Source organism: Oryx dammah, unplaced genomic scaffold (assembly GCF_014754425.2).
Source record: "Oryx dammah isolate SB20612 unplaced genomic scaffold, SCBI_Odam_1.1 HiC_scaffold_8, whole genome shotgun sequence".
NCBI lineage: Eukaryota > Metazoa > Chordata > Mammalia > Artiodactyla > Bovidae > Oryx > Oryx dammah.
In genome coordinates, this window is record NW_024070192.1 from 21,382,359 (window position 1) to 21,454,447 (window position 72,089).

The 72,089-nt window shown below is 39.4% G+C and overlaps 4 protein-coding genes across 4 annotated transcripts; all 4 read left to right on the forward strand.

The window, feature by feature from the left end:
* Window positions 1-921: 921 nt before the first annotated feature.
* KRT27 (keratin 27) lies at window positions 922-6,797 on the forward strand. The gene is made up of 8 exons (XM_040245411.1): window positions 922-1,401; window positions 1,873-1,955; window positions 2,761-2,917; window positions 3,166-3,327; window positions 3,411-3,536; window positions 5,458-5,675; window positions 5,878-5,927; window positions 6,478-6,797. Exons 1-8 carry the CDS (start codon window positions 958-960, stop codon window positions 6,618-6,620), a joined length of 1,383 nt encoding a protein of 460 aa, XP_040101345.1. The 5' UTR covers window positions 922-957; the 3' UTR covers window positions 6,621-6,797.
* A 5,987-nt stretch (window positions 6,798-12,784) lies between these two features.
* KRT26 (keratin 26) lies at window positions 12,785-18,867 on the forward strand. Its single transcript, XM_040245415.1, has 8 exons — window positions 12,785-13,339; window positions 13,763-13,845; window positions 14,794-14,950; window positions 15,582-15,743; window positions 15,827-15,952; window positions 16,613-16,830; window positions 17,702-17,769; window positions 18,595-18,867. Exons 1-8 carry the CDS (start codon window positions 12,899-12,901, stop codon window positions 18,747-18,749), a joined length of 1,410 nt encoding a protein of 469 aa, XP_040101349.1. The 5' UTR covers window positions 12,785-12,898; the 3' UTR covers window positions 18,750-18,867.
* A 6,217-nt stretch (window positions 18,868-25,084) lies between these two features.
* Window positions 25,085-32,758, forward strand: KRT25 (keratin 25). The gene is made up of 8 exons (XM_040245413.1): window positions 25,085-25,561; window positions 25,863-25,945; window positions 26,490-26,646; window positions 28,885-29,046; window positions 29,132-29,257; window positions 30,714-30,931; window positions 31,424-31,491; window positions 32,370-32,758. Exons 1-8 carry the CDS (start codon window positions 25,133-25,135, stop codon window positions 32,477-32,479), a joined length of 1,353 nt encoding a protein of 450 aa, XP_040101347.1. The 5' UTR covers window positions 25,085-25,132; the 3' UTR covers window positions 32,480-32,758.
* A 33,552-nt stretch (window positions 32,759-66,310) lies between these two features.
* On the forward strand, window positions 66,311-70,695 carry KRT24 (keratin 24). The gene is given in 9 exon segments (XM_040245409.1): window positions 66,311-66,820; window positions 66,823-66,956; window positions 67,758-67,840; window positions 68,209-68,365; window positions 68,859-69,020; window positions 69,118-69,243; window positions 69,588-69,805; window positions 70,018-70,145; window positions 70,342-70,695. Coding segments are annotated over 9 exon segments (1,578 nt in total). The 5' UTR covers window positions 66,311-66,354; the 3' UTR covers window positions 70,446-70,695.
* Window positions 70,696-72,089: the final 1,394 nt, after the last annotated feature.

Here is a 72,089-nt window from a genome sequence, read left to right on the forward strand (position 1 = left end):
CAGAAAAATACAGATAGTCTCCAGATACCCACTCCTCCCAATCTCTCCCCCCACATTCCCCCACAGCTTCCCCTATTATTAACATCTTGCATTAAGTGAGGAACACTGGTAACAACTGATGGACCAATACTGACATATTATTATTAACTAAGTCCATTTCATTAAGGTTCATTCTGTGTGTCATACATCTATGGGTTTTGACGCACATATAATGACATGTATCCACCAACATAATACCACATAGAACAGTTTCACTACCCTAAAAATGCCAATACTGTTATTTAACCTGGTTAGAAAAGAGCTTAGAGAGAAAACCAATAAAGATGGAATGGTAACTCAGAAGGGATATGAATGAAGAGAAGACTATCTGTCTTCAAAGAAAAGCCCATTTAATTCCTTAATTTTCATTTTGTACCTGGCCTTCTTCCTCTGGTACCATGAACCCACTGGTTCTTGATATTATTTTCGATCTATCCAAAAGGATCATTATTATCTATAGAAAACCATGACTATGATGGCTCACTTATTGGAGAAAAAGCAAAGTTATTGGTTTGAGCAAGGGAAAAAGAAATTTGTCTACACACTATTTTATTCTTATAGGAACTTTATAGTCCTAAGGCCTGGAAGACAGGAAGAATTACTCATGCTAAATTTGAAATGCATCACTATAATAATCTTGATAATACTCCTCCCTTTCTCATTTTGGAGATAACAAATAACCCCAAGGTAACTATCCACCTACAGAAATGGATACATTAGGGTAAAGGCATTCATTTAAGAAAAAAGTACCTAATTATGAATACTTCAGATGAGCTGGCAAACACCATTTTGCTATGGGTAGCAGAGTTCACCAAGAAACACCCTGATAATGTGTATATAAAGGTACACGAAACTGTTTCAGTAGGACATTTGCCGTCAGAGCTTACCTCCAGGAACAAGCAGGGCAGTCTAGACACCATGAGCGTGCGCTTTTCCTCTGCATCCAGGCGCCTTGGCTCCTGTGGAGGAGCTGGCTCTGTGCGGCTCTCCAATGGGGGAGCTGGCTTTGGGGTCGGCAGCACAGCCAGTGTGCCAGGCTTTGGAAGCGGCTTCACCTGCGCCTTTGGGGGCAGCTCCTCTGCAGGAAGCTACGGCGGGGGACTGGGCGGAGGAAGCGCTTCCTGCACTGCCTTCTCTGGAAATGAACATGGCCTCCTCTCTGGCAATGAGAAGGTGACCATGCAGAACCTCAACGACCGCCTGGCCTCCTACCTGGACAACGTGCGTGCCCTGGAGGAGGCCAACGCCGACTTGGAGCAGAAGATCAAGGGCTGGTATGAGAAATTTGGGCCTGGTTCCTGCCGTGGTCTTGATCACGATTATAGCAGATACTTCACAGTAATTGACGACCTTAGGAACCAGGTAAGAAACACAGGGCCAGGAGGTTTAGTACCTGTAAGGGTAATTAGCCGTACAGGCACAGGTGCCTAAGTTATCACAGCAAGGCTTTGCTTTCAGCTGCTAATTTTCAGTAGTTTATTAATATTAAAACTAATTTATATTAAAATTCTGGTCTTCAAACATGGCTTACTCATCATCTGGTACGTGGTATGCATATTTATGCTTTCAGAAATACTAAAATATCAAAAACTGCCCAATGTCTCCAGCTATATATTTACATAGAAAGTTTTCCATAGAAAGTTTTTTTCTGTTTTAATGGGTAAGATGGAGAGTAAAAGAGGCAATATGTAAATTTTCCATTTTCAAGAATCATCTTCTTATTAGAGACAGGATGCCAAAAATATTGCTATAATTTAATAGTTGACTTTATTTCAAGGAAATCTGAATTTTTAAAAATATTTCCTCATTCTTAACTAATTCTCCATTTATCAGATAATTTCTGCAACAACAAGTAATGCCAATATTGTCCTGCAAAATGACAATGCAAGGCTCACAGCTGATGACTTCAGACTAAAGTAAGTGGAGCTGAAAAGAAACCAAAACAGTTACCTAAGCCTTTCCCTCTTTTATTTAGGCTATTTGAGGTCACCTCCATTCTTTGAGTTTATTGGTTTTAAATCAAATGCGTGTTTGAATGACTCACTGAATTATAAATTTTATTGGGAAATTGGGGGACTGACACAAATGAATGTCAAAAGGGAATCTGGAGTCTTTTCATTCTCTTCTGTCAAAGAAAATTATTTATTTTTATGATTATGAATGATCTACCTGAAGTTTGGAATATATTTTAACAGTTGGACTTAAAAGCTTAGTTTGAAAAAAAAAAAAAAGCTTAGTTTGACGGGTTTTTGTTTTATTTTATACAGTTTCTGCCTTAACCTTTTTAATATCCTTTCTACTTTGAGTTTATTATATTTTATTTTATTTGCCATGCTTTGTGGCATGTAAGACAATTAGTTCCTCCACCAGAGTTGGAACCCTCTGCAGTGCAAGTGTAGAGTCTTAACCAGGAGACCAGCAGTGAAGTCCCTTAGCTTGAGTTTTATGATGACCTAAAAAGTGATGATAGGGCTTCCCTGGTGCCTCAGAGGGTAAAGAATCTGCCTGCAGTGCAGGAGACCCCAGGTTCAATCCCTGAATTGGAAAGATCCCTGAAGAAGCGAATGGCTACCCACTCTAGCATTCTTTCCTGGAGAATTCCATGGACAGAGGAGCCTGGAGGGTTACAGTCCATGGGGTAGCAAACACTGGGACACAACTGAGCGACTTAACACAAAAGGTGATGACTGATGTGATGACGCTTTCAAATATTTTTCTAAGGTTTGAAAATGAACAGGCCCTTCATCAGAGCGTGGACGCGGATGTCAGCAGTTTGCGCCGGGTCCTGGACGAACTGACTCTGTGCAGAACGGACTTAGAGATTCAGCTGGAGACACTCAGCGAGGAGCTGGCTTACCTCAAGAAGAACCATGAGGAGGTAGGTGGTCTCTCCCCCCTGATTTCATAGCCTGCCTTCCTCCCAATGTTTAAAAATACATTTCAGATGACAAATATAATATCTTGGATTCAAGAAAGAATTTGTTGGTTTCTCCATATGGCTTAGATGGTCTGAAATGTTTCTGTTCATCTCCCTCCAAAGAAACCCTCACAGAACTTTCTAAGCATATGGATCGTGTCTGTCTGGCTCCTTCAGAAATATTCCGATCCCAACGTGGTTTCTTTTAGGAGATGAAGGCTCTGCAGTGCGCAGCCGGAGGCAACGTGAACGTGGAGATGAATGCGGCGCCCGGCGTGGACCTCACTGTTCTGCTGAACAACATGCGGGCCGAGTACGAAGCCCTGGCCGAGCAGAACCGCAGGGACGCCGAGGCCTGGTTCAACGAAAAGGTAAAAAGCAAGCTAGGATGCGCTGACTTGGCACCCGGTGCTGATGCAAGCATCGCTCATAACAAGGCTCATAACGTTTTCAGAGCGCTTCGCTACAGCAGCAGATTTCTGATGATGCTGGCGCCACCACCTCAGCTCGGAATGAACTGACTGAGATGAAACGTACTCTTCAAACCCTGGAGATTGAACTTCAGTCTCTTTTAGCAACAGTAAGTAAAAATGACACCAAAGAGTTGCTTTAGAAGTTGAGGGGGAAAAAAATCAGAGTTTTTCTGCCACCTGTTATTATTAATTTTCATTTTTATCCAGTCATTGCTCTGCCTGAAATAAGACACATTTGCATTTTTCACACTGGAATATCTTTGGCCTGAAAATTATACCAAGACGCTAATTAGAATTTTAAAAATACAATGATTTTTAGGTACTCAAAAAGAAACAGGGGCTAAGACTCTGCACTCCCAGTGCAGAGGGCCCAGGTTCCATCCCTGGTCCGGGACTAGATCCCACATGCTGCAACTAAAGATCCCACATGTTACAACTAAGACTTGGCACAGCCAAATAAATGAATAAAAATAAATAGTAAAAAAAGAAGAAAACAGTTTTTACCCTGAGTCTTCTCTCCCACGTCAAAAGATCAAAAATCACTGTTCATGGAATGCGAAAACACACGTGCACCCATCCTAGTTTCTTTATCTAGCATTCCTTTGGGCCACTTAATTTTAATTGGAACACAGGTTCCCTTTTAAGTGACATAAACAAGCAAAGTAGAGGCATGAAGGCTGCCCGTACAGCTAAGCATGCATGACAGTAATTTTAATAATAACCATTTTCATTAAGGGTTGCCCAGCAATTTCACCCACATGAGTCCACAATAACCCTGGGGCTTGGGCAGACCAGACTTTATATTTCATGTTATTATTTCCAAGAGAAGAATCTGAGGTTCAAAGAAGTTAAGCAATTTTCCAAGAGTCCCACAGTCAGGTACAAAGGTACCAGAACTTCTCTCCAAATTTTCTAACTCCCAAGTCTATACTTTTTCTACTATGGCTAGTAAACTTCCAGAAGACGCTATGCTGCTGCTGCTCCTAAGTCGCTTCAGTCGTGTCCGACTCTGTGCGACCCCATGGACTGCAGCCCACCAGGCTCCCCCGTCCCTGGGATTCTCCAGGCAAGAACACTGGAGTGGGTTGCCATTTCCTTCTCCAATGCATGAAAGTGAAAAGTGAAAGTGAAGTCGCTCAGTCGTGTCCGACTCTTAGCAGGCTCCTCCATCCATGGGATTTTCCAGGCAAGAGTACTGGAGTGGGGTGCCATAGCCTTCTCCAGAAGAGGCTATAAATATATGTAAAATTCTTGCAGGTAGAAGAATAAGACACGCTCATTGTCATCCCATGTAAAATTACAGCAAGCACCCATAAAGCCAATGAATCAAACTATTTAAAGCCTAAGAAGACCACTCTTTTCTTGGGATCATTCTACTTCCAGAAAATTTATGCAGAGGTTACTTTTTTAAAGTTTTTTAAAATATATTTTTAGCTGCATTCAGTCTTCATTGCTGCACATGGGCTTTCTCTATTTGCGGCGAGCAGGGACTGCTTTCTGGTTGCAGTGTGCAGGCTTCTCATTACCGTGGTTTCTCTTGTTGCAGAGCATGGGCTCTAGAGTGCAGGCTCAGTAGTTGTGGCACATCCCCTGCGTTGTCAGGCAGATTCTTAACCACTGCACCACCAGAGAAATCCCAGGATTACTTCTTTAACATAAGAGCTATAATCTTCATGACACAAACCTGCCACATGATTAGAAATGAGATCACAAAGTGTAGGGGGACTTTAATTCCTGGAAACAGTGGCAAACTACCAAAGCACAGGGTGAGAGGGGACAGATCTTTAGACTGTGTCCTAGGAGAAAACAATTTTTCTAACACTCTTGGGGATATGAATAGCATTTACCACCAACTGTGCTATTCTCCAATAGATTAAAAATAGTATGACATCTAATAAGGACAACAATTAATATTAAACAAGAGGAATACAGTTATCATATAAAGATAACTCTCTCAATCTCTTAAGTGCTTTGCCATATCCTAAAACAGTGACATCAACTACTAAATTATGTCTCACTGATCCTCAGAAACACTCCCTGGAGTGCTCCTTGACGGAAACGGAGGGCAACTACTGTGCACAACTGGCCCAGATCCAGGCTCAGATCGGAGCCCTGGAGGAGCAGCTGCACCAGGTCAGGACCGAAACCGAGGGCCAGAAACTGGAATACGAACAGCTCCTGGACATCAAGGTCCATCTAGAAAAAGAAATCGAGACCTACTGCCGCCTGATAGATGGAGAGGATGGGTAAGTACTATTTACACTGAAAAAACTATTTTAAGGTTATTAAAGACTTTTCTTAAAATCCAAAGTATCTATGATCTAGGTCGTGCGTACATAAACTCCTAGTGTTAAGAGTTCAGTTATCTCCCATCTTAAATCATTCATCTTAAATCAGTTTCTTGAAAAACAGCATCAAATATTTAATACATACTTTATATTTTTACAGCTCTTGTGCTAAATCAAAAGGCTATGCTGGGCCAGGAAATCAGATAAAAGGTAAACAAAAGCTGGGTTGAACATTCAACATTTGTATATGTTTCAAGGAATGAGTTATTTCCCCTTTATGAATTTGATAAATTCTAACAATTCATGTCTCATTTTACTTTTTTTTAAAAAGTGAAGTACAGTTGATTTCCAATGTTGTATTCAGTTCTGCTGTACAGCAAAGTGTTTCATTTATATATATATATACACATATACATATTCTTTTTAAATATTCTTTTCCACTATGGTTTATCATAGATTATCGAATATAATTCTCCATGCTATACAGTAGGAACTTGTTCATCCATTCTGCATGTAAAAGTTTACATCTGCCAAGCCCAGCCTCCGAATCCACCCTCCAAACCCGTCCCCCTAGGTGACCACCAGTCTGTTCTCTGTATCCCTGATTCTGTTTTTATTTCATAGAGGCTCATTTGTGTCATCTTTTAGATTCCACACATAAGTGATATCATATGCATTGTCTTTGTTATTTTGACTTACTTCACTTAATATGATAAGGTCTGGTTGCATCCATACTACTGCAGTATATATGTCATTTTAGATCCATCTAAAGCCACCGTGGTTAAAACAATTGTTGAAGAAATAGATCCTCGTGGCCAAGTTCTGTCATCTAGAGTTTACACTGTGGAAGAGAAGTCCACCAAAGTCAACAACATGAAGAGTGAACAGAGGGTGCCTTCCTGAGCCTAAAAGGATGCCCCTAAATCAAAATAGCAAATCAAAGCTAGGTTCCTAAATATGAGCCCTCATTTCTCTGCTTTTCTTCCAATGAACTTTAAAAAAATTATTTTTAGAATAGTAACATTTCTTTGACTTTCTCTATGGTGGTGTTTCAATAAAAGTTCTTCCTGTTGCAAGTCATCCTCACTGGTTCTGGTCAGTCTTTGCATTTTAAATATACCACCCCCCCAACAGAAACTAAATTTGTTTTTAATTTCTTCTCTTTAAGGCAACGGTCTTCACAAGTTAGGTGTTAAGTTTAACAGGCAAAAAACTAGTTGGTGTCTTTTTCACATCTTTGTCAAATTTTAAACCTTCCTTCCTTCAGTAAATACTTGTTGAGCATATACCAACAGTAAAACAGTTAATAAAATCCAATCACTGAGTCCAACACACTCATAGAAGTAGAAATATAAGTGATTGAACAATCAGAAATAAATGACATAAAGACTAGAATGACATTAGAAAGGCTCAACAAAACTGAGTTGGTTTTTTTGAAAAGATAAAATTGACAAACTTTTAACTAGACTAACCAAGAAAAAAAGAGAGAGGACTCAAATAAATATCAATGAAAAAGGAGACATTACAACAGATGCCTGAAATACAAAGGCTCATAAGAGAACACTAGAGGGACTTCCCTGGTGGTCCAGTGGCTTCCAAGGCAGAACACCCAGGTTCTATCTCTGCTCAAGGATCCCATGTGCTTCAACTAAGAGTTTCCATGCTGCAACTAAGACCCAGTACAGACAAATAAAATAAATATAAAAAAAGAAAATACTAGAATATTTATATACCAACAAAATGGATAATTTAGAAGAAACAAATTCTTAGAAACATACAATTTGCCTAGACTGAATCATGAAGAAATAGAAAATTTGAATAGACCCATAATGAATAAAGAGATTGAATTGGTAATCATAACCTCTCAGCAAAGAAAAGCCGAGGGCCAGGTGGTTTCCTGGTGAATCCTACCACTTAAAGAAGAATCAATGCCTATCTTTCTTAAACTCTTCCAAAAAATTTAAAAAGAGGGAAATTTTATAAGCTCATTTTACAAAGCCAGCATTACCTTGATACCAAAGACAAAAACACTACAAGATAATAAAATTATAGATCAATATCTCTGATGAACATAGGTGCAAAAGTCTTCAACAAAATATTAGCAAACAAATTCAAGAGTGCATTAAGAGGGTCATAAACAATGATCAAGTGGTATTTATCCCTGGGATGCAAGATGGTTCAATACATACAAATCAATAAATGTGATACATCACATTAACAGAAGGAAGGATAAAAATGATATGATCATCTCAATAGAGGCCAGAAAAGCATATGACAAAATTCAAACACTTTCAGGATAAAAATACTCAAAAAATTTGGTATAGAAGAATGTATTCCAACACAACAAAGGCCATTTATGACAGTCCCACAGCTAACATCAAACTCAATGGTGAAGAGCTTAAAGCTTTTCCTCTAAGATCAGCAACAAAAATCTTTTCCTCTAAGATCATGTCCACTCTTGCTGCTTTTATTCAATACAGTACTGGAAGTCCTAGCCAGAGCAATTAGGTATGAAAAAGAAATAAAAGGCATCCAGATCCAAAAGGAAGAAGCAAAATTGTCTCAGCTTGCAGATGACATGATCTTAAACATAGAAAACCCTAAAAACTTCCTCGAAAAACTGTTAGAACTAATAAATTCAGCAAAGTTGCAGGATACAACTCAACATTTTTTAAAAATCAGCTATAGTTTTATATACAAACAAATTATCCAAAAAATTAATCTTATTTACAATAGCATAAAAAGAATAAAATATCTAGCAATAAATTTAATCAAAGAGCTAAAATATTTGTACATTGAAAACTATAAAACATTGCTGAAAGTAATTATAGCAGAGGCAAATAAATGGAGAGACATTCAAGTTCACAGACTGGAAGAATTAATACTGTTAAGATGTTTCTACTACCAACATGCTCTACAAATTCAAACAATCCCTATCAAAATCCCAACTGTATTTTTTTACAGAAATGGAAAAAAATGCTAAAATTCATAGAGAAACACAAAAGACTCTTGATAACCAAAGTAGTTTTGGGAGAGAACAAAGCTGAAGGTATCACACTTTCTAATTTCAAAATATATGACAAAGTTACTGTAATTAAAACACTAGGGTAGATGTATAAGTAGCCAATAAACACATGAAAGGAGGCTCAACTTTACTAATCATTGGGGAATGCAAATCAAAACTGAAAGGAGATACCACCTCATACACAGGTGAATGACTACTGTCAAAAAAAAATAGAAAATAACAAGTGTTAGTAGGGACGTGGTTGCCAGGTACTGGGAAGAGGCGGGTATGGGAGTTATTGTTTAAGAGGTATGAGTTTCCGTTTTATAATATGAAAACAGTTTTGGAGATGGATGTTGGCTGCAAACATTGGTGAATGAATGTATTTAATATCACTGTATTTAATACACATAGAATGGTTAAGTGGTAATTTAATGTTTTGTGTATTTTGCTGCAATACACAGTATGGGGGCGGAGAACAGTATGATGGGAGGGGGGAAGACAGACTTCAGCCATTGAAACAGAATAGAGAGCTCAGAACTAAACTCACATGTATACAGTCAACTGATTTTTGACAAGGGAGCCAAGGATACATAATCAAGAAAAGACAGTTTTTTCAACAAATGGTATTGGGAAAACTGAATATCCACATGTAAAAAGAACAAAATTGGACCCCTATAGTACACTTTTCATACTGTTCATAGAGGATGAGATGGTTGTATGGCATCACCGACTCGATGGATATGAGTTTGAGCAAGCTCCGGGAGTTGGTGATGGACAGGGAAGCCTGGCATGTTGCAGTCCATAGCGTCGCAGAGTCAGACATGACTGAGCAAATGAACTGAACTGATCATACACTATTCACAAAATCAACTCAACACGGATTAAAGACATAAATATCAAGACCTGAAACTCTAAAACTCTTCAAAGAAAACATAAGGAAAAGCTTCTTGACATGGTCTTGGCAATGGTTTCTCAGATTGGATACCAAAAGCAACAGGCAATGAAACCAAACATATATCCAGGACTTTTTAACATAATTTCCAGGGAAAAAAATCAAAATAATGATAATGAACACTTGGTATGTGCTAAGGTCTATTCTGAGCATGCATGAAGCTCAGTCGCTTCAGTCGTGTCCGACTCTTTGTGACACTATGGACCGTAGCCCGCCAGGCTCCTCTGTCCATGGGATTCTCCAGGCAAGAACACTGGAGTGGGTTGCTGGGCCCTCCTCCAGGGGCTCTTCCCGACCCAGGGATCAAACTCAAGTCTCCTATGTCTTCTACATTGTCAGGTGGGTTCTTCACCACTGGCACCACCCGGGAAGTCCCCGGTCTGTTCCAAGCATCATTTAATTCTCACAACAACACTATGAGGTATATTCTATTAACACCCTCTTTTTTACAGATAAGAACACCGAAGCAGAAAGTGGTTAGATAATTTGCCCAAGGTCACACAGCTAATAACAGGAGTTGCTGGAATGCTAATCCAGGCAGTAAGGCTCAGAGTCTGTTTGCTTAATTACAACATAACACCATGCTAATAAGAACTTCATGCTTCCACCTTCCAGCAAGGGAAGGAATTAAAAAAAAAAAAAAAACTACTAAATCATCCCAACTCCAATCAGTCTGAGATAAAGCAGTCATCAGAGTCTCCTTCCCAAACAAATCAGGGAAGCCACTTTGTGAGAGGAGTTAGCACACCAGAGTCTGATTCTCAGAAAAAAACTAAGAATCTGGTGACAAAACAAACTTTATCTGTGTTCAAGAAACACACTTTTATAAACTTGGCTAGAAGAAACATAGAATAGTAATTTTAAACAACAGCAAAAGATACCAAAGCATATTTGAAATTAAATGCTAAATTTATCAGGGAAAAAATTAGCATCCAATCATTAGAAGAAGATAATGTAAGGAATAACTTTATCCTGAAATAAGCAGACATTAAAACTGCCTAACTTAAAGTTTGTATGTTCAATTATTTTTGAGTACCTACATTGTTGTTGTTCAGTTGCTAAGTCGTGTTCAACTCTTCATGACCCAGTGGACTACAGCACACCAAGCCTTCCAATCCTTCACTCGCTCCCGAAGTTTGACCAAGTTCATATCGATTGAATCGGTGATGCTATCCAACCATCTCATACTGTTCATTGGATTCTACCTACACTATGTGTATTATATAATGAATGTTCTAATACCCAATAGATTCTCAAGAAATGATAATTATATACAGCTGAATACACATTTCTTATCATTAATAAAATAACCACTGTCAGGGAGAAATATATAGATAGAACTAGCCTAGAATATTTAACTCTGTCCCCCACTTCTAGAAAGGACTAAAGCATGTCTAAACTTTTGTAGTAATTGTTAGTTTGGAGGAAATCTATGATTAAAAAATTCAAGAGGTTTGCCCTTATGAGTAAACTCATGTTTCACTGAGTTTAGCATCATACATTCCAGTCCTGCTTTGATATAGAAATGCTTTATAATCTGTGTTGCCTCTTAGCTTCACAGTCAACTTGTCTTCAAAATGATTTTAATAATATATGCTTACCTTATTACACAAAAGATTATCACTTAATTAGTGTTTATAAAAGATCTAGAGATAAGCAGATTATGTTAATAACACTTTGCAGTCTCATAATACCTCTTATCCGTGAAACTCAAGACTTATCAACTATTACACTGACAACATACTCTGTTTTACTTGTATTACTCATGGGAAACATGGACAAAAAGATTGAAATTTTGACCAGGTCACTACAAAATCAGTACCAAGTTTCTAAATATGAGCTGAATCTCTTATCACTCATTGTTCTAAATGTGTCCCAATGGTCTCAGTTAGTTTTACCTTAATTATCTTTAAATACTTTGGGTCAAAAAATATGGATTCTTATGGATTCTGGTATACCAAATATCATTTAGAAACAATAATGTTGGATGTTTTTCAAAGGTATTCTCTATCCACAACATTGACAACTCTTATTCAGAAAAACTACTGTTTCAAAACTATTTGGACACATAATCAGTTAACCAATCAAGTTGCACCATTTTAAGTGATGAACAGCTGACTCTATCTGACATGTCTACTTTATTATAATAATTTAAATAATTAACACTTACAAAATGTTTGTGCCCATCCAACTGTGTTGTAATCATTAATTATTGGAAGTGCTCAACATTCATTTGAGACTTTTCAACATTATTATTTTCATTTGCCCAACAGGGAAAAGAAGCACCCACTGGACAGGATGACTTCCCATTGGCATCAAGGCAGAAGGAGGAAGACTCTGCTCACCAGTGACAACTAATCTTTTATCTAGAGTACCATGATTATTGGTTTTCTAAGTAGTGATTAAAATCCCCCTCTTTTTCATATATTTTACTCCCTCACCAACATGAAGCTCTTTTCTCAAAAAAATTCATGATGTCTTAAATACATACATTTAAACTATAAAACGTTAAACAATATTTTTGCATTAGAAAAATGAGCAATTTGGAGGCTCAGAAATTACTTCAATAGACATTCTGTTCCTGGACTAAACCAAGAAATCTCAATACAAGTAATTTTTCGGTCAATGCCACATACTCACTAATTTTTAGTTAAATTGATAAGCAAAGTTCTGCAGGACTTTTATTTCTGTTGTTTTTTTTTTAATCAATTAGAGAGCTCCCACTACCGAAGGATCACTATATATTGAAAGCACCTGATTTGAATAATAAAGAAAACATTCAATAACACATGAATAATAAAAATACTTCATAAGTATTTACAGAACATAAGCGTTAGACATTGTCCATTTGAATTACGAATCTTTTGTTATATTGGAGGGAAAAAACAACTAAAATATATTTCAGAGGTCAAGAAGATGTACATTGACTCATATACAATATTGACTTTTAAAACTATGATTTGGTATTACTCTATCTGGCACCTTTTTCATATACAAAGATATCCTTGGGCCAGCTTTCCACCTACAGACTGGACACTGTTAAAAAATCACCCAATTATGAAAAACAACAATTAGCATGCAAGTAATATTTTATTACAGATGGGCATAGTTAAGGCTGAAATGACCTCCTAAATCCTATAAAAGGCCAACAGAGCGAACTTCCATGGATGGTGACTTTTGACTTCGCTCCTCTCTGAGAAAGGGTCGTTTGGTGCTGTTGCCATGTCTTTTCGACTTTCTGGTGGATCCAGGCGGCTCTGCTCTCAAGCTGGCGCTGGTCAGCTAACTGGTGGAAGGACAGGCTTCAGGGCTGGAAATGTATGCGCTGGGTTGGGAGCAGGAAGCAGCTTCTCTGGCCCTCTTGGAAGTGTTTCTTCTAGAGGAAGTTTCTCTCATGGTGGTGGAGGGTTGGGAAGTGGTGTCTGTACTGGTTTTCTTGAAAATGAGCATGGCCTCCTCCCTGGGAATGAAAAGGTAACACTGCAGAACCTCAATGACCGCCTGGCATCCTATCTGGACCACGTGTGTACTCTGGAGGAGGCCAACGCTGACCTCGAGCAGAAAATCAAGGGCTGGTATGAGAAATATGGGCCTGGTTCTGGCCGGCAACTTGCTCATGACTATAGTAAATATTTCTCAGTCACTGAAGATCTCAAAAGGCAGGTAAGAAAGATGGATACTTTTACTACAGGCTTTGGGTGTGCATAACCTTAAAAAAAAAAAAAAAAAAAAAGCTTAGCAAATTTGTGTGAATTTGGTAACACTACATTCCCAGTGCTTGGCACACTGCCTGGCAATAAGAATTTGCAGAATTAATTGATGAAAGAGAAATTGTTTCCAAATAGAATTGCTTCATTGATCTTTTATTACCTCATACTTTTTGATGAAGAGTAATAAAACTGTCTGTGATTGGGAAAGTTTACATTTGGCTCTTAAACTCTGCAGAAAATCCAGATTTCTTTAAAATAGGAAAAAAATGATACTAAAATAGACGTTTCATGGATTAAGAAGATAAGAATCACAATGAGATCTGGAATCTCCCTTGACTTTTGGGACCTAACATTTTGCACCATCTACCCTATTTAGATTATTTCTGTGACTACCTGTAACGCCAGCATTGTTCTACAAAATGAAAATGCCAGACTGACCGCTGATGACTTCAGGCTGAAGTAGGTAAACATAAAGTAATTAATTATAATAAAGGTAAAAATACTACATTGGAATAGAGACCATAACTTTGGCTTTAAAAACCAACATGGTTTTATAAAGTCAGACCAGATGACTGAAGAGATTAAATGTGCCCTGATATAAAGCTAGCATAAATTTAATTTTTTTAACTTAAAAAAACTTTTCTTTTAATATTGGAGTATAACTAGTTAACAATGCTGTGATGGTTTCAGGACAGCAAAGGGACTCAGCCATACAGATACATGTATCCATCTCCCTCAAACTTCCCATCCAGGCTGCCACATAACACTGAACAGAGTTCCCTGGGCTATCCAGTAGGTTCTTATTGGTTATCCATTTTAAATATAGTGGTACTAACTCCCTAACTATCCCTTCCTCCCATCATTCCCCCCTGACAACCGGAAGTTTATTCTCTAAGTAGCTGAATCTGTTTCTGTTTTGTAAATAAGTTCACTTGTAACATTCCTTTTTAGATTCCACCTATGAAGGATGGCATACCATATTTCTCCTTCTCTGCCTGACTCACTTTACTCAGTATGATAATCTCTAGGTCCGTCCATGTTGCTGCAAATGGCATTACTTGATTCTTTTTAATGGCTGTATAATATTCCATTGTATATATGTACCATATCTTCTTTATCTATTTCTCTGCTATGGACATTTAGGTTAAAGCTATCATAAATTTTAAAGAGTAGTTTTCTTCTACTGTTAAGCACACAGGATGCCAAAAATCAACTCTGAAGAAGCAGCTCCAAAATAATATTCATAAATCAATAGGTGTTTCAAAATGTTTCATCATTTTGCTATCATCATCTGCTTCAGGGGTACGTACTAAACATCGGTATCTTTTAGTATATGAAACGTCTAGAAAAGTCATGCTTTGCACCTACCTATGATGATAGTTGTCAAGCATTTTAACAACCTTCCAGGTTTGAAAATGAGCTTGCTCTGCACCAGAGTATTGAGGCTGACATCAACGGTCTTCACAGAGTTATGGATGAGCTGACTCTTTGTACAAGTGACCTGGAGATGCAGTGTGAAGCACTCAGTGAGGAACTGACATACCTCCAAAAAAATCACCAGGAGGTAAGGAACCCTGGCTTCTTATGGTATCTGATGCCCTTCCTCAAGTCCACTGTGGATCTCAATCAAAAGTCTACCCTGAATAGATTTGTGATTGCCAGGAGGGAAGGGGGAGAAGGAAGGGATGGATTGGGAGTTTGAGATTAGCAGAGGCAAACTGTTATATATAGGAGAGATAAATAGCAAAGTCCTACTGTATGGCACAGGGAACTATATTCAATGCCTTGTGATAAACCATAATGGAAAAGAATATGAAAAAGAATCTAGAGGTATGTATGTATAACTGAGTTACTTTGCTGTATAGAAGAAATTAACATAACATTGTAAATCAACTTGTGTGTGTGTGTGTGTGTGTGTGTGAGCTCAGTCATGCCTGACTTTTTGCGACCCCATGGACTATAGCCTGCCAAGATCCTCTGTCCATGGAATTTTCCAGGCAAGAATACTGGAGGCGATTGCCACTCCCCTCTCCAGGGATCTTCCTGTGCCAGGGATCGAACCCATGTTTCTTACATCTCCTACACTGGCAGACAGGTTCTTTACCACTAGCGCCACCTGGGAAGCCCAAAATCAACTATACTTTAATAATTTTCTTTAAGTCTACCTTGATGATTAATACAAATAGCTTTTCCAGGAAATGAAAGTCATGCAGGGTGCAGCCGGGGGGAACGTGAATGTGGAGATAAATGCAGCCCCAGGAGTGGACCTCACTGTTCTGTTGAACAACATGAGGGCTGAGTACGAGGACTTGGCGGAACAGAGCCGTGAAGAGGCCGAGGCCTGGTTTAACGAGAAGGTACATGTAGCAAATCGCAGGCCAAGGGTTTGTTCAGGAGACCACCAAGCGGGTCACTAACCCATCTGACAATTATGCTTCAGAGCACATCACTGCATCAGCAGATTTCTGACGACGCGGGAGCTGCTATGGCGGCCAGAAATGAGCTGATGGAACTGAAGCGCAACCTGCAAACCTTGGAAATAGAACTTCAGTCCCTCCTGGCCATGGTTCGTAGGCATCACCTTGACTTGAATGTGTGTGTGTGTTAAGTAAATACAAACATATATATATATATATATGCGTGTGTGTGTATGTGTTGTTGTTTAGTTGCTAAGTCATGTCTGACTCTTGCAACCCCAGGGACTGTAGCCCACCAGACTCCTCTGTCCATGGGATTCTACAGGCAAGGATACTGGAGTGGGTTGCCATTTCCTTCTCCAAGGGATCTTCCCAACCCAGGGATCAAACCAGCATCTCCTGCATTGACAGGCGGATGCTTTACCACTGAGCCACCTGGGAACCCATATATATATATATATATATATATTAACATATAACTGAATATATATAACACTAAGTATACAGCTGAATATATATAACTAATTATATTTCACTAAAATGTATTAAATAGACATGGACATATTATATATCAAGCATCTTTTCTATAAATATTACTTCTGATTCACCAATCCCAAAACTTGAAGAAGGAAAAACAGGAAGCTTTTTCAATGAAAAGCAAACATTTTTTTTTTATTTGGCTAATGTTGATTTTCAAGGGGAAAGATTTAGCCCTTGTACAAAATACTTCTTTCTACCTTGAGAATGTTTTTAAAGCATAAACATGTGGTTTATCTGTTACACGTGCAAGCTGTGCTTTGTTCTTTCAGAAACATTCCTACGAATGCTCCTTGGCTGAGACTGAAAGCAATTACTGCCATCAGCTCCAGCAAATCCAAGAGCAGATTGGAGCGACGGAGGACCAACTCCAGCACATTCGGATGGAAACAGAAGGCCAGAAGCTTGAGCATGAAAGGCTTCTTGATGTCAAAATATTTTTAGAAAAAGAAATTGAAATGTATTGCAAATTAATAGATGGGGAAGGAAGGTAAATATCAACTTGTGAAAAACAGGAATCACACATAGACTAGGTTTTCTCAGTGTATGTGTAAACCAATACTGTATCCTAGAATTTCCTGCTCTGAAGAACATCACTTAGTAATTTGTTACTGCATCTAAATGACATGAAAACAGGCAGCAAAATCCAATCTCTTAGTATGTAAAGTATCTATACCTATTAATGTAGAGAAGATTTAAATATGGAATACTGAGCAATGCCTGGACTCCAATCCAGGAGGAAAACTGCTTTCTGAGATTGAACACTGAAGCATATTTCTTATAATAACACACTCTATTGTGGCTTCACTGGTTACCACCCTGTTGTGTTGTTGTTTAGTCGCTAAGTCATGTCTGACTCTGAGACCCCATGAACTATAGCCAGCCAGGCTCCTCTGTCCATGGGATTTCCCAGGCAAGAATACTGGAGTGGGTTGCCATTTCCTTCTCCAGGGGATCTTGGAGATCTTGGATATCTCATTTCCTTCAACTAATGTTGAAGCCATATTTGAAACTAGAACTTCAATTCAAACTAGCACTCTAAAACTTTTATTCCCCATTCATATTTATTTATGCATGGACAGAGGGGCCTGGTAGGCTACAGTCCATGGGATCTCTAGGAGTCGGACATGACTGAGCGATTTCACATTCACTTTTCACTTTCATGCATTGGAGAAGGAAATGGCAACCCACTCCAGTGTTCTTGCCTGGAGAATCCCAGGGATGGTGGAGCCTGGTGGGCTGCCGTCTCTGGGGTCGCACAGACTCAGACACGACTGAAGCGACTTAGCAGCAGCAGCAGCAGCAGCAGCATGAGCTCCCTAATGAAAGAAAACTGCAGTAATTTTCTTTTTTCTTCACAGAAAAAGCAAGTCCACATGTTACAAATCAGAAGGGCGTGGGCCCAAAAATTCTGAAAATCAAGTCAAAGGTACAGGAGGGTTGTTTTTTTTTAACTTGGAATAACTCTTTTAAACTCCAGCAGTCATATTAAATAAGTCACTTATTTGGAAACTAAGTAAAATTGTATATAAGTTTAGTTCTAGTGAATGAAGGGATAAGGTATCAGCTCTTAACATTCATATTTCATATTCCTGTAGAACAGATGTGGTCAAATTATGAAATTACTGAAATGGGAAATCAATTCCCCCAACATTTTTCTTACTGAGAACCTATTATTTTCCCAGTTTCAATGTTTTTCTAGAAAAGCAGCTTTATTTTAAACCACAAAAACAGGGCAAGTTGGTGTTTAAAAGAAGATATTACTTGCTCCAGGCCTATACCTGCCTGATACTTCTTTATTTTTAATATAAATTTATTTATTTTATTTGGAGGTTAATTACTTTACAATATTGTATTGGTTTGCCATACATCAACATGAATTATGCATGTTTCACTTATGTTTTCAAACACTCATTGTTCTAAAAGATAAGAAAGATAGCCTCAGGCCTTGCTAAGCATAGATATTGAGTATTACATCTCAATTTTCAGCAAACTCGCAAACACTGTTTGTCTGGGTTTTTTAATATTTTTATTTATTTATTTACTTGGCCATGCTGGGTCTTAACTGCAGAATGTGGGATCTAGCTCCCTGACCAGGGATCAAATCCAGGCCCCCTGCATTGAGAGCAGCACTCTTAGCCATTTGACCACCAGGAAAGTTCTGCAAACTGTTTTATACAAGCATACCTGTTGTGACTAAATACCTTTCCACTTGTTAAGAATGAGTACTAAACTTGCATTTATTTTATTTTAGACTCAAAAGAAGAAGCTGTTGTCAAAACAGTGATTGGGGAACTTGATCAGCTTGGCAGTGTCCTCTCACTAAGGGTCCACTCGGTTGAAGAAAAATCCTCAAAAATAAGCAACATTACAATGGAGCAAAGACTGCCTTCTAAAGTCCCTCAATGAGGGGAAATGCTCTCTCTCTAAAAAAGAAAAAAAGTCTGCTTTTGTAAAATCCTATTGACCAAAAACCCAAGGAAACCATTCACTTCTGTTCTTCGAAATAAAAGGGTTAGAAGATGTTTTCCTTCTCTTCCCTTTCTCAGGTTCTTTGTATGTCATCCTTCCCAGGAATAGGGAAAAAAATCTTGCTCTGTCCCTGGTTTTTGCTTGCATTTGGTGGAATCTTTATTGCCTCTTCATTAACAATTTTCTGTCCCAAGTTATTTTTGATAAATTCTGTGCTTTTGAATTTCCACAGTTGATCTCAATGTCACAGTACTAAGGATATGCTAATAAAATTAAGTGCTTCACTTGTAGTCATATTTACTCCAGTTCATGACAGGATGAGTTGGAAAGAATGCCAGCCCTAACCTCTGGTCCCAAATCTGTCCTTGATTAACTATGTAAATGACTGGTTCTCTTTGAGTTTGAGCTGCTATGGATGTAATAGAAAATGATACTGACTGAGCTTTATAATTGGTTCAATCTTAGAATGCAGGGGTGATCGGCTAATGTCAGTTTGTTACTCTGGATAGCTGTTTTCCATTTTGCACTTAGTTACTTATTGACTGGGGTGGTTCTCAATCTTGCTCATATCCTCCTGCACACAAGATCCTGCCTGATATCCTAACCAAATTATTTTAGAAACTGCAGCTGGGTCTAGACAGCAGCAAAGTTCTGGGATATAAAAGTTTATTTCATATGAGTGATGAGGCAGAGAGCTCTGCAATAACCTAGATTTCCAATGTGGATGACAAAGTATCAGTAAAGGGTTGTTTTGGGTTTTTTGAGGGTGGGGAGGGGGAGGATTGGTTTGTTGGACTGCACTGTTAGTCACAGCATATGGGATCCAGTTCCCCAATCAGAGATCAAACCCAGGCCTCCTGCACTGGGAGCTTAGAGTCTTAGCCCCTGGATCACCAGGGAAGTCTCTCACTAAAGGGTTTTAACCAACTGATATATACACCATGTGGAATTCAAAGTGGCCCACATACTCAACTGCAGCATATCTAGGTGCTAAGCCACACTAAGGTTGCATCTCCAGGTCTCAAAGATCATTTTGATTGCTATGTTTCCTACTCTCACATAAGTAGTTGACCTCTGCTCCAGCATAGTTTCTTGAACTGTAGCTACAGCTGGACGTTACCTTTTTCATGGTCTTCTTCTGATGGATTATGCTCATGGAAGTCATAAGTTCAATGGTGTAGAGTTGGATTGGGTTAGGTTAAAAGTACTTTCGTGGTACGGGGAGGGAGGTGGGATGGGGTTCAGGATGGGGAACACGTGTACACCCGTGACAGATTTATGTTGATGTATGGCAAAACCAATACAATATTGTAAAGTAATTAGCCTCCAATTAAAATAAATATATATTTTTAAAAAATAAATAAAAGTACTTTCAATTGCAGGACCGTAATACCGCTTACTCCTTGGAAGGAAAGTTATGACCAACCTAGATGGCATATTCAAAAGCAGAGATGTTACTTTGCCAACCAAGGTCCATCTAGTCAAGGCTATGGTTTTTCCAGTGGTCATGTATGGATGCGAGAGTTGGACTGTGAAGAAAGCTGAGCACCGAAGAACTGATGCTTTTGAACTGTAGTGCTGGAGAAGACTCTTGAGAATCCCTTGGACTGCAAGGAGATCCAACCTGTCCATCCTAAAGGAGACCAGTCCTGGGTGTTCATTGGAAGGACTGATGCTGAGGCTAAAACTCCAATACTTTGGCCACCTCATGAGAAGAGTTGACGCACTGGAAAAGACTCTGATGCTGGGAGGGACTGGGGGCAGGAGGAGAAGGGGACAACAGAGGAGGATGAGATGGCTGGATGGCATCACCGACTCAAAGCACATGAGTTTGAGTGAACTCCGGGAGTTGGAGATGGACAGGGAGGCCTGGCGTGCTGCAATTCATGGGGTCACAAACAGTTGGACACGACCGAGTGACTGAACTGAACTGAACTGAATACCAATGTCTTACATTTATTGACTGTGCTTTAATCTTGCTTTCTGTGAATTCACCATTTTGATCTTCATAAAGGCTTATGAGGTAAGTGTTTTTATTATTTTTATTTACATGAAAGGCATAAACATTGAAATAGATTAAGCAATTTCCCCAGAGTTACACAGATGATGGGCGGTGGGGGAATAGATTCAAATTCAGATCTCCCTTTCTTCCTCGCTGACCAGAGTCTTAATTGACCAGGAAAAAATCAACAACTTCCCCCAAGCACATTCTATTTCACACTAAGATTCCATTGTCATCCAGGAATGTCCATCATCAGATTCTTGTGTGCATAGATGTATTCTTTTCCTCTCTGTTCACCACCCATCTCCAGCTCCTCTCCAGCAGCAACCTTCTCTGTCTCCATATTTATTAAGTCCTGGTCACTAGATAGCTTCTCTTAGGCTGCAAGCTACTTCATTATGTCTTGTTACCATCTCATTCTGACTAGCAGGGTCATCCCTAGAGGCTCCATCTCCTAGGAACTGGAAGACTAGAGCCACAACTACAGCTCTCTGAAGACACCTGGCTAATCCCCCATCTTAATACCACAATGTTGGACACTCTGTCTGTGACCATCAGTGCTAGTCACTCCTTGTCCCAAAGAGTGTTCTTATTCTTTCCAAAAACAAAATCTAACTTCCATTTTTCTATATCCCCTCTTTCCTATTTAGATAAAAAGACCTGTCTCTCTATAGAAGACAAATTTATATTTAATACAAACTTAAGTTATGATTCCAAAATGCATGGTTTTAGCTAATACTTCTGAAAAGCGTAAGTATGAGGTCTGGAAAACTTAAGTACACATCCACATTTCTAAGAATTCAGTCTTAGTGAAAAAAAGGTAAAACACTGATATCAATAGTTAACAAATATCCAAAACTTTCATTCAGTTCAGTTCAGTTCAGTCGCTCAGTCGTATCCGACTCTGCAACCCCATGGACTGCAGCATGCCAGGCCTCCCTGTCCATCACCAACTCCTGGAGTTTACTCAAACTCATGTCCATTGAGTCGGTGATGCCTTCCAACCATTTCATCCTCTGTCATCCCCTTCTCCTCCCAACTTCAATCTTTCCCAGCATCAGGGTCTTTTCAAATGAGTCAGTTCTTCGCATCAGGTGGCCAAAGTATTGGAATTTCAGCTTCAGCATCAGTCCTTCTAGTGAATGTTCAGGACTGATTTCCTTTAGGATGGATTGGTTGGATCTCCTTGCAGTCCAAGGGACTCTCAAGAGTCTTCTCCAACACCACAGTTCAAAAGCATCAGTTCTTCAGGCTCAGCTTTCTTCACAGTCCAACTCTCACATCCATACATGACCACTGGAAAAACCACAGCTTTGAGCAGACGGCCTTTGTCAGCAAAATAACATCTCACTTTTTAATAAGCTGTCTAGGTTTGTCATAACTTTCTTTCAAGGAGTAAGCATCTTTTAATTTCATGGCTGCAGTCACCATCTGCAGTGATTTTGGAGCCCAATGTAACCATATGAGGTGATAAATGCATTTACTAACTTGATTATGAGAATAATTTCTCACAGTTGTATTACACTTCTATAATACTGTATTACAATGTATGCATTACAATTTTATCAGTTGGTCCTCAATAAAACTGGGAAAACTAATAAATAATAGCTGGGGGATGGGAATTTCCTGGAGATCCAATGGCTATGACTCCGTGCGTCCATGATCAAAGGTCCAGGTGCAATTCCTGGTCAGGGAACTAAGATCCTGCATACTGCACAGCCAAAAAACTGAAATAAAATTTTAAACTGGGGCAGGGAGGGAACAGACTGTAGTAAAGTTGATCAAACCCACTACACAGATATCAATTGCATTTCTTAGTAGAATTTGTCCAGAAAGTATGGTTTCTAAAAGATATCTTTAGCAATATTAGATAAGTATCTGGAAATAGTTCTTTTAAAGGGATGCCAAAGCATATTATGAAGAAATCTGTACCTTTTCACTGAAGAACATTAAGGAAGACCTAAATAAATGGAAAGAATATTCAACTTTTTGGATAGACATACACAATATCACAGAGATGTCAATTTTCTTCAAATAGCTTTATGGATTTCAAGCGAATCTTGGGCTATTATTGCATTTGAGAATCAGGCTTTAAATTTTATATGAAAGAGCAATACAGAAGGAATGTTTGACTTGATGGCAAATAAGAACAAAGAACAAAGGAATACTTGCCTTACCAGACACCAAGTTATATTATGGAGCAATGGTAACCAAAACGGTATGTTTCTGCATCAGACCAAAAAATAGTAACAGCTGAATCCTCACCTAAATGAAGATTTATTGAGGACTTTGATTTCCTGACTTATTGAAGCATTGGACAGTTTCTTTACGACAATATGGCATGGCATTGCAGGGAGAGGGTGACACTGTTCTGTACACAGTGCTGAAATCATTATCCATATTGGAAAAATGAAATTTGATTATATACCACAGAATATACAAAAATTATTCCAAACCACCAAAGCCTTAAATGTGAAAGGCAAAATGTTTTGAGTATATTACCGGAAGACACTTTTATGACCTCGTAGAGTTAATCACTTCCTGAAGTTAGATAAAATAATCACAATCCAAAAATGAAGCGTGATGTGTGCGTGTGTGTGCTTAGTCACTCAGTCATTCAACTCTTAATTCAACCTATTTAAAAATAAGATGATAATGAATTAATATCCAGAATATAAAACAACTCCTACAACTTAACCAAAAAAAAAATCCAACATGATATTTTAAGTGGGCAAGGACTTAAGTAGACATTTCTCCAGAGAAGATATGTAAATGTCCAACAAGGACATGAAAAGCTGCCCAACATCACTAATCATTAGGGAAATGCAAGTCAAAATTATAATGAGGTACCACCTAATATGGTTACTATCAAAAAAAGGAAATAACAAATGTTTGTGATGATGTGGAGAAATTAAAATCCTTGTGCACTATGTATGGGAATATAAAATAGTGCAACCACTATGGAAAATAGTACAGTATTTCCTCAAAAAATTAAAAATAAAATTTCCATATGATCTAGTAATTCTACTTTGGGGTATGTTCCCATGAAAAGGGTACACAAAGACTGGAACAGATATTTATACATCCATGTTCATAGTTGCATTATACATTAAAATAAATAAAAAGTGGATGCAACCCAAGTGGCCACTGACTGATGAATGGATAAACTAAACACATGCAATGGAACATTATTCAGGCTTAGAAAGAGAGGAAAATCTGATACATGCTGCCACGTGGATGAACTCTGAAGAAATTTTGCTAAGTGAAACAAGCCAGTCACAAAAGGACAAATAATGTATGATTCTACTTATCACAAGTGTCAGAACAATGACTGGCACATAGTAGGTTCTTAATGAATGAATGAATTAACCCATATTTTCACAACAGCCTCACATAATAAATATTCATGGAAATTTTGTCCATAAGCCAATTTCCAGATTTTTTCCCCAAAATTGCCATATATTTAGAGTTTTCAATAAATATGTGGGAATTCACATCCAGAAAGTAGTTTACTGATGACTTTCACCTAAGCGAAACCACCACGAAGTAGAAACAGGTGAAATATTTCTTTCCAGGTTTTTGCTTCAAATTTTGCAAGGTCAGGAAATAAGTTAATGTCCTTCCAAACTCCCACAACCCATAACAGCAATTAGGGGTGTGTTCCTAATTACCAAAATGGATGTGAGAAGACAACTATACCCAGACATAAGTACATGTCAACAAGACACCCCGCATGTCAGCCAAAATGGAAATTAACTTCCCACCAGAAACAGTCGCAAGAGTCGAGGAGAAAAGTCGGTGGTTGAAGATCCAAGCTGGGGAAATAATGATTGCTGTCCTGTCCTCTATTTCTGTGGAAAGAACTGTAAAAACCGAAGCAGTAAAAGTCTCAGAAACATCAAAATCTACCTTGGCCTAACAGCCCAAAACCATGACGCCAGATTTTTATTCGGTGATGGACTGGTGAGTTTTTATCTTCTAAGGAGGGAAGTGAGGAATGACTCACTCACAATTTAAAAATGTAATAAGGAACCTGAAATTGCTCCACCCAGACCCATTTCTCAGATAACCACCAACCTGGGGGCAACTGCCCTCCTACAGAAATGAGCCGGGCAAAGTTAGATACTAATTAGGAAAATTCATCCAATTAAGCTAACTTGCTGAGGCTGGCAAGCGGTGTTTGACTCTATGTAGGCAGAATTTCATCCAAACACACTTGAGCATTGTCTATAAAAAGGACAACAGACGAGCTGGGACGGGCAGTCACTCCATTCCGGCTTTCATAAGCACATCTCTGCAACACGCTTGTCCTGATACCATGTCTCTTCGACTTCCCAGTGGATCCAGGAGGGCCAGTCCCCGTCCCACCACGGGCTCACTCAGGCTCTCCGGTGCGGGAGCCACCTTTGGAGCTGGAAATGCTTGCAGCATGCCTGGAATTGGAAGCAGTTTCTCATGTGCCTTTGGGGGCAGCTCGTCAGGAGGAAACACCTTGGGGGGCAATCCCTGTGCTGGCTTTACTATGAATGAGGGGGGCCTCCTTTCTGGCAATGAGAAGGTGACCATGCAGAATCTCAATGACCGCCTCGCATCCTACCTGGAGAATGTTCGTGCCCTGGAGGAGGCCAACGCTGACCTGGAGCAGAAGATCAAGGGCTGGTATGAGAAATTTGGGCCCGGTTCTTGCCGTGGTCTTGATCATGACTATAGTAGATATTTCCCGATAATCGAGGATCTTAAAAACCAGGTAAGAAATTACACTTTGCCATCCTTTTTTATGTACTTTTATTTCCAAATGTTCTTTTTCTTTCTTCACTGAATACTAGAAACATTTCTCATTCCTACTTGTGACTTCTTAAAGGGAATTTCAATTTAGCGTTGGAAATAAGCACTAAGTAGATTCAATAGTTGTGATGAAAATGTCACTATCTAGTAACTATATTAACTTGGATTATTTCCATTTCTTAATCTTAAACACATACACGCTTTTTTTGGTTTTTATCAGTTATGATAAATTGCCTCTAAAAAGTCAGACTCCCTGCTTCCAGATCATTGCTTCCACCACCAGCAATGCCAATGCTGTTCTGCAGATCGATAATGCCAGGCTGACCGCTGATGATTTCCGACTCAAGTAAGTAGCCTCACAGAGTGAAAAAAAAATAATTCACAAGGTCAATGATAAGCATTTCATTAAATTTATTTTTTGATCCCTCATTAAATATTACCAACTCTGGTTCCAACAGTGTAAAACACTTGGACTTAAAACAAACAGAGTGTTATTATTTTTTTACTCTTTGGCTACGAAATATAAAGTATGAACTGCTATCAAAGCAGTGTGCAAAACCCTAGTTCTTTTTCTGCCAAGGAAATATCTCAAAATAATTATGATACAATAAATTTTTAAAATGTCTCTTATGACCAAATGTGTCACTTTATATTTTTTTAACTTTTTATTTTGTATTGGGTTATAGCCAATTAGCAATGCTGTGATAGTTTCAGGTGAATAGCAAAGGGACTCAGCCATACATATACATGTATCCATTCTCCTCCAAACTCCCCTCCCATCTAGGCCAAACGGGTCACTCTAAAATTACAGAATTCTAGCATTTTATCATTGATCAGTGACTACTTCTCCAACCATGACATAAACTGGAAAATCATTAACCCTCTTTAAGGTATGAAAATGAGCTGGCTCTTCATCAGAGCGTAGACAGCGATGTCAATGGGCTTCGCAGAGTTCTGGATGAAATCACCCTCTGCAGAACAGACCTGGAGATTCAGTATGAAACCCTGAGTGAAGAGCTGACTTACCTCAAAAAGAACCATAAAGAGGTAAGAGCTGACTGCCCACATATTGCCATCCCTCTGCAGACACTATCCATCTAACAGGAGATAATGGACTTGATTTCTTAACTAAGAAATTGGCACTAAAGATCCGTGATCAGAAAGACATGAGGCCTGAGTGGTTTGTAGCAGTGCTGAAGTATTAGCCCAGATTCACCTCTGATCTCGCACCAAATTTCCCATGGCAGGGAGGGGGAAAGAATCTTCTTTTCCATACCAATCAGGGTTACAAGAGCAATGTTTCAGCCAGGCAATTATGGCTAAGTTAAAATGGCATACTTAGGAGATTACATCTAATTAGATAAAATAAACATATTTTAAGGATATCTTAAGGAAACCAGATCTAGATTTCTATAAAACAGTGGCAGATTTAAAACACTTAAACACTTACTTTGTATACATTTAAGCATATGTCCTTAATGTATAATCTTAATATATATAATAGATATAAACTTAACATATATAAAAATAATGAGGCTGAAACTAAACATATAAAAATGTACACTTCCAAATAAACTTACATTTCCAAAGTGGTCACCATTGGAAGTTAGATTTAAAAAAATCAGACCATACAGCCATAACTCTGGACACATTTGGGGGAATGCTTTCCGAACTACTGTTTTCTGAGAGATCTTTATTCTTTGAAATTGAATTTATTTTAAAATAGTCAAAAAAGTTCTAAGAGTCATGCCAAACCTCAAAGCAGGAGATCAAGCTAAAAATGCAATTTGATTAGCCATGAGGCTGTCTTGAAACAATACCTACTTAAAGAACGTTAATATGAACATACAGGTTCAGGAATGTTTATAGCCCATGGTAGCTACGTAATCTTTTTTTTTTTAATCTTTGGCTGCACCACTCAGCGTGTGGTATCTCAGGTCCCCAGCCAGAGACTGAACCCCTGCCCCTTGCAGTGGAAGCTCGGAGTCTTAACCACTGGACCACCAGGGAAGTCCCTATAACAAATTTTTGATGAATTGAATACAATTGATTTTTTAAATGATTCACTCACAGACAGACCCACATGCATCTTTTTTTTATCTTTTTCTTTTTCTGCTTGAACTGAGGAAGTTTTCACTAAATCCTCAGAAGTAAAAACCCTACCTGGAGAAAGAGAAGGTATACAGATCACCGGGAAAAAAGAAAGCCTTATTATTGTCATTAGGTCCAATTCAAAGCCCAGGACATGGGCAGGCAGGAGGGTTTCTGCAGTAGAGACCTAAAGCTGATCCCTACTGTTTCAATGTACACAGTCTTAGCAGTGATGTCTGCTATACACAGCCTTAGAACTGAGTGCATCCCAACAGCCCACACCTTGGATGGGATAATAAGTAGACTTTGGCTGCAAAATTGATTCCAGCTTCTCTGATGATGACAATGATCATAATAACTAGCATTTGCTTAGCATTTATATTCCAGATAGTATTACTAGGTCTTATCACTAATAATTCTTGCACATCTTTCAACCACCCAGAGAAGGATATTTTTTTATTCTTATTTTATTGAAAAATCAAGACTAAAAAGTTAAGGATTTTCCCAAGTTCACTTAACCACTATATGGCAGAACAGGAGTTCATGCAGAGATCTGTCTGACACCCAAGTCTATCATGACACTAATCCTTGTATAAGCTTAATAGCTTAACCGACAGCTAGGATTCTTTACAGGAGTAGGTTCTCCCTTTATTAACTACAAATAAACAAATATGTTTAAATTGTAAATATAAATATATAACAAATATTTGTTTATAATTATTCAGAATTCTTTAGACTCAGCTCTTGGATCATGTTCCTACTGTCTGAGATCAAGAGAACTGATCAGAGAACACTTCAAAGCTGGTCTCTTAAGTAAAATGCAGACCAGGGCATCAAGGTGGAGACATTTCAGCCATAAATAAATAGAATAAGAGATAAGAATAATTTTAAATATCTTAGGGACTTTCATTTGAGAAAGGAAGAAAGCCTCTTTTCTGTGCAGCAGAACTAAAATCGATGAATTGGAGTTATAGGAGCAGGAATTAAATTAACCAGAAGGAAGAGCTTTGGAGCAATTAAAACTTTACAAGAATAAAACACATTACTTCATGAGACAGGAAATACGAAATGTAGAGGAAGCTGCACAGCCTGAGAGGTGGACCCGGAAAAACTCTTAAGAGCCCTGCCAAATCTAAGCCTCTAGAATTTCTAGACATCCCTGCACCGCTGGGCTGAACGCTCTTCCGCCTCCAGGAAATGCAGGTTCTGCAGTGCGCGGCCGGAGGCAACGTGAACGTGGAGATGAACGCAGCGCCCGGCGTGGACCTCACGGTTCTGCTGAACAACATGCGCGCCGAGTACGAAGCCCTGGCCGAGCAGAACCGCAGGGACGCTGAGGCTTGGTTCAACGAAAAGGTGAGCCTTAACCTGAAAACTTCCCCTCTGCTTTTGAGCACTGTTCACAAAACTAAGATGTGCTCCCTGCTTCACCCCTTGATAGAGCGCTTCGCTGCAACAGCAGATCACTGAGGATGTGGGAGCCACCACCTCAGCCAGGAATGAGCTGACAGAGATGAAGCGCAACCTCCAAACACTGGAAATTGAACTTCAGTCTCTCCTAGCCACGGTATGAAAAGGCTGATCTCTTACCATCTCCTAGGTTATCTTTTTTCTTCTTTTTTTAAAACTGATCCATAGTTGACTTACAATGCTGTATTAGTTTGAGGTATAGAGCAAAGTGATTCAGATATATACATAGACTTTAGCTGCAAAACTGATTCCAACATCTATGATGATATAATGATCATAATAACTAACATTTAATATGTGAATATTACATATGTATGTCTTTTTCATATAGATTATTACAAAACATTGAATATAGTTCCCTGTGCTATACAGTAGGACCTTGTTGTTTATCTATTTTATATAAAGTAGTGTATAGCTGTTAAGCCCCAAATCCTAATTTATCTCTTTTCCCCCTTCCCTCTTTGGTAACCATAAATTTGTTTTCTATGTCTGTGAGTCTGTTTTGTAAATAAGTTCATTTGTATCACTTTTTAAGTTCTACATATAAGTAATATATATTTATCTTTCTCTGACTTACTTCACTTATATGATAATCTCTAGTTGTGTCCATGTTGCTGCAAATGGCATTATTTCATTCTCTTTTATGGCTGAGTAGTATTCCCTTGTGTATATACACACCACATTTTCTTTATCCATTCATCTCTTGGTGGGTATTTAGGTTCCTTCCATGTCTTGGCTACTGTAAATAGTATTGCTATGAACATTGGTGTGCACGTATCTTTTCAAGTTAATATTTTCTCTGGATATATGCCCAGGAATGGGATTGCTGGATCATGTAGTAACTCTATTTTTAGTTTTTTAAGGAACCTCCATACTTTTTTTCCATAGTGGCTATACCAATTTACATTCCCACCAACAGTGTAGAAGGGTTCCTTTTTCTTGACACGTTCTCCAGTTTATTATTTGTAGACTTTTGGGGGATGGCCATTCTGAATGGTACAAGCTGATACTTCATTGTAGTTTTGATTTGCATTTCTCTAATAATTAGTGATGTTGAGCATCTTTTCATATGCCTATTGGCCATCTGTATTTCTTATTTGGAGAAATGTTTACTTGGGTCTTCTGTCCATTTTTTGATGGGTTTTTTATTTTATATTGAGCTATAGGAGCCGTTTGTATATTTTAGAAATTAAGCTCCTATGCTCCCATTTTAAATGTGTGCCAGTTGAGGTTAAAAGCCTTAACTGTGTTGAGAATATATCCATATATCAAAATATATATTTTTTTATGTAGTTAACTTAGAACATAAGAAAATGATGGTATTTTATGTAACAGCTGAAACAGCATCATCGATATCTTTTGGCTTATTCTACCAAAAAAGAAAAATTTGCTGATTTTTAAGAGTGTCTTCTTAACTATGTCTTCTTAACTATGTGCCAATGTGAAATCTAAAACAATTATAGGGAAAGGTAACAAAAGGAAAAAGTCATCTATTAAAGCAAATGTCTGCATATCTGTATATCCATCCCAGATTCTTTACTGTTTCCTAACAGAAACACTCCCTGGAGTGCTCCTTGACGGAGACGGAGGGCAACTACTGTGCACAGCTGGCCCAGATCCAGGCTCAGATCGGGGCCCTGGAGGAGCAGCTGCACCAGGTCAGGACCGAGACCGAGGGCCAGAAACTGGAGTATGAACAGCTCCTGGACATCAAGGTCCACCTGGAAAAAGAAATCGAGACCTACTGTCTCCTCATTGGTGGAGATGATGGGTACGTGGAATTCTTCACAGGGAAAATGCAATATCCCCAAATCTGCTGAACTTAGATACCTGGAAAGTGAACATAAATTGAAATGACCGTATTTATGGTCATAAATGCTAAATATTAAGCGTGATGCACTACTGCCAAGATACAAATTAGCCACATCTTACAAAACCAAGGTGCCACAAGCACTGTTATTTAAGGTGAGAAGTTTTTAAAAACCACCTCTTGTTGCTAAAGCGAAGTAGCTTCAACTGTGTGACCCACTGAAACTCTTCTCACCAAACAGCTAAAGAAAACAAGAGTAAAAAAAGAGGGGGACTTCCCTGACAGTCCAGTGTTAAGACACTAAGCTTCCACTTCAGGGGGTGTAGGTTCGATCTCTGGTCAGGATACTATTAATAATAAAACAAAAAAAGAAAACAAAAGAGTGAATCTAGTTAAAGGATTTCTTTCTAAGTCACTCTCCTGTGTGACATTTTCAACAATTTGTGTCCACAGGGCTTGCAAGTCTGGAGGTTATAAGTCTAAAGACTATGGAGCTGGGAATATGGGAAACCAAATGAAAGGTAATTAAACTGGAATTCTGGTTTTATGTTATTCTGCTTCATTTTCAATGCACAGCTTGACTGTTTTCATATTTCCAGGCCTCAGTAAGGACAGATGTCATAAAGGACTGTAGCAGATACCAGTGTGTGCTAGATGTCTAACTTTAGTGATGTGTGCTAATTTTAAACAAAGTGTTTTGTCATCACATGTTTAGTTAACCAAGAAATCAAAATTCCCCCAAAATGAGTCTTTGTGTTTCCTGCATAGTCCTTTCTATAGGAATAGAATATTTATTCTATTCTATATTCTATATATAGAATATATTCTATATATAATAGAATTTTTTCTATGATTCCTTTAATTAATATGACATTATTTTTCCACTTTTTTACTGTGGTCAAATACACAAAACATAAAATTTACTATCTTAACCATATTAAGTGTATAGTTCACTGGCATTAAGTACATTCCTATTCGTGTATAGCCATCATCATTGTCTATCTCTTTTCATCTTGTGAAATTGAAACTCTATTCCTGTTTAAAAAAAACTCCCCTTTCCTCCTCCTCCCTCCAGTTTCTTCAACTACCATTCTACTTTCTCTTGCTATGAATTTGACTACTCTAGGTACCTCATATAAGTGGAATCATATAATATTTGTCTTTTTGTGATTGATTTATTTCTCTTAGCATAATATCCTCAAGACTCATCCATGTTGTAGCATGGGTCAGAATTTCCTCTTTTTAAGGTTGAATAATATTACACCATATGGATATGCCATATTTTGTTATCCATTTATCTATCAAGGGACACTTAGGTTGCTTCCACATTTTAGCTATTGTGATTTTATTCATCTTGTTTCAACTCTCTAAAAATTTCCTTTTAAATTTTGAATTTTAGATCCAATCAAAGCCATTGTGGTTAAGAAAGTCCTTGAGGAGGTAGACCAGCGCAGCAAAATACTTACCACCAGGCTCCACTCCCTGGAAGAGAAATCTCAAAGCAATTAATCTGATATACAAGAGACAGCATATGTCCAAAACTCTCTGAGAAGAGAAGGCATAATATATCTGTCTGGGAAAATGAGCAAGTCTTAAAAAAAGGTCTGTCCTCTTATCTTCCTGTTGCTGAAATATAATCTCTGTCTGGGCAATCATTAGCATTATCAATAGTATCTTCCCATTTATCTGGAAGAACATCACATATAAATATGATGACTCATTTGATTACCCTACAGGAAACATTGTCAGTTCTTTTTAGTCAATAAACCTTCTTCCTTTAGCAAGTTATCACTGGTGGTATTGTCTTATCTTTAAAACGTTCATGTCTGTGGTACAGATGTGTGAACATCTAACAGCTCTTGATCTGCACGAAAACTTTAAAAAATAATTAAGATTTCTCCCTGGATTTTCATGAGGCTTTCCCAATAACTCAATATGAGACAAACTCAAAAGGAATAAAAATCCTTCCACTGAACCCCCAGTCTGCCGTCCTTTGACATATAGCAAGTCTGTTCCTTTTCACAGTAGTACATTTCAGGTTCATCTATAAAACAATAACAGTACTTCTCTCAAGTGCTTATTGTAAAGATTAAACAAATAAATTATCATAAAGTACACTTAGGGGTAAGCACTCAATAAATGTTTTAACTCATCTTTTAATACTCAATTTTTATAGGGATTAATTTTCAGATCCCTTTTGAATAAATATTTAAACAATATTTCAAATGTAAAGGAGGTTAATCCAAAGTTCTGGCTTAGAATTTAAGTTCTTTTGATGGAGTACTTCATTTGTATCACAAGTACACTTAATGTTTGTAACTCTCTTGATCAACATCTCCAAGAAAGGGAAATAAATTAGATAAACAGAAAACATAATTTCCTCAGATCAAATATTATATTCAGCTGACTCTTAATACTCTATAGATACCCATGTTGTAATCCATTCATGAAAATTTGATTTCAAGATCCTTTTGAAAGTGTTAAGCAGATAATAATAATAATAATTAAGCAGATAATAAGCACTAGAGTTATCCTTGAATTATTTTTATTGTATTCTTCTAATGAATCCTAGACAGAGGACACTAGAGCCAAAATGCCTAATTATGTTCCCTATTAGATTATAAGAAATACAAATATTACAATATTAACTAGTCTGGAAGCATTTGAGAGAAGGAGAGCTTACTTTACACATTTTTACCATCTCCCCACTACTGCCAAACCCATGCCTTGTACCATTGCTGTCCGATAACTGTTTCAACGATAAGTGTTTGCCTTGACCTGAAAGAGGGGAGTCTGGGCCCCTAAGCCATATTTCTCTGATGGCAGAGGACAAAAAAAAAAAGAGTAGATGAGCCTGCTGCGGCTGCTAAGTCGCGTCAGTCGTGTCCAACCCTGTGCAACCCCATAGACGGCAGCCCACCAGGCTCCCTCGTCCCTGGGATTCTCCAGGCAAGAACACTGGAGTGGGTTGCCATTTCCTTCCCCAATGCATGAAAGTGAAAAGTGAAAGTGAAGTCGCTCAGTCGTGTCTGACTCTTCGCAACCCCATGAACTGTAGCCTACCAGGCCCCTCCATCCATGGAGGCAATTTTCCAGGCAAGAATACTGGAGTGGGTTGCCATTGCCTTCTCCGACCTAAGGAGGAAAGGGGGCATAATAGGTCCCTAGAAGAACCAAGGCTCTGTCCCTCTATATCCCTCAAGGTGAGGGGTCTTACAGAAGCAGAAGATAAGGTGGCAAGAATACACAGAAGAACTATACAGTAAAGACCTTCACGACCCAGATAATCAAGACAGTGTGATCACCAACCTAGAGCCAGACATTCTGGAATGTGAAGTCAAGTGGGTCTTAAGAAACATCACTACAAACAAAGCTAGTGGAGGTGATGGAATTCCACTTGAGTTATTTCAAATCCTAAAAGATGATGCTGTGAAAGTGCTGCACTCAGTATGCCAGAAAATTTGGAAAACTCAGCAGTGGCCATAGGACTGGAAAAGGTCAGTTTTCATTCCAATCCCAAAGAAAGGCAATGCCAAAGAATGCTCAAACTACCACACAATTGCACTCATCTCACACACTAGTAAATGATGCTCAAAATTCTCCAAGTCAGGCTTCAATAGTACATGAACCATGGACTTCTAGATGTTCAAACTGGATTTAGAAAATGCAGAGTAACCAGAGATCAAATTGCCAACATCCATTGGATCATAGAAAAAGCAAGAGAGTTCCAGAAAAATATTTACTTCTGACATTATTGACTTTGCCAAAGCCTTTGACTGTGTGGACCACAATAAACTCTGGAAAATTCTTAAAGAGATGGAATACCAGACCACCTGACCTGCCTTCTGAGAAATCTGTATTCAGGTCAGAAAGCAACAGTAAGAACTGGACATGGAACAACAGACTGGTTCCAAATTGGGAAAGGAATACAGCAAGGCTGAATATCATCACCTTGCTTATTTAACTTATATGCAGGGGACATCATGAGAAATGCTGGGCTGGATGAAGCACAAGCTGGAATCCAGATTGCCGGGAGAAATATCAATAACCTCAGATATGCAGATGACACCACCCTTATGGCAGAAAGCAAAGAAGAACTAAAGAGCCTCTTGATGAAAGTGAAAGAGGAGAGTGAAAAAGTTGGCTTGAAACTCAACATTCAGAAAATGAAGATCACAGCATCTGGTCCCATCACTTCATGGGAAACAGATGGGGAAACAGGGGAAACAGATGGGGAACAGTGGAAACAGTGGCTGAATCTATTTTTCTGGGCTCAAAATCACTGCAGATGGTGACTGCAGCCATGAAATTAAAAGACGCTTGCTCCTAGGAAGGAAAGTTATGACCAACTTAGACAGCATATTGAAAAGCAGAGACATTACTTTGCCAACAAAGGTCTGTCTAATCAAGGCTATGGTTTTTCCAGTAGTCATGTATGGATGCGAGAATTGGACTGTGAAGAAAGCTGAGCACCGAAGAACTGATGCTTTTGAACTGTGGTGTTGGAGAAGACTCTTGAGAGTCCCTTGGACTGCAAGGAGATCCAACCAGTCCATTCTAAAGGAGATCAGCCCGGGGTCTTCTTTGTAAGGAATGATGCTAAAGCTGAAACTCCAGTACTTTGGCTACCTCATGCGAAGAGTTGACTCATTGGAAAAGACTCTGATGCTGGGAGGGATTGGAGGCAGGAGAAGGGGATGACAGAGGATGAAATGGCTGGATGGCATCACCAACTCAATGGACGTGAGTTTGAGTGAACTCTGGGAGATGGTGATGGACAGGGAGGCCTGGCGTGCTGCAATTCATGGGGTCACAAAGAGTTGGACACGACTGAGCGACTGAAATGAACTGAACTGAAATTTACACTTAAAACAACTAGGAAAAGAAGAACTAAAGCCCCCAAAATTAGTAGAAGGAAATAAATCATAAAGATCTGAGCAGAAATAAATGAAAAAGAAATGAAAGAAACAATAGTAAAGATTAACAAAACTAAAATCTGGTTCTTTGAGAAGATAAACAAAATCGACCAGGCTTAAGCCAGACTCATCAAGAAGAAAAGAGAGAAAAATCAGTTCAACAAAATTAGAAATGAAAAAGGAGAGGTTACAACAGACAATGCAGAAATACAAAGGATTATAAGAGACTATTATGAACTACTATACAGCAATAAAATGGGTAACCTGGAAGAAATGGACAGATTCTTAGAAAACTTCAATCTTCCAAGACTAAACCAGGAAGAAATAGAAATTATGAACAACCCAATTACAAGCACTGAAATTGAAGCTGTCATCCAAAATCTCCCAAAAAACAAAAGCCCAGGACCAGATGGCTTCACAGGAGAATTCTATCAAACATTCAGAGAAGAGCTAATGCCTATCCTTCTTAAACTCTTTTCAAAAATTGCAGAGGAAGGAACACTTCCAAACCCACTCTATGAGGCCATCATCACCCTGATACCAAAAGCAGACAAAGACAACACAAAAAAAGAAAACTATAGGCCACTATCACTGATAAACATAGATGCAAAACTCCTCAACAAAATTTTAGCAAACAGAATTCAGCAATGCATCAAAAAGCTCATACACCATGATCAAGTTGGGTTTATTCCAGGGATGCAAGGATTCTTCAATGCAAATCAATCAATGTGATACACCATATTAACAAATAGAAAGATGCCGGGAGCCAGCACGGGAGATCCCACCCATGACAAGGTCATGCGGAGAGACCTGACAGGCATGGCGAATCAGGTCTCAAGGGGTCCTCTGCCTAAGCATCTACCCCAAAATCAAAATCTGTCTGTTTACTGTCTGCTATACTATACTCTTCTGACATTACAGGGGGCTATCCCCGACCACCTTTCTCTGGAGAAAGTTAACTTAGAGCTCCAACTGGTCTCCTGCATATGAAAAGAATGTTTCAGCTCAAATCCCTCTGATGGCTCTCTAACTTGCCTGACAGGTGGAGACTTTTACAACTTGTGATTGTTTACAGCCCCCCAACCGCAAGAGGCATGAAGCTTAAAACATCTTAAAGATATAGAGCCTTTTAGAGCTAAGAATTAGTTTGGTGAAGGATTTCATTGTTGAGTTAATGTTTGCTGCCAGACCTCCATATTCTTTATCTTTTAAGCACCTGAAGGATATTAATCAATGTAATTGTGATATAGAAAAAGGAATATAGTAGTTTTGATGTTAGCAACACTAGACTTTTGAGTTAATTAATTTTCTCTTTGTTATAAATCACTGTACTCCTCTTTCTTTGTTATAAATTGTTGTGTCCTTGCTATGTAAGAATGTAACTTCATTTAGTGTTTTCTGAGAGTGGCACCAGACTTTGGGAAGAACAACACTATTACCCTTATCAGAAAAGGGCTGTAAAATGTTAATTGGCCTTCTGGCCAGAAGATAATGTAAATCACCTGAGACCTTTTGTATACAGAAAGATTTGCAGAAAGAAAGCCTGGTCTTGATAAGGGTCAGGGATGCTGACCCTGCATAACTTTGTATTATCCATTGATCTCTATGTACAACCAAAAGTATAAAAAGCTTTCCCGAACAATAAAGGATGGACCAGTTTCTCAGACCAGCTTCTCGAACTGGTTTCTTGGAAATCTGTTTCCCCCAGTGTCGAATCTCTCTTTCTCTGTCTCTTTCTCCCTCTCCCTCCCTCTCCTTTTCTGGCTGAATTCTCATCTGAAGTGTGGAGGCTCACCATGTCTACTTACTTGCCCTGGCTTCTAACACCCACACAAGAGGGAGCCAAGGTGGAGCACCCTCCGCTATTCAAGTGGGCGCCGGTGGCCTACGTAGATGGTGCAAACCTCCTGTCTCGGGGTTTTATTAGCTCTCCGTGTAAACCAAGTTATTCAGCATCTTTTCTCCACTAAATTTTCCTACTACACTATTCTTTCCTAATCTCTTTATATTTCTAATTAAATAGTCCTTTCCCAGATGCTGACTCCATCCCTGCTTCAAATTCCCTGGATCCACTGGGGCTGGACCCCGGCAGAAAGATAAAAAACTTATGATAATCTCAATAGATGCAGAAAAAGCCTTTGAAAAAATTCAGCACCCATTTATGATTAAAATTCTTCAAAAAATGAACATAGAAGGAAACTACCTCAACATAGTAAATGCCATATATGACAAGTCTACAGCAAACATTATTCTCAGGGTGAAAAACTGAAAGCATTCCCCCTAAGATCAGGAACAAGACAAGGGTGTCCACTTTTGCCACTAGTATTCAACATAGTTCTGGGACTCTAGCTACAGCAATCAGAGAAGAAAAAGAAATAAAAGGAATCTAGATCAGAAAAGATGAAGTAAAGCTCTCACTGTTTGCAGATGACATGATACTGTACATAGAAAACCCTAAAGATAGTATCAGAAAATTACTAGAGCTAATCAGTGAATTTAGTAAAGTTGTAGGATACAAAATCAATGCACAGAAATCACTTGCATTTCTATATACTAACAATGAAAAATTGGAAAAATTAAGGAATCAATTCCATTCACCATTGCAACAAAAAGAATTAAATATCTAGGAATAAATTTACTTACAGATACAAAAGAACTGTACACGGAAAATTTTAAGACACTAATGAAAGAAATAAAAGACAACACAAACAGATGGAGAGATATTCCATGTTCCTAGGTAGGAAGAATCAATATCGTGAAAATGACTATACTACCAAGTGCAATCTACAGATTCAATGCGATTCCTATCAAATTACCAATGGCATTTTTCACAGAACTAGAACAAAAATTTCACAGTTCACATGGAAACAAAAAAGACCCCAAATAGCCAAAGCAGTCTTGAGAAAGGAGAATGGAGCTGGAGAAATCAACCTTCCTGACTTCAGATTATACTACAAAGCTACGGTCATCAGATAGTATGGTACCAGCACAAAAACAGAAATATAGACTAATGGAACAAAATAGAAAGCCCAGAGATAAACCCATGCACCTATGGGTACCTTATTTTTGACAAAGGAGGAAAGAATATACAATGGGGCAAAGACAGCCTCTTCAATAAATGGTGCTGGGAAAACTGGACAGCTACGTGTAAAAGAATGAAGTTAGAACACTTCCTAACACGATACACAAAGATAAACTCAAAATGGATTAAAGACCTAAATGTAAAACCAGAGACTATAAAACTCTTAGAGGAAACATAGGCAGAACACTCAATGATATAAATCAAAGCAAGATTCTCTATGATCCACCTCCTAGAGTAATGGAAATAAAAACAAAGTAAACAGGTGGGACCTGATTAAACTTAAAAGCTTTTGCACAGCAAAGGAAACTATAAGCAAGGTGAAAAGACAGCCCCCAGAATGGGAGAAAATAATAGCAAATGGAACTACTGACAAAGGATTAATTTCCAAAATATACAAGCAGCTCATACAACTCAATACCAGAAAAACAAACAACCCAATCAAAAAGTGGGAAAAAGACCTAAACAGACATTTCTCCAAAGAAGACATACAGATGGCTAACAAACACATGAAAAGATGCTCAACACTGCTCATTATTAGAGAAATACAAATCAAACTACAATGAGCTATCACCTCACACCAGTCAGAATGGCCATCATCAAAAAGCCTACAAACAATAAGTGCTGGAAAGGGTGTGGAGAAAAGGAAACGCTCTTGCACTGTTGGTGGGAATGTAAATTGATACAGCCACTAAGGAAGATGGTATGGAGATCATATGACCCAGCAAACCCACTCCTAGGCATATACCCTAAGGAAACCAAAATTGAAAAAGACACAGGTATCCCATTGTTCACTGCAGCACTATTTACAACAACTAGAACATGGAAACAACCGAAATGTCCGTCGACAGATGAATGGATAAAGAAGTTGTGGTACATATACACAATAGAATATTACTCAGCCATACAAAGGAGCACATTTGAGTCATTTCTAATGAGGTGGATGAACCTAGAACGTATTATACAAAATGAAGTAAGTCAGAAAGAGAAAGATAAATATCTTATTCTAACACATATATACGGAATCTAGAAAAATGGTACCGAAGAATTTATTTACAGAAACAGACATAGAGAATAGACCTATGGACATGGGGAGAGGGGAGGAGAGGGTGAGATGGAAAGAGTAACATGGAAACTTACATTACCATATGTAAAATAGATAGCAAATGGGAATTTGATGTATGGCTCAGGAAACTCAAACAGGGGCTCTGTATCAACCTAGAGGGGTGGGATAGGGAGGGAGATGGAAGGGAAGTTCAAAAGGGAGGGGATATATGTATACCTATGGCTGATTCATGTTGAGGCTTGACAGAAAACAGCAAAACTCTGAAAACCAATTATCCTTCAGTAAAAAATAATTAAATAAATAAAAGAAAATTTTAAAGACTAGCAAAAAAAAAAAAAAAAACTGGGGCTTCCCACGTGGCTCAGTGGTAAAGCTTCTGCCTGCCAGTGCAGGAGACAAAGGAGATTTGCGTTCCATCCCTGGATCAGGAAGATTCTCTGGAGGAGGAAATGGCAACCCATTCCAGTATTCTTGCCTGGAAAATCCCATGGGTAAGAGGAGACTGGTGGGCTATAGACCATGGGTCACAAAGAGTCAGATACAACTGAGTATGTATTTTAAAACTGGGGAATATCAACCCTTAAGGAGTAGTTGGAGGAACAAAAATCTATGAATAACAATAAATAGGAACAGTCAAAGAGGTAAAAAGAATCAGTATGGGAGACTGTTTTGATTGGTTCTCCTACTGAGAACAACTGAAAACTCTGTATAAAATCCTTTTTAAATCTTTTTAAAAGCATTAATGAACTGGTACTAACAAAGAAATTCAGATCAACCACTACATGAAGGAGGGAACCTAAGAGGTAAATAGAGACCTGAAGCTGGCTTGAACTTTGAAGCACTGCTGAAGCTATGAACTTGGACTTCAGTTTATATGAACCCACAGAGTATGAAAGTCAAGAGATAAAGCGCAGCACTTGCCTAAAGGGGGAAGTATAAACAGAGGGCCTCCTCTGTAAGTATGAACCCCAAAGGGCTATGCATCCAGTGTAAGCATGACTGAGAAATTAATTCACTCCCTCCCAGGATTACAAGGAAAGTTTCCTGTTTCAACCCTTTGCATAAGGAGAAGAGGAAAAAATTACCCTTTAGAATATACAGTTACAAGTCAAACTTCAGACAGATTTGGAGTCAAAATTCACATTATCTGGCTGTTTCAAAATAACTTTAAGCTGAGAATTCCATTTAAGAGGATCCCTATATCTACTGGTATCCTTCCAGGTGACCTAATGGAAGCAAATAAAAATTTCCTCTGAATTAAGCCACCATCATCCCAGGCCTCGAAGGATTCTCCCAAATAAAATTTTAAGGAACATGTATTTTTCATGATCAAAAATCAACCCAGGAAAACAAGGTGCAATGAGAAAAAAACCAATGGAAACAATGATAAAACAGAGAGTATTTTAAAATATGATAAATATATTTCAGGAAATTTTTTAAAACCTTGAAATATGAGCAGAATCCTAAAGTATAAAAGGAAAAACTAAGCAGATTTGAAAAAGAAACAAATGTACATGTCTAGATAGAAAGAAGATAAGAAATGAAATACAAAATCTCAATGTTTAGATTCAGTAGTGGATAAGACACAGTAGAAAAGAATATTAGTAAATTGCATTCTAAAGGAATTATTCAGACTTCAGCACAGAAATAGAGTAGTGTATACAGTTTAGCATGTATATAGTCACAATGTTCATAAATACATTAGAATATCAAGAAACACAAGGATAAAGTAGGACAGCAGTATAAAAATGGCATGAAAATTTGAACAAGCTCCTCACTGTAAAGGAAACCCATACATTCCATAAATATATGAAAATATATTCACCCTCATTAATAATCAGGGAAATGTAAAATAAAACCACAAGATTTCATTTCACATGCTCCAGCTTGACAAACATCTAAAAGTCTCACTGTATCAAGTATAGATGAGGCTGTAATAGAAATTCTTATATTCTTGTGGGGTTGTAAAAATACAATCACTTTGAAGAACTGTTTGGTTTTATCTAATCAAGTTGGATATGTGCATATTCTATAACTCTACCATTTTACTCCTAGGTTTAGAACTTCTAGAAATCCTCAAACATGTGCACCAGGAGACACGTCCGAGAATATTCATAGCATCACTGATGATAATAGCAAAAAACTAGAAACAACCCAGACAGTCATCAAGAGTGGAAATGGAGTAATAACCAAGGCTTATTCATACCAAGGAATGGTATCTAATTAGTAAAAAATGACAAAGTATAACCTCTTCACTGTGATGTGCCACCCAGGTCCTCCTTCAAGAAAAGACTTCTTATCTCAGCTATGAGAATTGGCAACAGACATTCTTCATTCATTGGTCCCCCAGAGATAGTGTTGGCTACAGGGAATCACTCAAGATCATGCCCCCTCCTGGAGTGACCCACATCCAATGGCTGAGTGGTTCAGGAGCACAAAGGCCTGGACATCTCAGCCCATCTCAGGACAATACTGAGCTCCAAGGTGCCACATGGAAGTTCACCTTCTCCTTGTACCCAATCTTGTTTCTTTCTCCCCTTTCACAGGTAAGGATTCCAAGGGCAATCGTTAATAAGCACCCTGTACAAGAATAAAGGCTTCCCCGGTGGCTCAGATGGTAAAGAATCTGCCTGCAATGCTGGGGATCAGGATTCGATCCCTGGGTCAGAAAGATTCCCTCGAGAAGGGAATGGCAACCCACTCCAGTACTCTTGCCTGGAGAATTTCACAGACAGAGGAGCCTGGAGGGCTACAGTCTCTGGGCCACAAAGAGACACAACTTAGGGACTGACACTTGCACTTTCTTTTGCCTATACACAGAATTCGCCTTCAAGTCTGCTTCTCAAGGAACCCAACCTACAACTGCCGCACACACCAACCCTGAGCAATTCCAGCAATATAAAGCATGTGAAGGAAGCAAGTCTCAGAAGGGCACCTTAGGTATAACTCCATTTGCATGATGTTCAGAACAGAAAAACTAAATAATGCATTGTTTAGAAGAACATCAATGACAAACTGTTTAAAAGAAACAAGTTTAGATAATGTGTTGGTCAAAAGGTACAAACTTACAGTTATAAGATTAACAAGTCTGGGATGTAACAATACAGCATGGTGGTGATAGCAAATAATACTGTATCATATACTAGAATGTTGCTAAGAGAATAAGTCTTAAATGTTCTCACCACAAAAAAAGTAAAGAAACGTTAACTATCTGGCAGATGGAGGGCCATAGTTATACTACGGTGGTTATCATTTTACAATTTATCCATGTATCAAATCAATTCATTGTACACCTTAAGCACAGCATTATTATTATTTTACTATTATTATTATTTATTATTTATTTACCTCAATAAAGCTGGCAAAAAGAAAACTTTAGATAGTGATGACATCTGAGCAAGAATGAGAAGAAACGAGGAACTCTCAAATACAGGTATGTTTCATTATCATTATTTAAACTATGCAGATAATTTTTAAATCCTTACCATATAAGATATTTTACAATAGGGACTCGCCTAGTGGTCTCGGTCTCATGATTGTGACCCTGCTCTCCCACAGCAGGGAGCACAGGTTCCATCCCAGGTTGGGGAACTAAGAGCCCACATGCCACACGGTGCAGCCAAAATAAATAAATTTTTTAAAATTTAAGATACTTAATGATTAAAAAATGTTTTAAACAGATGCCCAAAATGATGCCAAGCTTTTAAGGAAACATAACTAGAAAATAACAATACTGTTGGGAGAAGTAGCAAAGTGACAGGGGGCGTCAGTGAAATGGAAAAGGGTGAGATGAGTCTGGAACATGAGCTTTGAGATCAGGACAAGCGAATTGTTTCCCAAAGGAAGAAAGCAAATGGGAGCAGGAGGTGGGTTTCAGAGACCACAGGAGGGAGGTGATCACTGAGGCCCTGAAGAATAAAGAACTCTCCAGAGGGTGAAGAGCAGAGGTCTCGCTGAGCAGGAGAGAAGGACCCAGATAGTGATTAATTAGGAAAGCAGGTCAGGGCACTGGTGGTTCAGTGGCTAAAACTCTGTGCTCCCAATGCAGAGGCTCAGGTTCGATCCCTAGTCAGGGAACTAGATCCCACATGCTGCAAATAAGGCCTGGTATAGCCAAATAATAAATATATAAAATATATGTATATTTTTAAAGAACGTCAAAAAACTGATGGATTTATGTTCAGTTACAGTAATAATCTAACAGAAAGAAAGGGGGGTGTGTGTTAGTCACTCAGTCCTGTCCGATTCTTTGTGACCCCATGGACTGTAGCCCACCAGGCTCCCCTGTCCAAGGGATTCTCCAGGCAAGAATACTGGAGTGGGTTGCCATGCCCTCCTCCAAAGGATGTTCCAGACCCAGGGATCAAACCTAGGTATCCTGTATTGCAGGCAGATTCTTTACCGTCTGAGCAATATCAAAGCTGACAAGTAATAGTCATTATTTCTGCAAATGTCTCTAATTTTTTCTTTTAAAACAAATATCAAAATGCTATTTGGAGAGGACTCACAAACATGAGTGAAAATTATAACTGATACTTTCCTATTTTTAGCGTGAAATTATTCCAACCTGGTGCCATTTCTCTTCTGATCTTTGTAGAGCAATGTAGATAGGTCAGTGTGAGCGAAGATATCTGTTATTCATTGATTTAACCAAAAACATATATCAATTAAGTGAGCACTTAAGGGGCCAGGGATCTATGGGAACCCAAACAAAACCTGCTCCTGCTTTCCTGAAGCTTACATGCTAGTGGAGGAGACAGGGTACCTGCAGGTGGACAGACAGGAAGACATCAGTGCCGCCACGTGCCTTAAAGATGATAAAGAGAGGGGGAGCTTGTGGACTGTATTTTTTGAAAAAAATTTTATAACATTTGACAATTTAATGCATGTAAAATAACTTTTTTGTTTGTTTGTGTTGGCTGCATGGCAGGTGGGATCTTAGTGTCCCGATCAGGGATGGAACCCAAGCTCCTTGCGTTGGAAACATGGAGTCTTAACCACTGGACTGACAAGGACTACCACTGGAAGTCCTTGGTCTGTATTAAAATTATACCCAGTATTTAGTTTAGAGGTATGACTGAGTGACAACACAGAGAGGCCAATACCACTGAAAGAAGATTGTTATTACCTATACTTCCCGACATCATGAGAAACTCTGGGCTGGAAGAAGCACAAGCTGGAATCCAGATTGCCGGGAGAAATATCAATAACCTCAGATATGCAGATGACACCACCCTTATGGCAGAAAGAGAAGAGGAACTAAAAAGCCTCTTGATGAAAGTGAAAGTGGAGAGTGAAAAAGTTGGCTTAAAGCTCAACATTCAGAAAACTAAGATCATGGCATCCGGTCCCATCACTTCATGGGAAATAGATGGGGAAACAGTGGAAACAGTGTCAGACTTTATTCTTGGGGGTTCCAAAATCACTGCAGATGGTGACTGCAGCCATGAAATTAAAAGATGCTTACTCCTTGGAAGAAAAGTTATGACCAACCTAGATAGTATATTCAAAAGCAGAGACATTACTTTGCCAACAAAGGTCCGTCTAGTCAAGCCTATGGTTTTTCCAGTGGTCGTGTATGGATGTGAGAGTTGGACTGTGAAGAAAGCTGAGCACTGAAGAATTGATGCTTTTGAACTGTGGTGCTGGAGAAGACTCTTGAGAGTCCCATGGACTGCAAGGAGATCCAACCAGTCCATTCTGAAGGAGATAAGCCCTGGGATTTCTTTGGAAGGAATAATGCTGATGCTGAAACTCCAGTACTTTGGCCACCTCATGTGAAGAGTTGACTCATTGGAAAAGACTCTGATGCTGGGAGGGATTGGGGGCAGGAGGAGAAGGGGATGACAGAGGATGAGATGGCTGGATGACATCACTGACTTAATGGACGTGAGTCTGAGTGAACTCTGGGAGTTGGTGATGGACAGGGAGGCCTGGCATGCTGCGATTCATGGGGTCGCAAAGAGTCGGACACGACTGAGCAACTGAACTGAACTGATACTTCCCGAGAGAAGGGGGCATGTCTCAGCACACAGGGCCACACAGGGAGAACCTGCGTAGGTCAAGAGGAATAAAGGAGCAAGGAGAAGGCCAAGGCCAGAGCCTTTATGCAGTTTCTGCAGGAAAATCAAGGCAGGGCAGCTTAGGTTTGACTAGTTAGAGTAACTCCCTTGGGTTTGGGGCTGTGGAGGGTCTCTATGTGGTCCTGCGATAACATAAGAGCCAGGGAAATAGGGGCTTGATGATAGACAGTCATATATGAAGTTGATTGGTGCTTTCAACTCAGGATTGGTTAGTGTGCATATAAAAGAGGTGCTCCCAGATGAGCCCTTTGCTAAAATTGGCTAGTTATGGGCCAGAGAGTTTTAAGATGTCTAAACAACACGAAATACAGAAATAAAAAGTATGACGAATACAGGGATAAGGTGGTTTCTTCAGATAGAAAAGTTATTTGAGAACTTTCAGAGGGGCCAGTGTTGAGCTGAGGCCCAAATGGACACGAAGCAGCCAATACTGGGAAGCTCTGTGGAAGGGCAGAGCTAGCACCGGCAGGAGGAAAGTGGGCATGTTACAGAAGCAGAAGAATGGCCGGTGTGGCAGGAGCGAGCAAAGCGGAGAGAGGTTCAAAAGACGCCTTGGAGAAAGCTGGACATTATTCAATGAGTAGCCATGGGAGGTCCAGACCTGAGGGTGCCATGAACCTAGAAAAATCACTTTGGTCACTGTGTGGACAATGAATCGTAGGAAGGCAGGAGCAGTGATGCCAAAATATTGACTCTCTGTACACCAATGCCAAACAGAAATACAGAGACCGAGTTTTGGAAGAACGAGAAAGAGGAGCTTTATTCTTTGCCAGGCAAAGAGGGAACACAGTGGGCTAGAGCCTCGAGAACTATGCCCACTCCCCCCGGGGAAGAAATAGGGAGACATTTTTGTCGTGGGTTGAAAAGTAATTTCCAGACATGAGACAGAATAACAGGGAAATAAAGTTTATTAGAGTGGGAGACACTGTTAGAACAGCAGGCCAGCTCAAGGGAGAATCGATGTTGAGCAGGGGTCTTTAGTCCACTTTTATACCCAGGGTAGGGCTCTTTCAGGTCATTTGCTGATTGGATGAGGCATGTATACTGGGTGTGGGAAGAGTAAAACAAATACCTTCATCCCTGTGTGGGGTAGCAGGTGAGACAGGTTATTCTGCTCAGGAGGACCTGAATGCGTTCATAGTTACAATATGGGGGAGGGAAGGACAATAAGGGTCTGGTTTTTCCATCCCTGCATTCCAAGACCTTCCTTGGTTTTATCTGCTCTTTTGTCCTTGGGTCACCACAGTTTTATATTCTAATGAAGGTCTTGTGTGTGTGTGTGTTTTTTCCCTCTTGTAAAATTTCAGAAAACAGCCACTGCTAGCATCAGAAAACTCCCAGTAACTGGGGTTGCTCTTTTCTGAAGTTATAGGCCGAAGACTCTCTTTCTGAAATGAAGACTACTTCAAGGGAGGACAGGAGGAGAAGAATGCTAGACTATAATTCACATGGAGTCAAGGAGTAATTAGTTTCGTGAAGGATAAGTCCAGCTACAAGTGTCTATTGTTGTTGTTTAGTCACTAAGTCATGTCTGACTCTTTGCAACCCCATGGACTATAGCCCACCAGGCTCCTCTGTCCATGGAATTCTCCAGGCAAGAATACTGGAGTGGACTACCATTTCCTTCTCCAGGGGACCTTCCCAGCCCAGGGATCGAACCCACATCTCCTGCCACAGGCAGAGTCTTTACTGCTGAGCCACCAGGGAAGCCCATTTGTGACTAACAGCTAAAGAATAACCAAGATTGTGTAACTCTTTCAGGCCTGTTTATGTTGTTTCCCCTGTTCACTGTTTTCTTATTTACCTTTTTCTTTTAAATCAGAAAAGTCTCATTTTTATTTAAGAAAAGCCTCATTTCTGTTTTTGCTGCAACAGTGGCAACAGAAAGGCTCTTGCAGTGACCTACACAAGACATGGCATGGCTTGGCTTTGAAGACTCCTCCCCGTTCTGTTGGAAGTCCTCCCAAAACACCCATCCACAGCCCTAGGTCCATATCCTCACTCTGTGCTATAATTGCCTATTGCCTTTCTAGCTCATGATCTGCCCAACTGTAAGCTCTTGAGAGCAGGGACTATTTCTCTCATCTCCAATTCCTTAGTACCTAGCACAGGACCAGACTCAGAGCTGAGTGAATGAAGGATGTGTCTCAGGCTTGTACCAAAACAACTCAAAGCTGCACCTATGGCCTAAAGGAAACATAAATAATTAGTCACTGAAACTGTTCAGGGCCAAAAAAAACTTGGATCTCTCCACTCTGTACCATATGTGGCATAGTAAGTATCCAAAAGGCATCTATGAAAATGAGAGCAGAGAATCAGATCATCGATTTGGGAGATGGGGGTGGGGGAAGTTATACCATAGTTTTCCTAAGATAATTTAGGCAAAAGTTTTGCCTCTGAACTGTACTGTAACAAGAAACCATTCTGTAGTAATATGGCCAAGCTGCGGGGCATGACGATTGCCTTGAGGATGTCCTAAAGCTGTGATCTCAGCTCTTGCTTCATGTCTGTCCCTTTGAGATAAATATGAAAGCAACATGCCAGCCCCCCAGAGATTCTGATGTGCCTGCCCTTCTCCCTGATGCTGAGAAAGATAGAAGGCAGGAGGAGAAGTGGACAACAGAGGACGAGATGGTTGGATGGCATCACCAACTCAAGGACATGAGTTTGAGCAAGCTCCGGGAGATGATGAAGGACAGGGAAGCCTGGCGTGTTGCAGTCCATGGGGTCACAAAGAGTCGGATATCACTGAGTGAATGAACAACAGCTCCACTCCTGGCTGAGAACTGTTACTACAGAAAGTTATCTTGGCTTTGCGCGGATTATGCCCTGCACTGAGGTTCCCAAAGGTTCAGGAAGGACGATAGCAGTGCTGGCACATATCATAAAATACCAAAATATCTCACAGAATTGTTAAGTAGCCACAGACTCCCTGAATGCCCTCATCATGGTCCAAGGGCTTCCTCCACGACCCCCTTCCCACCTTCCAGTAACTAAATACATGAGGCAGAGCAGGAGCCTCCAGAATCCCACCCCAGACTTCTCAGCCATTGGTGTTTGTTCTGATTCATCAGCACCCCTGCCATATGATTGTTAGATATCTTGAATATCACACCTTGTTTTATCTGTAATTCTTTGGGTTTTTCTGTTTGCTTTCTTGCTCATGTCCTTAGGAAGAGAACCATTCACCGGCTCAGTAGTGAGTGTGGCTTGGTGTACAGAACTATGTTCCAAGTGGTCAGTTTTCAGGGCAAGAAACAGTGGCCAGAACAAGAGCTCTGTGACAGTTCAGACTGTAGCTGAGTAGTCGTGGCTTCAGCTGGCAGGTCAGGCCATCTTAACTTAGACCTTATCCTTTAATTCATCTCAATAAAGCTGAAGCTCGAATATTTTGACCACCTGATACAAAGAACTGACTCACTGGAAAAGACCCTGATGCTGGGAAAGATTGAAGGCTGGAGGAGAAGGGGATGACAGAGGATGAAATGGTTGGATGGCATCACTGACTCAATGGACATGAGTTTGAGCAAGTTGTGGGAGTTGGTGATGGACAGGGAAGACTGACATGCTGCAGTCCATGGGGTCGCAAAGAGCTGGACACGACTGAGCAACTGAACTGACTAATGAATCAAACCAACCTGTCAAACTAAGGAAAAATAAAAATTCTCTCATTTACTTGTTGGAGAAGGAAAGCACCGAAGCCTGGTTAAGGGATCAGGAAGTCCTGAATTGCCTGGATTCAACATAATTTCTACCTCTTTCTAGCTGTGTGTCTTTGAGAAAAGTATCTAACTGCTCTGTCGCTCAATGTCATTACCTGTAAAACTGGGATAAAAATGATACAATCTACTTCAGAGGGTTGTGGTGAGACTCAGTATCCAGTCCATGTACTTTGAAAAGTGCCTGGTTCATATTAATCTCTTAATAAATGTAGCTGTATCAAAAGGTACAAACTGCTAGTTATCAGATAAATAAGTACTAGGGATATAACGTACAGTGATAAACATAATTAATACCGCTCTATGTGATATTTGAAAGTCATTAAGAGGATAAATCCTAAGAACTCTCATCAGAAAAAATTAATATTTTTCAAATTCCTCTATCCATGGAGTCACAAAGAGTTGCATATGACTTAGCCACTGAACAATAACAAATTCTGTATAAAAAAAATCTGTATGAGATGAATGAATGTCCACTAAACTTCTTAGGATAATCACTTCATGATATATGTAAGTCAAATCCTTATGCTGTTACACCTTAAACTTATACAGTGCTATCTGTCAATTACATCTCAATAAAACTGAAAGAGAAAATAAAATGTTTTAAAAAAATAAATGTAGGGAACTTCCCTGTTGGTCCAGTGGCTAAGACTCCATGCTCTCAGTATAGAGGCCTGAATTTGATCCCTGGTAAGGGAACTAGATCGCACAAGCTACAACTAAGGGATCCCACGTGCCACAACTGAAGATTCCTGCATGTCGAAACTAAGGCCCAGCATAACCAAATAAATGAATAAATAAAAGTGAAATATTTTTCAAATAAATATATGAGGATGAAATTAGAGAACTTCAAAGACATAGGAGAGCTTAAAGGTTATGGAGTCCCTGTCAAGCTTCCCAAAAGGATGAAGCGGCTGGTTTAGAGTCATCCTTGGTTCTCAAAATGAGAGCGATAATCATATTAATCCCTTTAAAGCTGAATACTAACTCTCTCTACTTTATGATAAGGCTCAGGAACTGAACTGAATAAATCAGCCAACTAAAACAGAAGCATTTAGGAGGAAAAAAATGACCTAATTCCAATGAATGTGTTGCCAAAATGGCAAGACTACAAAGAGAACAGAGAAAAAGGCACAGCTCCTGATCCGATTCCTTGCGATACTCATGCCTGCAGGAGTGTGGTGCTCAGCAAGGCCAAGGTATTCCTGCTCAGGTGGGAGGTACTACCTGACAAGGCAGTTAACATGCTTGAACTAGTCTCTAAGGCAGGATGTAGCTGAAAGCTCTCCAGAAAAGGAAGAGGGATGTAACTGCTGTGGTTCATCAGAGCCTTTTACCTACTTAATGTAAAAAGGAGTATAGTTATATACAGTACTGAGAGAGCATGGATTTTAATTTTTAAATTACCAAGATTACAATTTGCATCTTAAAAATTGCTTTACCACATCTACCTGTCACAGACACATACAAACACACACACACACAAAGAAGTTCTTTCTTTTGCAAAGAAGTAAACTAATACAAAATACAAAATATCCTGTGATAATTTTTAAATTGCTCTGAAGGGGCAGAATTTAAGAAGGAAATACTGAATTTTCTATGTAAGGAATCCTAAAAACTAAAAGATTCATGCTCTTCACTGATAAACTTCATCTCTTCAGGTGAAGAATCTCTCAGCCAAAGAATCTCTCCCAGATAAGTGGGTAGTCAGGGACACCCTCGGGTGACAGTCTGGAGGAGAGGGTGTCAGCCATATGCTTACTTTGATGTAATGAAACAATTGTTGGGCAGAGTCAAGAGACCCAGGTTTCTAATTTTGGTTCCTACACCAACAAATTATATTATGTAAAGGAAAACATAACTTTTGAGCTTCAGTTTCCTTCTCTGTAAAATTTCCTGACCACTTCTCACATAGCTCATAAACATTTACTCTGCTTGTGTGCTCAGCTGTATCCAACTCTGTGCAACCCCATGGACTGTAGCCCATGACTCCTCTGTCCATGGAATTTTCCAGGCAAGAATACTGGAGTGGGTTGCTATTTCCTACTCCAGGGGATCTTCCCAACCTAGGGGCCTCCTGTGTCTCCTACATCGCGTATGTCTCCTGCATTGCAGGCAAATTCTTTACCACTGTGCCACCTGGAAAGCCCATTCATAAGCATTTGCTTATACACCAATACCTAGGCTCAGTTCAGTTCAGTTCAGTTGCTCAGTCGTGTCCAGCTCTTTGCGACCCCATGGACTGCAGCATGCCAGGCTTCCCTGTCCATCACCAATTCCCAGAGCTTACTCAAATTCATGTCCATTGAGTCAGGGATGCCATCCAACCATCTCATCCTCTGTCGTCCCCTTCTCCTCTAGCCTTCAATCTTTCCCAGCATCAGTGTCTTTTCAAATGAGTCAGTTCTTCACATCAGGTGGCCAAAGTATTGGAGTTTCAGCTTCAGCATGAGTCTTTCCAATGAATATTCAAGACTGATTTCCTTTAGGATGGACTGGCTGGATACGTAGGCTGGTAGGGTTGAAAACTGCAAAAGTGATATAGAAATGCAAGCATAAATAGCAGAAGAGATTAGACAGGAAAAATGATTTCTTATAAAGGAGGAAAAAGTCTTGAATCGGCGGAATCATTAGAACAAACTTGAAAAATGACACCATGCCAATTAAGGACAGTGGTGTAGGTATAAGTATAGGTTTCCATAGCGATAAACACTCCTACCATGAAGGCAGTGCCGTGATGCAATAACTGGGATCCACAGCAGTGGGCTTTTTCCAGGTGACAGACATACCATCTGGAACCTCAGTTATCAGAAGACAGTATAAACAGGCTGCTGATTTGAAACTCAAAATCAACAGAGATTTGGTCCAGGCAGATATTACAGCAAATATTCAGTAACTGAAGAATTCATGAGTCAAGTAAGAAACCTACACTCCTCAACCTCTTTCTTATAGGTAATAGTTTTGTGAGAATTTTAAAATAAAAAATAACACATTGCAACATATACATAGCTAGCCTTCTATTTTTTAGGTAACTGCTGCTAGTGATCAAAATTCCAGAACTATTTTTAAATGGGCAAGGACATAAGGGTTATTGATTACCTCGATTTGTCATTAAAAACAAAAAGCAGTCTTCTGTTCAAAAGGGGGTTGTATTCCAAGAGTTGTTTATAAATTTTTCTATGTAACAAACACATTTCACACTTACTATTTGTCCCATATTATTCCTAGTCCTTTAGGAATATAATTTGTTTAATCCTTATGACAACTCTATGAAATAGGAACTGCTGTCTTCATTTTACAGATGAAGCAACACCAAGGTACAGAGATGTTAAGTAATTTTCTCAACCTCACCCAGCTGGTAAACAGCCTGAAAATAACTGGAGAGCTGGAAGTGCAAAAATGTGGTTCCAGGATTCTTTAGGCTCCATGCCAATGCTGACCTTTGGGAACTTGAATATATTTTCTTAGAACAAAGTTATTGTTGTTTTTGTTGTTCAGTCACTAAATTGTGTCCAACTCTTGTGACCGCATGGACTGCAGGCCTCCCCATCCTTCACTATCTCCCAGAGTTTGCCCAAGTTCATGTTCATTGAACATGCTATAAATGAACAATGTTATACATAGTTATAAAATTCCTCGCTGGCTTATTTTACCACAGGTAGCTGAGCTGAAATTCTGTAGATCTGTTGATCTGGTTCCCATCACAGTGTCAGTCAGAGCAAGCACTCAATAAATGTTTCTTGAGTTTAATATACAAAGAACACCCCACTATTGACATCAGCACTCTAGAAGGACTTGGAGCATCCAACAGCAGGCACATAGGTGTTCTCCTTCCCAGCCTTGCCCACATTGGTCCCAGCAGTTTGACAGTGGAAAGGAATTTGGACTAATGGGCCAATGGAGGTGGAACAGTCTTTGGCAACAGTTGACATATGGGGGTCTTGGTTTTAACAGTAGCTCAAAATTTCAGTAGCAAAACTAAGGAGAGAATCTGGGTTTTTACTGCTGAGTAGGAGGATACAATTGCAAGTCTGTGACAGAAGGTGGTGTGAAACATATAATGGAATGGCAAGCAGGGAAACTGGGTCTCTAACTAGGGCAGCTGTTTGTAAGCAAGGAAAGATGATAAATAAGCCATTGTCAACCAAGAGTGTACAGCTAGGTCAACCACCAAGACAATAAATATACTCTATTGTTACTTGGTTTTTTAAGAAAAGCAAGTTATTTTTTGACACTTTCTCAACATTGTGAAAATTACATAAGAGAAGACTTGATGTGATCATACAAAAAGGAACAAAAATTTTATGCACATTTTTCAAAATTAGGGACTGTGACTTTCCAAGATCTGAGTGCTTTTTGCAAGATGCTCAATTAATAATTGATAAAAATTGACTTATTACGGTATATAAAGTATAACCTGATAATATAATAATAGAATGATAATAAAGTAGAATAATACTAAAAAAAGATAAGTAGAATAAAATTATAAAATTTTAAATTTTAAAAAGGTAATAAATAAACAGAATAATCAATAAATATAACAAGTGAATGATAAATAATACACTAATAAGTGAACAGACTCATAACTAAATAGAGTAATAGCTGAATGGTAAATGAATGAAGCAATAGAACCAGCTATTAACTATTATATTCAACATAAATGATGCAATGAATTTGAAATAATCATATGACCTTGTGAGCAATTAAGAAAGCAGTTATTAATTACCATATGTGAAATAGACAGCTAGTGGGGAGTTGCCACACAACACAGGGAGCTCAACCTGGTGCTCTGTGACAACCTAGAGGGGTGGGATGGGGGGAGGCGGGAGGGAGGTTCAAGAGGGAGGGAATATATGTATACTTATGGCTGATACACACTGTTGTATGGCAGAAACCAACAACAACATTGTAAAGCAATTTCAGGAAATCTACCTGCCAATGCAAGAGACACGAGTTTGATCCTTGGGTCAGGAAGATCCCACATGCCAAGGAGCAACTAAACCCATGAGCCACAACTACTGAGCCTGTGCTCTAGAGCCTGGGACCCGCAACTACTGAGCCCACGTGTCACAACTACTGAGGCCCAAGCACTCTACAGCTGTGTTCCACAAGAGACGCCATAGCAATGAGCAGCCCTCCCAACTCAACTAGACGGTAGCCCCTGCTCGCCACAACCAGAGAAAAAAGTATGCACACAGCAACAGAGATCCAACACAGCCAAAAATATTTTAAATAAAGAACTAGACAAGGTATTTTTAATTGATTAATTTTGAAAAAGAAAGCAGGTATTAGATTTATCCTTTCCCCAAAATAAATTACTCTGAAACCATCAAAATTCCCAAATCTGATTTTGAAAATCTTATGGTATAGCAGGAAAACATGATTCCAGTTTATTCAAACAAGCACTTTGGTCCAACTTCCTCTTTGCACACAACAGCAAAATCTACAAAGCAATATAATGGAGAATATTCTTCATCTTATGAATAAATAAACAAATTAAAATGCAGATGCCTTGGAGCTTTATTTAGGCAATACCATTAACTACTTTGAGATCTTAAAAAAATCATCACTCTGAGTTTTGAATTTTTTTATTTTAAAAGAAATAAATTGGTCTAAATTATTATGCATGCTTCATCCCTTTCTAAGTGGTAGAGAATTATTCAAAACTTGCCTATCTAGTCTTGTCTTTGGACTAGACAGCAGAAAATGCATATAATTTAATAGAAAATATTTTAGAAATAGTCTTATTTGAAGCAATTTTTAAGCAGTTTCCAAAAGCACTGGTATCAAAGTAAGATTTATCTACAGAACAAAATGGAGGTCAAATGCCTAGTTGCTGTCTTGAAAACTTTGATGAGTGCTGGCCTATGAAAATCAAATTGAAGAAAGAGACTTATCACAAAATAGAATCACGCCTCATGCTTGTCTACCTCACCTTCAAAGCAATCATTTTCTTCAAGATTCATTTTATTAATAGCAAAAGCAATCACAGAAAATAGAAGTACAGTTTTAATTTAGTTTAAAAATCTTTTAAACCTTAATAGAATATGGTAGAAATCCATCCCAACACCAAGAGGAATATACGCAGCTAGTGAGCCAAGTGACTCCAAATTTTGACTGCACAATGTAATCTTGTCCCAGCTGCAGTTTGACGCCACCTTCTGGCAGCTGTCTTCTATGTCTAAAATCAAGAGAGAATTCTGGGACCAGCTAACTTCAAGAAAGTAGGCCACGGGTGTTTTCATTGCATTATATATGGCTGTTCAAGGACTGATGTCCCCAATATATAAATTCATGAGCATATATCTATGAGTTAACCATACCAATCAGAAATGGGTACATGATATACATAAGCAATTTGTAAAGTATGAATGGCCAACTGGCATTAAAAAGTGACCAATGGCCAACATCTGTAGTAATCCAAGAAAGCCATTAAAGAGGTCCAGTTTGTTTAATGATTATACTCATGGTGTAGGGAAAAGGCACTAATACATCGCTGGATGGACTGTAAATTGGCAAAAAAACTTCATAAGAACACTTCAGCACCAGATATTTAAGAAAATAATATATCCTAAAGAGCCAACAGCTCTATTTCTAGAAATTTATTCTTAAATAATCAGTTATTTATTATATCTATTCCTCCTAGCAGTGTTTCATCACAGTGAAAAATGAGACATAATAAAGTGTCTGACAATGAAGAATCAACAGACCATCAAAAGTCCATAAGAGGAGACTCATCAGCCATTAAGGATGTTCAGGTTCATGGACTGACCTGAGAAGATGTCAATCATCAATTAAATAAAAAGTAGAGTTTCAACACAGTAAATACACTATCATCTACCTTTAAAAGAAAAAGACTTGTACGCTAATTATACACATGCTCATTAAAAAATGGAAACAATATACCTATAAATGTTAACAGTGATTATTCACTGGTAGGGAAAATATGGGTAATGTTTATTCCTGCTACATGTTTATATACATTTTCTAATTTTTTCTGAAATAAATATTGGTAAAATTTTTGAATCTTCCAAGAAAAACCATCTGTTTGTTTGTTTAAATGTTTTTACAATGAATATGTTCCTATTTTTAATCTTTAAGGAAAAATAAGAGTAGTCAAGGGGTAAGTAATGTCATAGAAACTTTAAGAACAATTAAGAAAGAAGTGTGTGGGGAGGAGAAGCTGGTAAATCAGGAGCTGGTGACTGGAGTAAGAAAAGCGTTCCAGAAGAGGTGGGGTTTGAATGGTGGTAAATGTGGACATACGGAAAGAAGATAACCAGGCATGGTTTGGGTCCTTGGCTGGCTCCAGGACGAATCATATCCAAGTGCTTCTAGAAATGCCCACTCACCTACCATGAGGCAGAGATAGGTCAGTGTATGAACATCACCCATTTACCCTTTTTAGAAGTATCAGGGACTTCCCTGGCAGTCCAGTGGTTAAGACTTCACCTTCCATTGCAGAGGGTCTGGGTTCCATCCTTGGCCAGGGAACTAACATTCCACATGCCTCATGGCCAAAAAATCAAAACATGAAACAGAAGCAGCACTGTGACAAATTCAATAAAGACTTTTAAAGAAGAAACATCAATACTTATGTCCACTCTGCACCTAGAAGGGCAATGGTAGGCCCTGGACTTGCTGTTGAACACAAGTGTGGGAAGAACACTAGGCTTACCACCATGCACCCTTCAACCTAAGATTCACAGACACCAGGTTTCTCTGTCTCCTTCCAGGACACAGGCATCAGAGAACTATTGCTTGCTGGGACCTGTTTCTCATTCATCTAGCCAAGCTCCACATTAGTTCTTTTTCTCCCTTCCTGAAAAGATCTGGCTTCTTAACCAACATCCCCACGTGTTCCCTTCATGCAATAGTAACCATATAGACTGGCCCCCAGGTTCAACCCTCCCAAGCCTGGCTCAGATCTACAACTTCTCTATTTAGACTTGTCCTGTCCTGTGAGCCCTTCCCATCTGAGGCCACAGCTCTGCAATGCTTTCCCAACAGCCGTGTTCTCCTAGGGTCAGCCCTGTGCCTCTTCTCTCCCAGCAAGCCCCGGTGCCAGGGCAGGTTAACTGTCTACCTGAGCCTGCCTCAGTCCCCGGGATGAACATTGGTGGGACTGGTCCGATGAGCACTGAGATCACTCACAGGCAAGAAACAATTTGGCTAAATACTAGAAAGATTTCCAAGTGTATTCCATTAGCTTGTACATGGCATTCTCTTGTTATTATTTTCACCTTTCCTGTACCCACAGTTATGTCTCCTTTCCCATTTCTAATTTTGTACTTTTTAATCTCTCTCTCTTTTCCTAAATCAGAGTCACAAAGATGTCATCTATTTTAATGGTCTCTTTAAAGAACCAGTTTTTGAGTATCTGTATGTATTTGTTATGTTCTATCTCAATGTCAGCTCTTCTTGTTATTCATTTATTTTTCATCTATTTTATTGTGTTGTTCTTTTAAAAAAAAATTTGTAGTAAGGTTCTTCATTGTTAGTCTCTCTTATTTGAGGTTATGCGTTTTCCTCTACAAATTTAGCTATAACCCAAAAGTCTAGGTCTGGAGTTTTCTTCTTTTCATTACCTTCTAGTTGGCTCATCATATCAGGTTTGATTTTCTTTGGTCCAAGAGTTATTTAGGAAAATGTGTCTGAATTTACAAATTAAGGTTGTTCTATTTGTCTTTTTATTGCTGAATTCTAATTGTGTCAAATAAAAAGAAATCTGGATTTAGATAAGGATGACTTTCATTAGAAAGACTCTTGAGATAGAGAGATTGCTCTGATGTCAGACATCCAAAAGCATGTCAAAATCATGCAGAAAGGGGTTTTTTTTAATAGGTTAAAATAGAAGGCAGGAAGAGATACACAGAATCTTTGGAGAGGAAGCAGGGCAAGCAAGGAGGAAAGACCTCTGGGATCTGACAGGAAAACAGTCTGCTTCTCCTGAGGTCAGCTGATTCCAAGGAGCAGTTATAAGGGGGAGCATTTCCACTTTTTTGGTGCTTGCTCAAGCTTGAGGGCACATGTGCCACAGCTAGAGAGTCCGTGCACATGATGCAAAGATCTCACAACTAATGCAGCCAGCTAAATAAATTTTTCTTAAAAAGACATGAGGTTAAGGGCCTGAGAGCCCTTGGCAAAGGTGACTGTGACCGTTTTGGGGAAGGATGACCACGTGGGATCACTTTACAGCTCAGAAGGTTCAGTCCCCAACCTTCTGGAGACTCATGGAAAGTGACCTGCTCAAAAAAATAAATAAATAAAGTCAGAAGAAACTGAGGGCCAACCTCAGCGAGACAGAGAGGAGACTGCCCGGCAAATTGACTTAGAAATGGCAAGAGACATGGGAGCTGGGTCATGCCACTCATATCACCATCTGGGTTATAGCAGTCTGTGAGTTCTCTAGACAGAAGCTACTGTCTACCTTGCATGAAGGAAGATCCAAAAGGACCTTTCAAGCAAAAACACTCTGTGCTTATTTCAGTTCAGTTCAGTTCAGTCACTCAGTCGTGTCCAACTTCTTGCGACCCCATGGACTGCAGCACACCAGGCCTCCCTGTCCATCACCAACTCCCAGAGCTTACTCAAACTCATGTCCATTGAGTGAGTGATGCCATCCAGCCATCTCATCCTCTGTTGTCCCCTTCTCCTCCCACCTTCAATCATTCCCAGCATCAGGGTCTTTTCAAATGAGTCAGTTCTTTGAATCAGGTGGCCAAAATATTGGAGTTTCAGCTTCAATTCAGTCCTTCCAAGGAATATTCAGGACTGATTTCCTTTAGGATGGACTGCTTGGATCTCCTTGGAGTCCAAGGGACTCTCAAAAGTCTTCTCCAACACCACAGTTCAAAAGCATCAATTCTTCGGCGCTCAGCTTTCTTCACAGTCCAACTCTCACATCCATACATGACCACTGGAAAAACCATAGCTTTGACTAGACGGACCTTTGTTGGCAAAGTAATATCTCTGCTTTTTAATATGCTGTCTAGGTTGGTCCAAGGTTCCTTCCAAGGAGTAAGTGTCTTTTAATTTCATGAGTGCATTCACCATCTGCAGTGATTTTGGAGCCCAAAAAAATAAAGTCAGCCACTGTTTCCCCATCTATTTCCCATGAAATGATGGGACCAGATGCCACGATCTTAGTTTTCTGAATGTTGAGTTTTAAGCCAACTTTTTCCCTCTCCTTTTTCACTTTCATCAAGAGGCTCTTTAGTTCTTCTTCACTTTCTGCCATAAGGGTGGTACCATCTGCATATCTGAGGTTATTGATTTTTCTCCTGGCAATCTTGATTCCAGCTTGTGCTTCATCCAGTCCAGCATTTCCCATGATACACTCTGCATATAAGTTAAATAAACAGGGTGTTTCACAACATAGAGCCTTAACGTACTCCTTTCCCAATTTGGAACCAGTCTGTTGTTTCATGTCCAGTCCTAACTGTTGCTTCTTGATCTGCATACAGATTTCTCAGGCAGCAGGTCAGGTGGTCTGGTATTCCCATCTCTTGAAGAATTTTCCACAGTTTGTTGTGATCTACACAGTCAAAGCCTTTGGCATAATCAATAAAGCAGAAATAGATGTTTTTCTGAAATTCTCTTGCTTTTGCTTTTTCAATGATTCAACTGATATTAGCAATTTGATCTCTGGTTCCTCTGCCTTTTCTAAAACCAGCTTGAACATCTGGAAGTTCACATACTGTTGAAGCCTGGCTTGGAGAATTTTGAGCATCACTTTGCTAGCGTGTGAGATGAGTGCAATTGTGCAGTAGTTTGAGCATTCTTTGGCATTGCCTTTCTTTGGGATTGGAATGAAAACTGACCTTTTCCAGTCCTGTGGCCACTGCTGAGTTTTCCAAATATGCTGGCATATTGAGTGCAGCACTTTCACAGCATCATCTTTCAGGATTTGAAATAGCTCAGCTGGAATTCTATCACCTCCACTAGCTTTGTTCATAGTGATGCTTCCTAAGGCCCACTTGACTTCACATTCCAGGATGTCTGGCTCTAGATGAGTGATCACACCATCATGATTATCTGGGTCATGAAGATCTTTTTTGTATAGTTCTTCTGTGTGTTCTTGCCACCTCTTCTTAATATCGTCTGCTTCTGTTAGGTCCATACAATTTCTGTCCTTTATTGTGCCCATCTCTGCATGAAACGTTCCCTTGGTATCTCTAATTTTCTTGACGAGATCTCTAGTTTTTCCTGTTCTATTGTTTTCGTCTATTTCTTTGGATTGATCACTAAGGAAGGCTTTCTTATCTCTCCTTGCTATTCTTACTTCAACCCATCTTAAATCTCGACCTCTACTAAGTCACTAGGTGGCGCTAGAGATAATGAACACGCCGACCAATACAGCAGACCTCAGAGAAGCTGACTCGTTCCCTGGGTGGGGAAGATTCCCTGGCGAAGGAAATGGTAACCCCCTGCAGTATTCATGCCTGGAGGATTCCATGAACAGAGGAACCTGGCGGGCTACAGTCCATACAGGACACGACTGAAGCAACTTGGCACGCACAAAGTCACTTGTCTATTCTCCTAATTCTCCATAAACTGACTCAATTATGTTCAGGAAAATTAGAGAACTAAGCTGTGTAAAGGAATTCTAGAGTCTTCAAGTACAAAGCTAAGTCATTTTCTTTCAGAACAAAATTTGGCAAAATGTCACTGAACATATGCAGGTGGGGAAGCAAAGGCCTTAAGCAGACACACTTAACTGAAGCTACCAAGAGAAGAATGGAAAGATAATAAGGAAGGAATTCAGGAAAGGAGAGGAAGGTGTGAAGGAAGATGAGCGCTCACAGCATTGGTGGATTTCTGCTCTATCTGTAACTTCTTTGGTGTCTGACAAGAGCACCAGGTTGAAATTGATTTAGGGATGATGCCAGATCCAACTAGAACCGCCTCTCAGAATACTTATTGTTGCAAAAAAAATTTTTTTCCTCCAAGTAGTTGAGCCTGGTGGGGCTCACAGTGGCCACCACCAGGACACTAACCTAAGCAATGATTCTTACAGGGGAGGCCCCAGCTCATTCTGGCACGTCCTTGCTGTTCCCTCCACAAATAGCAACTCTCCTCACCAATAACCCTTCCAACACACACGCACAGAATCACAAACCTGGAAGATGGAGAAATAAAGACTTAGAAGGCAGAGCAAACAGTAGAGAACAAAAGTGATCAAAGTGTTCACAAAGTAAGTCAGGCCAGGCTGTATTTCATTCATTTCAAGGAATACTTAGTGACTCTCTGCAGTATGTCACGTATTACAGAGAGACTGTGCACACATCAGATTGGAGCTTTTCCCTTTCCCTGGCTATCTGCCACCAAAATTTCTGCCAACACGCCATAAATTCTCTGATGCCCACTTCCTTCCCTTAGCTAACCTGATCTTGTGCTTTTATCTCAATATTCTCTGGAATGAACAGAAGGCAGATACCCTGAGATCATTCTATTATTAACTCAAAAGATTAATCCGGGGCAACATGCCATATTCTTTAGTTTTCCTCCTAATCTAAAAACATGCAGCTTATTCCTCTGAAATCTTTTACAATACAAATCCATCTCACACAAAAAAATGCTGATGGTTCCTATTGGCAAATCATTCTGCACTTATTGTAAAAGTCAGGTACTACAGTGAAGTGTCATTTATATGATTCTTCACAGGTAAAAATACATAAATAAATAAACTGCTAATCACAAAGTAATCAAACATACATGGAACTGAAGGCAGAGGATTGAGCTGGGAGCCTGGATACCCAGGATTCAGTCCACTGCTTTTAAACAATTATATATTAAAAAACCACTGGATGCCAGGCACTGAAGCCAGCATTCCTGAACGTTCTGTTTCACTGGAACCTTATCAGATTCTGAAAGCTTTCATTTTACAGGTGAAAGAAATGCCGAGAACTAATGTGTAATCTTTGGTAAATCATTATTTTAAATAAACAAAGTAAGTATTAAATTCAGGGATGTCTGAGAACAACAGCGACTAAGGTTTATTAAAGAATTCTAACACTTCAAGCAACACTTTATTTACATATGTGATTAAAATTCTTTAATTCATGAAATGCCAACATTCCAGACAGTTTGCAACTCACGGAATCTAGATTAGTCTGTTGGATAGAGTCACTATTTAAAAGAAAAGGCACATAGAAACAGAAAGAGAAAGCATAAAAATGCATTTAAGGAAATCCAAACAGAGGGAACTCCTATGGGTTTACCTCCACATTTATTTACCCACTGCCTCATTAGGTAAAGAATTTGAGGCCGGGCTTCCCATGTGGCTCCGTGGTAAAGAATCCACCTGCCAGCACAGGGTATGCAGGAGACCCGGGTTCGATCCCTGGGTCAGGAAGATCCCCTGGAGGAGGAAATGGCAACTTGACCCAGTATTCTTGCCTGGAAAATTCCACAGACAGAGGATCCTGGCAGGCTACAGTCCATAGGGTCATGCAGAGTCAGACATGACTGAGCATACACACACACAATGGCCATTTTACTTATTAAATGCCTTTCCCAGCAGTCATCTCCAAAGTATAGAATAAAGAATAAAAGAATAATATCAGAGAAGCATCTCAGAATCACTTAATTTTTTTTTTTTCCTGCGGGATCTTAGTTTCCTGACCAGGGATCGAACCCAGGCCCCAGCATGACAGCTCTGAGTTCTAATGACTGGACTGCCAGAGAATTTCCACAATAAGTGAATTTTTAAACTGAATTTTAAAAACAAAGAAGAGATAGATGTCAGCATTTAAAATTGTATCTAGAAGAAAGCTAAAAATAAGAAACAAGAATACCTCAGTCATCTCAAGCTTCCTCAGTTAAGACTCAAATACCTAAATATCCCAAAACATACGGTACATAAAGTTTCCAAACTGAAACTGCTACAACTCGTATGACAGCTATAGAAAAACTCCACAAACCGCAAGCAAAATTCAGAGGCCAAAGATGCTGCTAAACTTTGTCTTTTCTCATTTTTCTCACCTAAAGCTCTTTCTACCCAGGATCTGAGATTTCTAAGTTTCGTCAAGTTTCTTTCACTTAGGTATTGTTCCTTTCTCTATACTTTTTAGCCAAATGCCAGCCTTTATGAAAGCAGAAAGATTACATTTCACCATTTGAAAAGGAAGGAAAAGAAAGGGACTGTTCCTCCCAGAACCCTAATATTTGCATATAATTTACCCATTAGTGTTTAGACTTCTTTGGTTTCATAGCTCTGGGGAGAGGTTAGGCAAGGTGACCAAAGTACTTTAATGGGTGGTGCATTTTTTAACTTACTTTAGAACAGTGTAATGAGAACTACTCCCAGTTTAACGATTTAAAGTTTAGGAAACACCTTGAACCCTCAAAGCTAAAAGTAAAAACAGTGACACACCATTACTGCAAAACCAACGCAGCAGAGCCTAAAAGCTAAGAACCTAAAGAGTTACGCAGTGAAAGGAACAATCTCCTGTTTGATAATACGTCCCCATCAAAGGCTGTCTAAGGAAGAATTCAAAGCAGGCAAAACACTGGACAACAAACAATTGAATATAAAGATTCAAGAATGCACACAGTTTAACAGAAACTGTGGAGATAAGCAAGAAAGTTGTAAATAAAAGTCAGCGACTTGGGCCTAAAGCTCAGCAAGCCAAGAAATATTTTTGAAAGCATCTATACCTTCCCCCAAAAAACCACTTTTTAAAAATTGCTGCAAAATGCCCATAACGTAAAATTTACCATCTAAATGATTCTTCAGTGTACAGTTCAGGAATGCTATGTACATTCACATTGTTATGTGACCCACCTCCAGAACTCCTTTCTCTTGCAAAACTAAAACCCTGTACCCATTAAACAACTAATTTCCCCTCCCCCAGTCCCTGGTAACAACCACTGTATTTTTGGTCTCTGAATTTGACTACACCAGGTACCTCATATAAATAGAATCATGCAGTATTTATCTAAAAAGAAAAAAAAAAAAAAACACTTTCAAACCAAAGAAACTACTAGCCGAGGCAAATGGAAATAATCTAAAGAACAAAGGGACAGAAAAACAGGAAGCAGAAAGTGAACAACGGGGGAGGATTCTAGATTTCAGTATCTATGAAATATGATCTCAACCATAACGTTAGTTATCAGAAGTGCATTTAGATCCTCTTTTCTAAATATCTTTCAAACAAAAACAGAAAAAACCCGAGCAGAGAGTAGATTGGGAACTACAGATCTGGGTACCTGCAAAACAACTCCAAGCCTAACACTGGTACTCAGAAGTGAATCACGTAACATTTTTTTTTTTAAGAAAATAAAAAATAAAGTAAATTTAGGGAATTTCCTGGCAGTCCAGTGGTTAAGATTCTGCGCATCCACTGCAAGGGACACAGTTTGCTCTCTGGTTGGGGAACTAAGATCCTGCGTGCCTCATGGTGCAGCCAAAAATAAATGAACGAATGAATAAATAAATTTTAAAAGAAGGGATTCAGATCCTCTTCTCTAGTTATCAACAAAATCAACATTATCTCTTCAGTTCTTCAGATCTGAGTCTAAAGAAGGAAGTTGATGTTGTTGACTTAAAAAAATTAGTCACAACCTAGAAGTAGAGAGTCATGCTTTAGTTGGTGGGAATTTTTAGGACCTGAAGCCTGGGAACAAAACATAACTCTCAGCTTCTAGGTTGTGACTATTTTTTAAGTCACCAGTATCATTATATCATACTCCAGTTCAATCAGAAAGAAAAGCATCTTGGCAGCACAGCATCACACCACTAACTCTGATCTGATACTAAAACAATCTGCCTCAACACTTTCTCAATCTTTCTTAGACTTTCTCTGAGCAAATAAATGTCATTAAGATCTAATAATGCATACATATAAATGTGGAATACTATTGTTTCAGAGTTTCTTAGTAACAGTAAAAATATCTATTCGATCTCAAAATATACAAAGAAAGAGAATCATCTTAAGTCACAAACTTCAAAAGCCTTAGAAATAGGCAATTGAAACAATCAGAGAAGGACAATCAAACCCAAAAGAAATGCTGATGCTAGAGTTCATTTCAACTTAAAGAGAACAATATGAACAAAAAGTCATAAGTTTGATGGGAAATTTCCATTCTCATCATATTAAGTATATTTTAATTACACCTGTTAATCTGGGGATATGCTCTGCAATTGCGAAATCATGAAGCAAATTGAACACAATTACTCTTTCAGAAAAGAGTTATCAGTCACCAAACCTCTGAAAGATTAAAACTGTAATTCTGAAAAAAATTTTTTTGCTTTGCTCCACCTTATTTCTTTTCTTAATTTAGTAGAGGCCCGGAGGCTCTGACCTAGCTTCAGAGAATGAGCCAGTAGAGTGGGTTCAGAGGGAAAAAAATCATCCAGTTGCAGATTAGCAAAGGTGTTACAGGGATTAAGAAGTGACACGGCAAAGGAACACCCTAAAAGTGTGTATATAAGGGCCCAAAAGGCAGCCTGCAAATAGGTTCTTCACGATCACCTCTCCTACTCACCAGGACAAGCCAGACCTTCGCAGGAACGCTATGTCTTGCTCATCTCGCATGTCCTCCTCCAGGGCTGGAGGCAGCAGCTCGGTCAGAGTGTCTGCTGGTGGCAGCAGCTTCAGCAGCGGAAGCAGAATTGGTCTCGAGGGAGGCTCTGCCCGAGGCTTCCGAGGAGGCGCCGGCAGCTATGGCCTGAGTGGGGGCGCAAGCGGAGGCTTTGGAGGGGGGTTTGGTAGCTGCTCAATAGGGGGCGGCTTTGGAGGAGCTTCAGGTTCTGGGATTGGCTTTGGTGGGGGCTCTAGCTTTGGTGGGGGCTCTAGCTTTGGTGGGGGTTCTGGCTTCGGCGGGAGTGCGGCATACGGTGGAGGCGCTAGTGGAGGTTTCTACAGCTATGGTGGTGGCGTGGGTGGTGGCCTTGGTGACGGGGGGCTTTTCTCTGGAGGTGAAAAGCAAGCCATGCAGAACCTCAATGACCGGCTGGCCAATTACCTGGATAAAGTCAGAGCCCTGAGGAGGCCAACGCTGACCTAGAGAACAAAATCAAGGAGTGGTATGAGAAATTTGGGCCCGGGTCTGGGGATGGTGGAGCTGGAAGAGATTACAGCAAATACTATCCCGTCATTGACGATCTCAAGAATCAGGTGAGACACTAGCCATGCTGAGTTTCTATTGTTTCTGTATCTTCCCCATTTATTCAGATCATGAATGATGACTTTAAGTCACAGTATTATTTGAAAACATATTTGTTTTGCTGTATGTGTAAAACGGGATGTGGTGTGCTTTAACTGTGATACTGAATACAAGACATCCAAACACACTAATTTTGTTTGCATCTCACATTTGAATATTTCCACAAAAGAGTAGAATTTACACAATGCCAGGCAGCTAATTAACCTAAGAGTGCTGGCAATAAATCGACACTAGCTTCCTCTAATTTTTCATCATGATTAATTCTGGCAGGTTGATGTCCTTTAGCCTCTTACTAGATTTAAATAGCCTTACAGCTATTTTTCTTCCTAGAAAACCTGGTGCAAATATTGTATGAGAATGTGATGGAGTCTAACATGCTTAGATGAGTTGTATGGGAAATATATTTTTAAAGACTGTTTTGGAAGTGAAATTCATGTTTCACATTATTTTCTGAAAAAGCTCATAGAATAACTGATCTTCCAAAACAGCAAAAATATGTAGAGGATTGTGTTCTGTGGAACAATGTTCCATGCTCATTCCAGCAAATGTGCAGGCTGCTAATTTTTGCAGAAGGATGTTAGTCTAAGTACATTAGGGTCATCAATGCAGGTGTCATTACTAAGCAAATTTTCAAAGCAACTCACCTTTGAAGGTTAACTCAGGAGACATCTACTGTCACAGATGGACATGTAGACATAGGTTTTAAAAAAAAAAAGCAACCATGATTTATTCACTATTATTGTCTTTTCTAGATCATTACTGCCACCACTGAAAATGCTGGGATCATTCTGCAAATTGACAATGCCAGACTGGCTGCTGATGACTTCAGACTGAAGTAAGAAAAGTGAAGACTTGAAAACAAACATTGTAGGAAAAATAAAATTCAATCCCTTGGCTTAGTTTATTCTAAATTTTAAAGCAATCTTCTAGGGGATCAAGACCTAAATTCACAAGGGTATATTTTACAAAACCCTCATGCCACAAACAAGAACAGAATGAAGGCAATTTCAGGATGAAATGTTTGCTATCAAAAATATTGGCTGTCAATAGAGTTAATGTACGGTTCAGGTTTTGCTTTACAAGGGGAAAACTCCCAAGAGAAAACATCGTTCATTGATCAAATTGCTCAGGGGAGAAAACATTTTCTTGCATATATGAGAATGCGCTGTACTCTTTGAAATGGGCTGTACTGTACTCTTCCAGATATGAGAATGAGCTGCGTCTCCGGCAGACCGTGGAGGCTGACATCAATGGCCTGCGGAAAGTCCTGGATGACCTAACCATGACTCGCTCTGACCTGGAGATGCAGATTGAGAGCCTCACTGAGGAGCTGGCCTACCTGAAGAAGAACCACGAGGAGGTAGGAACGGGGTCCACATTAATCAACAATGCTGGCCTACAGAGCTTCCCCCACATCCATTCTATAAAAATAAAATAAATTCCATCTGGATGGACTTTCAACTTCTGTAACCAGAAGGAAAAAAAGTAATCATGAGAAAATTATATGTGAATTTGGTGGGGTGTTTTTTTTTTTTTCCTTTCGGTGTCCCAGTTTCAACTTTTTGTTGGCTTATGCACATCTTAGGAAATTATTGCTTTTCTTTTAAGTTTCTCTTTTCTTTGTTGGCTGCTCTGGGTCTTCATTGCTTCATTTCTCTAGTTGTGGCGATCAGGGACTGCTCTTTATTGCGGTGGCATCTCTTGTTGCAGAGCACTGGCTATAGGGCACACCAGCTTGATGGTTGTGGCACCCATCCTCTGCACTGGCAGGTGGATTCTTAACCACTGGACCACCAGGGTTGTCCTGGAAGTCATTACTTTTCATCACTACAGTCCTTTTTGCTTCGGGCTAGGAAATGAAGACTATGCAAGGAAGCTCCGGAGGGGACGTGACTGTGGAAATGAACGCTGCCCCAGGCACAGACCTGACTAAGTTACTGAATGACATGAGGGCACAGTATGAGGAGCTGGCTGAGCAGAACCGCCGCGAGGCCGAGGAGCAGTTCAACAAGCAGGTAGGTCATCACCCTGAGCCTCCGAGTCCATGGCCACATATGAGCCAGTTCCTGTCATCACACCAGCCTGCAATGACTGCATTTTATTTGTATCTAGAGTGCCTCACTGCAAGCACAGACCTCTACTGATGCCGGGGCAGCCAGTTCCGCCAAGAATGAGATCACAGAACTGAAACGCACTCTGCAAGCCCTGGAAATTGAGCTGCAGTCCCAACTGGCCATGGTTTGTGCAAAGAACTTCTCGCAACTCTCCAACAGGGAAGTTGAGCAGTTGGTTTCCTTTCTTTGCCAAGATGTCCCACTTGACATGTCACAAAAGCAGGATTAGGGAGGACTGTATTATGGTTGTCAAAAGCATAAGACATTCCAGTTAAAGACAATGTGTCTATTTCCGTGAAAGATTTAGTTTAAAAAATAATGGCAAGAAAAATTAAGGAAGCAGAGAAAGCCATAGAGGTCGTAACTCATGGAAAGTGCATTTCTCTTAGTATCTTATAAAATGTATTTTTTAAAAATCACCCAGTGATCTATTTTCATGGTGAAATTTTAATTTGCTTTTTCTCTTAGAAAAGCTCCCTGGAAGGGACCTTGGCAGACACGGAGGCCAACTACATGGTGCAGCTGTCACAAATTCAGATGCAGATCAGCAGCCTGGAGGAGCAGATCTGCCAGATCCGGGGTGAGACCGAATGCCAGAACGCAGAATACGAGCAGCTGCTGGACATCAAGACCCGCCTGGAGATGGAGATTGAGACCTACCGCCGCCTGCTTGACGGAGAAGGAGGGTAAATGAAAGTCAGGAACATGCTAAATGCAGACCTTGGTGTATTTATGTTATGCAACCAAAAAGGGGCATGGGGACCAGACTTGTATTTATAATGTAAGAGTGACACAGTCTGATGAAAAGACTGCTGCCATCATGGGAACGAGCCCACTGCACGGAGGGTGTCTCCTGCCTTTGCAAAGTGCAAAAACAAACAATTCTTTTTTTCTCCAGTGGTTCTGGTTTTGGAGGATCTGATTATAGAAGTTCAGGATCCAGAAACATGGGGTCCAGAAACATGGGATCCAGGGATTCATCCATGTCTGATGGCTCAAGATCTGGAACTTGTGTCCAAGGCAGAGGTAGATATTTTTTTCATGTTTCTGGTTATTTTATAATTGAAACATAAAGACATGCTTTGCTTCTCATACGAAAAGTATGTGCTGTTGTTCACATCATCTTACCTAGATAGAACATACTCAGTGAATATATTTGGATTTCTCTTGATCTATGTTTCTGTGAGTTTCCAGACTGACATTGTGGTTCTGCGATTTTCAGACCCAAGCAAGAGTAGAGTGACTAAGACCATCGTAGAAGAGGTGGTGGATGGCAAAGTCATCTCATCTCAAGTCAGCAATGTTTCCGAGGTGAAACTGAAATAAGCAATTTCCAGATCAACAAGAGTGTCTTTCAGAGGAAAAAAAACACTCTAAAGGACACCAATGAAGAAACTGCATCAATCTAGCCATCTTTCAGGATCGCTTCAGGGAAAAGTATCTATCCAGAAATAGAAGACGAACCAATTTTTCTGCATCCTCTTCTTTTCTTATTAGAATGCTCTTGAAAAAAGTTGAAAAGACAGCTTTGCTCTAATTGTTTCTGTGCTTCAATAAACTTACTTTTGCAAGTTAACTAAATTACTCCTGAGTTTTTTTTTTTTTAAGAAATGCAATACTTTAACCTAGAAATGAAGTTACCAATTATGACCTGGCTGCATTATCATTATGAATAATAATGTATGTATTATACATTATTTATATAGTATCTTCTTCATGAGAATCAAAATTATAGCCATTTTGTATGTGGGAAATTTTAACAACATCACATTAGAACACATTGATAGTTGGCATTAGACCTCAGGTCTCTACGACTGCAGTTAACAGTTCAGCCCAAAGAAGGATGAGATTATTTGAATAATCAATCTATAATTAATTAAATCTAATTTCTTTTTTATGCTTTTATTTTTGAGTTTTATTTTATATTAGAGTATGTTGTTATTTAGTCACTAAGCCTCTTCCAACCCCTTTGCGACCCCATGGACTGTAGCCCGCCAGGCTCCTCTGTCCATGGGATTATCCAGGCAAGAATACTGGAGTGGGTTGCCATTTTGTCCTCCAGGAGATCTTCCTGGCCCAGGGATTGAACCCACGTCTCCTGCTTGGCAGGCGGATTTTTACCACTGAGCCACCTGAGGCTCTTTTATATTACAGTTGATTTACAATGTTGTGTTGGTTTCAGGTGTACAGCAAAGTGATTCAGTTATACATACACATATATCTGTTCTTTTTCAGATTCTTAATATACAGTTTCTTTTTGTCCATCACTGAACTGGGGATTTCATGAGATAAAAAGAAACATAAAATATGTCTCTTACTTCAAAAAGTTTACATTTTAGATGGAAAGGAAAGCTAAAAGCGCAAAGAAGACAGCAGACAATACAGGGTGTTACTACTGAAGGGCTTGATTCCACAGTGTCCACCAGAAGTGCCACAGGAATCTGACAATCCACATTTGCAGGACACTTAGGAAAATGGTCAAAATAAAAATCTTAGGAAAGAAGATGGGATGCGTGATACGGTGCCAAATTCCTGAAAACTTTCAAAGCCCCAAAGAGAAGAGATGTTCAGACATTTGCTCCCTCGTCAAATCTAGCCATGGAGAAGGCAATGGCACCCCACTTCAGTACTCTTGCCTGGAAAATCCCATGGATGGAGGAGCCTGGTAGGCTGCAGTCCATGGGGTTGCAAAGAGTCGGATACGACTGAGCGACTGCACTTTCACTTTTCACATTCATGCATTGGAGAAGGAAATGGCAACCCACTCCAGTGTTCTTGCCTGGAGAATCCCTGGGATGGAGGAGCCTGGTGGGCTACCGTCTATGGGGTCGCACAGAGTCGGACACGACTGAAGCAACTTAGCCACAGCAGCAGCAGCAGCAAATCTAGCCATATCTCTAACCAAATTGTAACATAGCCAAGCTGGTGTTTCCTTTTCCCCTGCTCTCCATGGCTGAAGTCTTTTACCCC

Excerpts from the sequence above, each read along its gene's own strand:
- KRT27 (XM_040245411.1), top strand. The coding sequence starts at position 958 with ATGAGCGTGCGCTTTTCCTCTGCATCCAGGCGCCTTGGCTCCTGTGGA. Across the intron at positions 1,956-2,760 it reads GCTGATGACTTCAGACTAAA|GTTTGAAAATGAACAGGCCC; the intron begins GTAAGTGGAGCT and ends TATTTTTCTAAG. Across the intron at positions 3,537-5,457 it reads TTCAGTCTCTTTTAGCAACA|AAACACTCCCTGGAGTGCTC; the intron begins GTAAGTAAAAAT and ends ACTGATCCTCAG.
- KRT26 (XM_040245415.1), top strand. The coding sequence starts at position 12,899 with ATGTCTTTTCGACTTTCTGGTGGATCCAGGCGGCTCTGCTCTCAAGCT. Across the intron at positions 13,340-13,762 it reads CTGAAGATCTCAAAAGGCAG|ATTATTTCTGTGACTACCTG; the intron begins GTAAGAAAGATG and ends TACCCTATTTAG. Across the intron at positions 14,951-15,581 it reads TCCAAAAAAATCACCAGGAG|GAAATGAAAGTCATGCAGGG; the intron begins GTAAGGAACCCT and ends TAGCTTTTCCAG.
- KRT25 (XM_040245413.1), top strand. The coding sequence starts at position 25,133 with ATGTCTCTTCGACTTCCCAGTGGATCCAGGAGGGCCAGTCCCCGTCCC. Across the intron at positions 30,932-31,423 it reads CTCATTGGTGGAGATGATGG|GGCTTGCAAGTCTGGAGGTT; the intron begins GTACGTGGAATT and ends TTGTGTCCACAG. Across the intron at positions 31,492-32,369 it reads TATGGGAAACCAAATGAAAG|ATCCAATCAAAGCCATTGTG; the intron begins GTAATTAAACTG and ends TTTGAATTTTAG.